Below are 72,089 nucleotides of genomic sequence, written 5' to 3'. Positions count from 1 at the left end.
TGTGCGGAATGGTGCTTGGCTGCCGGTGTGTGTGGAGTGCGCTTGGCTGGCGGTGTGTGTGTGTGTGGAGTGTCGCTTGGCGGTGCCAGCCAAACGTCAGTCCACACACTCTCATCAGCTAGTGTGATTGCTGTATCAGGAATGTGGGCATATGTAAGTGATGGGCCCTTGAGTGGCGCTGTCTGTCAATGCGAGTGTTGTAATTTGCTGGGCCCGTGGCTGGTGACGTGAATGGTCATGTGCATGTTATGTATGAAATGTGTGTGAATGGACTGTAAAACGGTTGGTTCCTTGACGCGGTTTTACAGTTCATGAGCTGTGAGTCATTGGTTCAGTTTTTTGGCCTTTCAGTTATTAACTGCATTTCACTTTTGTGAAATCTCTTGTTAATAAAATTTGATCTACTGAACCATCACACACCCTCGTGCCAAATCCAACCAATATGTTTGGTAAAAATGAAAAAACCTGCTCCACTGTAATCAGGCATCGCAACACACCTGTGACACTCTAGGTGTCTCAGGTGGGACCTCGATGATGAAGCATGCCACCAACTTGGTTGGTGGGTGAGGAGTCTTTTTAACATAACCTAAGTGTGTTTCTTTTCACAATTTTAGTGTTTGTCACATCTCAGAAGTACGTAGAAACATCAAAATGATATATTAAAACTACCTGTGTTGGGGGGGGGAGGGGGCACCTATGTTTTTGATCACGGGTGCGGCCTTCATCTAGGGGAAACCTACCAAACCCAGACATTTATTTAAACTAGACACCCCAAGGAGTCCAAGGAGGTGTGTCTTGCATGGATCCCCCAACATTTTCTTACCCAGACAAAAGCATATTTTCCTCATTTTTCTTTGTAAGATTACCACTCAGGCCCAAACTTCCTACTCCCCCGCATTCCCCTCAGTCTCCCAAGTAAAATGACACCTCACTTGTGTAGGTCCCCAAAGCAGAGTCAGCCTAAAGCTGTATAAAAGAAAAATATGTGCTTATCAACTTGCTGTGCTAGCCCCTCAATATCTACAGGTTTTTGGCCTTTTTCTGTTGCAGGCACCTGGCCCACCCACACAAGTGAGGTATCATTTTTATCGGGAGACTTGGGGGAATGCTGGGTGGAAGGAAATATGTGGCTGCCCTCAGATCCCAGAACTTTCTGTCACCGAAATGTGAGGAAAAGGTATTTTGTTTAGCCACATTTTGAGGTTTGCAAAGGATTCTGGGTAACAGAACCTGGTGAGAGCCCCACAAGTCACCCCATCTTGGATTCCCCTAGGTGTCTAGTTTTAAAAAATGGACAGGTTTGGTAGGTTTCCCTAGGTGCAGGCTGAGCTAGAGGCCAAAATCCACAAGTAGGCACTTTGCAAAAACAGCTCTGTTTTCTTTGGGAAAATGTGATGTGTCCACGTTGTGTTTTGTGGCATTTCCTGTCGCGGGCACTAGACCTACCCACACAAATGTGAGGTATCATTTTTATCGGGAGACTTGGGGGAACGCTGTGTGGAAGGAAATTTGTGGCTTCTCTCAGATTCCAGAACTTTCTGTCACTGAAATGGGCGGAAAAAGTGTTATTTAGCCAAATTTTGAGGTTTGCAAAGGATTATTGGTAACAGAATCTGGTGAGAGCCCCACAAGTCACCCCCTCTTGGATTCCCCTAGGTGTCTAGATTTAAAAAATGCACAGGTTTGGTAGGTTTCCCTAGGTGCAGGCTTAGCTAGAAGCCAAAATCCACAGGTAGGCACTTTGCAAAAAAACACCTCTGTTTTCTTTGGGAAAATGGAATGTGTCTACGTTGTGTTTTGGGGCATTTCCTGTCATGGGCACTAGGCCTACCCACACAAGTGGAGACTTGGGGGAACGCTGGGTGGAAGGAAATTTGTGGCTCCTCTCAGATTCCAGAACTTTCTGTCACTGAAATTTGAGGAAATGTTTTTTTAGCCAAATTTTGAGGTTTGGAAAGGATTCTGGGTAACAGAACCTGGTGGGAGCCCCACAAGTCACCCCATCTTGGATTCCCCTAGGTGTCTAGATTTAAAAAATGCACATGGTTTGATAGGTTTCCCTAGGTGCTGGCTGAGCTATAGGCCAAAATCCACATCTAGGCACTTTGCAAAAAACAGCTGTTTACTTTGGGAGAATGTGATGTGCCCACGTTGTGTTTTGGAGCATTTCCTGTCACGGGCTCTAGGCCTAGCCACACAAGTGAGGTACCATTTTTATCGGGAGACTTGGGGGAATATAGAATAGCGAAACAAGTGTTATTGCCCCTTGTCTTCCTCTACATTTTTTCCTTCCAAATGTAATACAGTGTGTAAAAAAGACATCTATTTGAGAAATGCCCTGTAAATCACATGCTAGTCTGGGCACCCCGGAATTTAGAGATGTGCAAATAACCACTGCTTCTCAACATCTTATCTTGTGCCCAGTTTGAAAATACAAAGGTTTTCTTGATAACTATTTTTCACGCTTTATACTTCAGCAAATGAATTGCTGTATACCCAGTATTGAATGAAAACCCACTGCAAGGTGTAGCTCATTTATTGGCTCTGGGTACCTAGGGTTCTTGATGAACCTACAAGCCCTATATATCCCTGCAACCATAAGAGTCCAGCAGACGTAACGGTATATTGCTTTAAAAAATCTAACATCGCAGGAAAAAGTTACAGAGTAAAACGTGGAGAAAAATGGCTGTTTTTTTTCACCTCAATTTCAATATTTTTTTATTTCAGCTGTTATTTTCTGTAGGATCTACACAAATTACCCGTTGCTGAATTCAGAATTTTGTCTACTTTTCAGAAATGTTTAGCTTTCCGGGATCCAGCATTGGTTTCACACCCATTTCTGTCTCTAACTGGAAGGAGGCTGAAAGCACAAAAAATCCTAAAAATGGGGTATGTCCCAGTAAAATGCCAAAACTGTGTTGAAAAATTGGGTTTTCTGATTCAAGTCTGCCTGTTCATGAAAACTGGGAAGCTGGTGATTTTAGCACCACAAACCCTTTGTTCATGCTTTTTTCTGGGAAAAAAAACACAAGCCGCCTTCTGCAGCCCTTTTTTCCCTTTAAAAGAAAAAAAAAAGAAACGTTTGCAGTATTTTGGCTAATTTATTGGTCTCCTTCAGGGGAACCTCTAGAATCCCTAGGATGTTGGGGAAAAAAAGACGCACATTTGGTGTGGGTAGCTTATGTGGGCAAAAAGTTATGAGGGTCTAAGTGAGAACTGCCCCAAATAGCCAAACAAATGCCTGGCACCTGAGGGGGAAAAGGCCTGGCAGCGAAGGGTTAATAACAAGCAAATAACGAGGCAATTAACTATAGCTAATGGACTAACTTGAATTTATCTTTGATGGTTGTTTGTTATGAAACCCACAAGTGCTTTTGTTTTTCAAATCTGTTATAAAGTTTTCTGTTTGGTCGTGGTTTCTTCACTCAGAGGACACTATGCACTGTTTTTCACTTTCTTGTTGACTATCCTTGTTTTCATCAATTGTGTTTAAATAGTGGAGACTGCTTGTATTCGGAAATATATGCAAAACAGAGGAGTGTGTTGGACCTAAGTGTGGATGATTAAAGAAATGTTCAAATTAAAAAACTGATTGCGTTAGGGTACTCTGCTTCTTGAAGGTATATCTTGTTAAATGATACCAATGAAGGCCATTGTTGTTTGATTACTACTTTACACCCAAGCCTGGTGGTTTTAAAGGTTGCTGTTGTGGCATAATAATAGAGCAAAAGTTTGTGGCTGGACTTTAAAGTATATGTAATCGAATTGCACGTTGAAAGCCGTCAATAATACCTCAAGCAATCTTGAAATGAAACTACAGCCCACACATATTTTACAATTTATATGGAAATCAGATTGAAAAAATGTCAACCGGTCACAGGTGCTCTATTCCCTTTTCAAAAATGTGAACTGACAAAAATAAAATTGCCAAATATAGATTATTTCTGAATAACATTCAAACAACCACTAATTCTCTATCACAGATCGAGTGAATAATGTTAGAGAAATCACCATGGTGAAAGCATGAACACAGGGAGCAATAAATAAATCAATTTGAATTATGTTGGATGGTAAGCCCCCAAATAATATGTGAGTGTAAAAAGAAAGTGTGTAGAATAAAACATTCAAATAACACTCTAACATTATGTGTTGCATAATTTGGCTTATTTTACCATTACAAAATATGTTCCATTTCATAAAAATGGTGCCACAATGCATAAATAGCATGCCCTGCATGCAAAGTATGTTGCAGTAGCAGACCTTCATAAAAAATAGATGCATATATGCCATCTGTAGCATTAGACTATCGAACTTGCTAGAGAATACCTATTTTTATGGTACATGCAGTATAATTGTTCTTAATGGCCGGTTAAGGCTACAGCACCACTTGATTTATGGATCAGTGATTATTCAAGGGATCTTCTTTCTCTCCCACACAACCATGCAGAATTCAATATAGGCCCAGATTTACGACATTTCATGCACTTGAGCTCCGTGTCAAAATTGCAGTGCTTTGTATGTGGCACAAAGAAAAAAAAGGTGCACCAGATTTACAAAGAGATGCAGGCTGATGACATAAGTTTCAGTGCTCGTGCTAAAACTGCCTGTTTTGTGCGCGCTATGGTGCAAAGCCAAACCAGCGGTGACTAGTTTAGGATTTGTACTGGAGGGGCACCCTCGGTACAAATTCCTACGTGACAACAACTGAACAGGGGACAGCAATGTGAGATAGATTGTTTTGCGTAAAGTACACTTGCGTAAGTGAAATATAGTTTATCTTTTTGCTTGCGCCTGTTTTCACTTGCGTAAAGATGTGGTTTTGTGCCACGACCTAGTGATGCATGCGCCATTCCACCCCAGACATGCTAATTTTACACTAACGATTATACAGGTACTAACAACAGAGTCATTTTAAATAATTTCTATACAAAGATGATAAGGGCCACATGTGTTGTTTCTGTTCTTACGCACTCTGCATTTCCCACACTTACACACTGTGATGTCTTCCACAACATTTCTATCCTTCATTCAAACCTCACACATTACACACAACGTTTTCCTACGTAGGAAAAACCTATAACCAAAACCTTCAACCATACACCAGAATGGCGCCCAGGAAACCAGTGAAAGTCAAAGGACGTCTGTGACCTGGTCAGGGCTGCCAAGCCATATATAACTGATATCTATGATAGCCACTTACTCAACAATCGAAAAATCGCTTCAGACTTCACAAGGGGAATGGAAAATGTCATATAAACACGACTCCGGTGCAATATAATGATCATTATTCAAGAAAGAATTCGATGTTTAATCCCAATAATTTCTTAAAATGTAGGTAATGCTAACTGCATGCTAAGTATTTTGATTGTAACCTCATGCCACGCGCCCCCAGTACAGGTCTGAGCCACCGTCATTGAGGCATTATTACCAGAGCCACTAACATGAGCAGGTGGCTCTACCAGTACCCTTTAAATGTAACTATCCAGTTTAAAACACTGTTCCTCTGCCCATAACCACAACTTCTTATTTTCAATCAAGCTTTCCCCAAAGACTGTTGGTGTCAGTGTACTCCATCTTATGACTGTACTTTAAAATACCGACATATAAGCTTGAGCTACGGAGGTGCCAAGCAATGGAATGGTAGACTACTCATAAATATTCAAGTCCTTTTATTTGTCAACAAATCTAAACGGGCCAACATATCTTCACTGAATAATTGTTCAGAAAACAAGCCCTGCTGCAATGGCACATACAAGATCTATATTTTATTTTGAAAAGTTTTAGTGATTGTTAGAAATGGGGTCTCTAGTTGGCAGTCTGTTTGCACCCTGTCTAGGAGGGACCCTCACTCTAGTCAGGATAAGGAAGATACTCACTCAGATAACCCCTGCTCAACCCTTTGGTAGCTTGGCACGAGCAGTCAGGCTTATCTCAGAAGCAATGTGTAAAGAATTTGCACATAACACACAGTAACAGAGGGAAAACACTACAAAAGGACATCACACCAGTTTTAGAAAAATAGCCAATATTTATCTATTTAAAACAAGATCAAATATGATAAAAATCCAAAATACAATAATAAAAATATGAATTCTGCAAGATTTACTCAAAAATACAGTTCCTTGAAGTAAATTGCCTCACCTGAGGCTATCACCGCATCGTGAGCAGCAAAACCAACAGTTCAGGCCGGCTGTGGCATCACGGGCCAGGTACAGTGTCGGGAAGTCCTGCACACAGTACCTTGGATTTGTAGGGCATCGTGATCCTTGTGGTAAGCTCGGAGAGTGGTGTCACTGACATTGTGGTGTGGGTTCCAGAGTCGGTTTATAAGTCGTCAGGCCCTTGAAGTCACACGCCTTGCGGATTGAACTCCGGGCTGTTGAAGTCAGGTGCGCCGGCATTGATGGCGTTGGGGCTGCGGTGCAAAGTAGGACGATGCGACATGCGGTGCCCACAGGTCACGGTGCAGGGAGCGCCTCGGTGACTGCGTCCAGCAGCGCAGGTGAGACCAGGGCTGCGGTGTGAAGCGTGGAGGTGCAATGTGCAGTGTCCACAGGTCACGGTGCAGGCAGCGTTGTTGTTGATGCAGAAGTGCTGTCAACGGTAGGCCCAGAGCAGCAGTGCGGGATGAGACAGTGCTTCATGACCGTCACGAGCGGCGTCAACAGGCCACGGTGCAGGTAGGGATGTCTGGTGATGATACTAGAGTCGATGGTGCTGGCGTCCGTGGACCGGGCCTGTGGTACCAGAAGGAATGGTGCTTTGTGCTCCATACAAGTGCTGTCCACAGGTCACGGTGCAGGCAGCGGCGCTGCTTTCAGCAGGAATGGCATCATCGGCGATGCCCAGGGTACGGTGTGAGCAGGAAATGCCAGAGTGCGGGGCCCACAGTCTGTGGTGCGAGCAGCAGCTCTGTGAAGTCGTCAGATGACGGCGTCAGTGAGACTAGGGTTGTGGTGTGAAGCAGGGCAATGCGACTCTGTGTGGCATCGGCAGGTCACGGTGCAGGCCAGCAGCGTCGTTGCGGGCGTTGCAGTGGTTTCTCCTCTTGAGCAGCACATAACACACAGTTCCCAGTGCTACAGGTTGAGGAAACTGAAGTCTTTGGTGTCCCTGAGACTTCCAACAGGAGGCAAGTTCTACTCCAAGCCCTTGGAGAACTATCTCAAGCAGGACACACAGCAAAGTTCACCCTTTGCACTGTTTTCAGGCAGAAGCAGCAACTGCAGGCCAGTCCAGCAAAGCAACACAGAAAAGGGAAAGTATTCCTCCTCCAGCTCTTCAGCTCTTCTCCTTGGCAGAGGTTCCTCATGATTCTAGAAATATTCTAAAAGTCTGGGGTTTTGTGCCTTCTTCTTATACCCTGTTCTGCCTTTGAAGTTGGCAAACTTCAAAGCAAAGTCTCAAGTGTTTGCAAGATCCTTCCTTGTCCAGGCCAGGCCCCAGACACACACCAGTGGGTCGGAGACTGCATTGTGTGAGGGCAGGCACAGTCCTTTCAGGTGTGAACTACCACTCCTCCCTCCCTCTAGCGCAGATGGCTCATCAGGATATGCAGGCTACACCCTCCCCTTTTGTGTCACTTTCTAGAGAGGTGCAAAACAGCCCAACTGTCAAACTGACCCAGACAGACAATCCGCAAGCAGGCAGAGTTACAGAATGGTTTAAGCAAGAAAATGCCTATGTTATAAAAGTGACATTTTCAAACAGACAATTTAAAAGCCAACTTCACTAAAAGATGTATTTTTAAATTGTGAGTTCAGCAACCCTAAACTCCACATGTGTATCTGTTCTTAAAGGGAATCTGTGCTTTAAGGATATTTAAAGGCAGACCCCATGTTAACCTATGAGAGAGATAGGCCTTGCACAGTGAAAAACGGCTTTGGCAGTATTTCACTGTTAGGACATATAAAACACACTAGTGTATGTCCTACCTTAAACATACACTGCACCCTGCCCCTGGGGCTACCTAGGGGCCTACCTTAGGGGTGCCTGACATGTAAAAGGGAAGGTTTAGGCCTGGAAAGTGGGTACGCTTGGCAAGTTGAATTGGCAGTTTAAAACTGCACACACAGACACTGCATTGGCAGGTCTGAGCCATGATTACAGGGCTACTAATGTGGGTGGCACAACCAATGCTGCAGGCCCACTAGTAGTATTTGATTTACAGGCCCTGGGCACCTCCAGTGCACTTTAGTAGGGACTTACCAGTAAATCAAATATGCCAAACATGAATAAAGCAATCAACAGTACAATTTACCTAGGGAGCACTTGCATTTTAGCAATGATAAGCAGTGGGAAAGTCTGCAGAGACAATACACCAGCAAAAATAGAGTCCAAAACCAGAAGGTCATAAGGCAAAAAGACAGGGGAGACACGCCAAAGAGCTGCCAGGTCTATCTAATAGTGATACATTTAATAATAGAGTTATTGGCATTTTACCATTGAATACACAAATTCAAAATGTTAAAGACCATCTGGCTAAAGAAACACGCCACAGCGAAGTTATATAAGAAAAGCAGCATGTCAATTTAAAGCAAGTCATAGCTTTTAAAATTGCTATGTGAGGAAGGAAAACGGAGAAGGGAATATAAAGCCATAGATGTCAAATATTCATAAAAGGTTCTATCTTAAATACTAACCAGAACAAAAATTACTCTTCCAATAACTAACATCTTATTGCCTGAAAGGTAATTTCTGAATAATGTGTAGGTAAAATCCTAAAAGAAAAAATAATCATGAAGGCCCAGATTCTGAAACCTGCCACCCAACGCAGCGCAGCAGGCACAAATGCTGCACTGCGTTGTGTGACAGGGAGAGAGCAGGCGAGCGCCATATTCACATATTTATGGCACTCTCCTCCCCTCTCCTTTGCACCAGCACTGATTTCAACTGCTGTGTGCCACACATACATCTTAGCACCATAGTGCTAGGGTGTGTGCACTCGTCTAGCATAGGTTTTAAACCGGAAGGGTATCCTTCCTGTACGAAATACTATGGCTAGACCATTCAAAAAGCTTTTCCTACTTTGTATGTGTGGTAGAGTGCAGCACACGTGCAAAGTCGGAAAAGCACTGAGAAATGAAAACATTTGTCTGTTTAACGCCTTCTTTTCAGCTGCATTCATTTTTGGCGCTATACCCGTTCTACTGATGTTTGAGAATAGGGTTTAGCATCAAAAGGCATTGGTGGTAGCACATGTACACCCATGTACCGCCCCTTGACGCAAAGTAATGCAAGCAGCGTTTCGTTCTGCTTGTGTTACTGTGCCATACAAACCAATGCAAATACCAGTTTCATTGGTTTATGAATCCCAAAAAAGGTTTAGCATTGGTTTAACGTTACAAAAGTAATGCTTACCCAACGTTAAACCTTTGAGAATCTTGGCCAAAGAGTACAGCCAAAACATGAATCTGTGGTAATTAACAATGCTAGACCTATTCTGTCCACTAAGGATTTCATTAGTAACCATAGTAACCATGATATATCCTTTGATAAACGTACATGAGCTGCTTATGCTCTATCCAATCTGTAATTATAACAAAGACTAATCCTTTATGCCTTGATAGAAATATCAGATGATTTTCTTCACCTAAAAGTGATGTGTGGAAAAGCAACAGCTATCATTAAAGAAATTAATTTGCCTCTTACGTGTAACAGGGATAACTCAATGGATACATTTCTCTTAAAATCCCAAATGAGCTTAGTGTAGACTTTAGTGTTGCTCTTGCCACATTTATAAAACTCCCTTCCCCAGCAGAACCAGAAACAGACATCTTTTAAGAGCAGAAAGGACACTTAATTTTCATAATGCAGAACTCTCAAACTTAAAGCACAAAGAGCAGAATGGCTGCTGCTAAGGGGCTACAACCTAAAACATAAAGTAATCAATGCTCAGGCTGCTACTGTCCTGTAGGATAGCAAGAATGGCATGGAGTTTTACAGTTCCCTCAACAAAGGTAGGGCTGCGTATTAGGGCAGCAGAGCTTTAGGACGAGAGGACTGAGTCTGTCTACACCATCAGGAACTGCCAACCCAATTCTTACCTAGCTCATAGTGCCTCACCTGAACCCCAAACCTTCCCAAAGTAACAGATGATTACAGCAGCGTCAGACATGACACTCTGACTCCCTAGGAAGACATGGAAACAGATATTACCCTTTTGTTGTTTTACTCATGCATGCCCAGGGTGGATGCAAGAAAGATATAAATAAAGGTTTTCAAACAATTATTGAAACAATCATACTCTTGTATAGAGAGAATAGGCAGTGATTATTAGGCAGATGAAACAAAACATTGTAATCAGCATTGTTAACATGGTGAAAAGAATAAACAGTCCAACCATGGTAATCTTAGATCTATATTTCTCTACTGTTAGACCTGTCAGCTCCTGATGTGGTTTCCCCTGTCTTTGTGGCTTCTGACCTCCTGTTTGATCTTGTACTGAACTTTGTTTTTGCTGGGTTTCGGACTCTGTGCACTTTACTTCTGCTGACTAGTGCTAAAGTGCAAGTGCTCTCTGTCTAAATTGTATTGGTAATTGGTTTATCCATAATTGGCATATTTGACTTAGTAGTAAGTCCCTAGTAAAGTGCACTAGTGGTGGCCAGGGTCAGTAAATCAAATGTTACAAGTGGGCCTGCAGCACTGATGGTGCTACCAACATGAGTAGCCCTATAAACATGTATCAGGCCTGCCACTGCATTATCTGTGTGGGCAGTTTGTAACTGCTAGTTCCACCTGGCAAGAGCACCCACTTGACAGGCCCAAACGTTCCCTTTTACTACACGTAAGTCACCCCTAAGGTAGGCCTTAGGCAGACCCATGGTCACGATGCAGTGTATTTAAAAGGTATGAAATATACTGATGTGTTTTACATGTCCTGAAATACTGCTAAATTCAATTATCACTATTGCAACACCTATCTCTCCCATAGGTTAACATGGAGATTGCCTTGAAATATCTTTTAAGTGTAATTTCCCATTGGGAGCAGATAAAGATATTGAGTTTGGGGTCTCTGAACTCACAATTTAAAAGTACAACTTTTGGTGAAGTTGGTTTTTAAATTGTAAGTTTGGAAATGCCACTTTTAGCATTTTCTTGCTTGACCAATCTGTACCTCTGCCTGACTGTGGAATACAGGTCTGGGTCAGGATGACAGTTGGTCTGTTTGTTAATTCACGCTAGACAGTCACACAAAGGGAACTGTTGTGTGCCCTGCATGTCCTGATGGGGCTTCCTGGGATAGGGTGGAGGGAGGAGCTGACACTTGCACCTGAATAGGGTTGTGACTGTCCTTTCACAAAGCAGCCTCCAACCTCCTGGAGTGTGTCAGGGGCCAGGGCAGGAAAGGCAGGGTCTTGTGCACTACAAAGACTTTCCCTTTGAAGTTTGCCTACTTCAAAGGCAGAATTAGTATAAGTATTGGGCCTCTAAAATGAAAAATTCAGAACACTTCTGGAAAGAGGACATTCTGCCAGGGAGAAGAGCTGGATGGTGTAGGAGGAACTGCCACTCTTCCTTTTGATTTGCTGTGCTGGCCAGCTGCTTACTGACTCTGCCCTGGGAGTGAAAGGATTGGACTCTGCTTTCCACATCCTGCTTTCTAAGCTTCTCCAAGTGCTTGAACTGAGCTTGCCCCCTGTTAAGAAGTCTCAGGGACATCAAAGACTTAATCTGCCAGTGCCTGGGCTCTTCTGCTGAGAGTCTTCACTCATGAAGTAGTGCCAAATTCAGTCCCTGGGCCCTTCGAAGTGGAAAATGGTGTCCTGAAGAAGAAAATCCATGCATCGGATCACCGCAGCTAAAAATCTATGCATTTACCTGGCTTGCGGCTGAAGAATCGACGCAGTGCCTACCTTGCAGTGGAAGGATCGATGCAGCACCTGTAGGACTGGTAGGGGCGTTGCAGCACCTATTCCACCGTGGCTCTGTCATCACAGTGCATTTGGATTTTCCAGCGCTTCGTTCCTGGGCGTCGTTTTCTTCATTGATGCTTCACAGGAGTAAAGATTCCACGCCTCGCCTCTCCTGCAAGGAAAAGAAATGATGCATCACCAACCCCACGGGAAAAGAATTGACGCATTGCTCGTCCGACGGGACAAGAATCGACACATCACTTTGCGGCCCACATCGTCTTTGTTTTCGATGCATCCAAGGTACTGTGTGTTATAAGGATACAGTCATTCATTCTTCAGGATTAAGACTCTAAAATCGTAAAAAGTGATATCTCTAGTTGTGTATGTTGGATTTTTGTAGTTTGGTCTTGTTTAACTCAGTTAAATAGCGGCTGTTTTTCTAAACTGGTGGTGAGTGTTTTTCTGATGTTTTTACTGAGATACTGTGTGTGTGTGTTCACATACTTTACACATTGACTCTAAGATAAGCCTGACTGCTTGAGCCAATCTACCAAGGGGGAAACAGGGGTTATCTTAGGTGTGTGAGTCCCTTACCCTGACTACAGGGAAGGTTCCTACCTGGGACAGGGTGTAAACTGATTGCCAACCAGAGACCCCATTTCTAACACCTGCCTATCACTACCTACAATTTGGGAGTATATCAGGTGTATCCTCTGCTTCTGCCCAATCTAAGAGGATAGCCTGAGACCCCCATACCTGGAGAGCTGAGCAAGGGTGCCAGTCTAGGGTGGAGTTGGCAAGCTTTTTCTGCAAGATGGAAGATCAGCATCAGCAGAGCTGCATGTCGAACACAGGATTTGTTCCAAGACAGTAGTGGCAAGAGTGATCCTCTAAGGCAGTTCACAGTTTATATAATCAAAATCACACTGTGTTAGAGGCACTGCTCTTATTCAATGATATGTCTAGATGTTCGAAGCTGCCATCAAATGGGCAACTTAAGCAGTAGAATATCTTGTCCTATGTTCCTAGCCTTGAACAGTGTGTACAGATTGCATATCGGGAAAGGATAACTAAAAGCAAGCAGCATGTACAATGTATTCTCAGAATAATATCGTGCAAGCATAAAGTGTGTAAAATGTAATTGCAAAAAACGATGTCAGACTAAAACGTGTAAAATGTAAAATATAAAACTAAACTAAAACGGAGAACCAGAGTCTGCCCAAGATCGCCTCACAACAATGGGAGCTGGTGCAAACAAGGAAAATCCCCTCTTTGACTGCTGTTGTGTGGCAAATTACAGCAATTATCAGGATTCAGTATCCATCTCAGAGCTCAAAGTTCTGGTACCACTGTACCTGCTGCACCAATGGTAGCTACACCCCTGCTACTATCCACAAGAATAAAGTTAAAAGGTGAAGCAAGCCTTCTTCTAGGAGCATCTGAGATCAGTATAACTTTGCCAAAGAACCTTTCACATTGTTTCTGAATAAATGGAACGTATCCTGTATCCAATCAAATTTGTGAATGAATTGTCTGTTTCTTCAGGTAAAAGATTCTAACTATGCACAGTTCTACATCCATTGTGAATATCCCCAATTCTGACTTCTTGTTGAGTTCGATGGCTACTGATAAAGCAAGCTTGGCTTCTTTTGTCTTTATCTCATAAGAACAACTCATAGAAATGGTTAAAAAACAGATGGCCATTAGGATGCAAAATGCCATTGTTCCAGGGAGAATAATGAAGACCCTCTTTTGAATAATTCAGATTCTTTCCTGAACCCCTTAAATAGTTCACTCCCTCATGATATCTTTCCTGACTTTTGCAAAACCGCAAGTTTAAGGTGTCATCTTAGCACAATTGCAGCAGCTTGTTGAGATCAGCTCTTAGTTTGATGGGCATCAAGCAGGTTTCCACAGAGGGCATTGCACCAAAACTGATATTGCTACCAGTTTAGGATGATCTGAGGAAGCTTACTGACATCAGAAATGTAGACTGCTGATTGTATAAGATTTTCCTGGAGCGTTGGACACTACTGATTGAACATTCTATTCTACACATCAGAAGGGGTCCGCTTCAAGGGAATACTCCTTAGGCTTATTAAATACTTCCTCATTGACATAAATCAAAGAGTAGTACTAACTCCTTTCTCATCAGTAATAAAATCACTTTCTTGTGGGGTCCCCTTTGAGCCACTTTTTTCCCCTGGCCACACTTCTCCAACAGAGGTTTAGGTTTTAGCTATGCATAAATGTTGCACAGCTCATTTTAGGTTTTCCTTCCCTTTCTGGGATTTCTATAGATTGTGCCAGGTCACCCATCTTTAACCACTAAATTGTCTATGATAGGTTGGTTGAATGTTTATCGATTTTCTATGTCTGAGTCCACACAAGGTGGAAATTGTATTTGTCCTCAAGTCACAGTTAATTGGGAGTCAAAAGGGTGACTGGACAGTGAGGGACCAAGAGGTCATTCCTGCCTAAATTAGTCCATATTCTTGGGGTTCTCACAGTGATGCCCTCTCATTAGAAACTCAAGTTACCAGCATGACACAGACCTGTTTTTTTCCAAATCAGAACTTTTAATAAGAGCCTGCCATTTATCGAGGCGAACCTGCATGACAGTAGCAAATGCTCTAGTACAATCAAGTCTGGATTATGCCAAAGTTATCTTTCTTGCAGCTCTTTTGACCTACTCCATCAACATTAGCTTATCCAGAAATTGGCTGTTCGTCTAACCAGTGGTATGGCTAGAAATTACCACAGTAGTAGGAGCACTTCACTGACTCCTCTAGGCCCGCAATAAGATAAAGGATCTCTATAGGGTCCAAAAATCTTTCTTCTTGAGATCTGCTAGATGATCTGCTCCACAAGCCAGATCTGCCAACCAGTGCCTTTTAGAAATTCCTCTTGCATATGATGGAGTCCGGGCCCTAACTTTTCATCTGCAGTCCGATGAATCTTTTCTTGCTGTTCCGAGGGGTGAAGAGATATCATTGAAATCAATTACAGTGCAACTCAGTAGTCACACATTAAACCTCAGAGTCCAAATTAAACTTTCAAAGGACTTTATTACAGACTCAAAGCCAAAGTTACATGGGCAACTCTCAAAACCATAGAAAATTCTGAATTCAGCAAAGGTTCATTTGTGTAGATCCTACAAGGTTTTCCTACAGAAAATAACAGCTGAAATAAAAAAATATTGAAATTGAGCTGAAAACAACAGCCATTTTTCTTTATGTTTTACTCTGTAACTTTTTCCTGCGATGTCAGATTTTTGAAAGCAATATACTGTTATGTCTGCTGGACTCTTCTGGTTGCGGGGATATATAGGGCTTGTAGGTTCATCAAGAACCCTTTGTACCCAGAGCCAATAAATGAGCTGCACCCTGCAGTTGGTTTTCATTCTATACTGGGTATACAGCAATTCATTTGCTGAAATATGAAGAGTGAAAAATAGATATCAAGAAAACCTTTGCATTTCCAAAATGGGCTCAAGATAAGGTGTTGAGGAGCAGTGGTTATTTGCACATCTCTGAATTCCGGGGTGCCCATACTAGCATGTGAATTGCAGGGCATTTCTCAAATAGACGTCTTTTTTACACACTCTCTTATATTTGGAAGGAAAAAATTTAGAGAAAGATAAGGGGCAATAACACTTGTTTTGCTATTCTATGTTCCCCCAAGTCTCCCGATAAAAATGGTACCTCACTTGTGTGGGTAGGCCTAGCACCCGCGACAGGAAATGCCCCAAAACACAACATGGACACATCCCATTTTTTGACAGAAAACAGAGCTGTTTTTTGCAAAGTGCCTACCTGTAGATTTTGGACTCTAGCTCAGCCGGCACCTAGGGAAACCTACCAAACCTATGCATTTTTGAAAACTAGAGACCTAGGGGAATCCAAGATGGGGTGACTTGTGGGGCTCTGACCAGGTTCAGAATCCTTTGCAAACCTCAAAATGTGGCTAAAAAAACAAGTTTCCCTCACATTTCGGTGACAGAAAGTTCTGGAATCTGAGAGGAGCCACAAATTTCCTTCCACCCAGCGTTCCCCCTAGTCTCCCGATAAAAATGATACCTCACTGTTAGGCCTAGCGCCCCCGACAGGAATGGATCACACAAGGGTCAATGGTAGTCCTTGCATGAGGAACACTGTTAACCTTGAAGTGATTCATTCCTGAAGCAGGCACTAGGCGCAGGCACACAAGTGGGGTTGTGTTTTTATCAGGACAAGTGGGGAAACACTGAGTGGTAGGAATTTTGAGGATCCCTGCACATTCCTGTAGTTTCTGTGGTAAAAAAGAAAGGAAAAACAGTGGTTTTAATCAACGTTTCACTTTTGCAGGGTATTCTGGGTAAGAAAACTTTGTTAAATCCAAACACACCACATTTACGTGGGCTGCCTTGGGTGTCTAGTTTTCGGAAATGTCTGCGTTTGGTAGGTTTAACTACATGGCTGCCGAGCCCAGGACCAAATACTTAGGTGACTGTCTTAAAAAACAATGCTGTTTTGTGGTAGGTAATTTAAATGGCTCCCTGCAGATCCCTGGACTTCTGCTCATTGGAATGCAAGGCAAATGTGTTTTTAAGCACATTTTGTGATTTCAAGGGGATTCTGGCTGAAGGAAAACTGGTGAGAGCCACGCAAGTCCTGCACCCTTGGACTCCCCTGGTACTAGTTTGTTAATGTTAACCCACCACTCACACTGGTTGGTTTTAGCACCTCCAGAAATTATGGTTTCAAAGCATGAATACTTATCAAAGTATCTGAATATTGAAACCAAGCCTTCTGAAGGTGGGCCATAAAGCCGCATCTAGGCACCAACCTCTTTATGGTCCATTCACACGCCATTCACGCACAGCAAACAACCCTTTCATATCACCAGCCACAGGCCCAATCCAACCAATCACTGCACTCACATTAACTTACCGCTGCCAGACAAGGGCCCATCACATTCACACGCCACAGAACAGAATAAGTTTGACTACATTTTACCACCTGTCAAGTAACTGCCTCCTTCTTCCTTAACATTACCAAATGCATGCGTAACAAACCTTTACTAATGACTCCTGTGACAGCCACCTGAGGCTCAGGAAGACATGCTTTTCATGCGCCTTTAACACACTCTCTGTGCTAAATCCAACTCCTTCCAGTTTCTGGATGCAAGTTGGGGGTGTCCGAGTATGACGTACAAAGCGATTCCTCGAACTGAGTGAGCATATTAACTTTGAAACTAAGGGAGACATGCTGGGGATTTCTCATGATGTTACCTAAAGAGAAGGTCATAGGCTAACTGCCTCCTTCTTCCTTAACATTACCAAATGCATGCGTAACAAACCTTTACTAATGACTCCTGTGACAGCCACCTGAGGCTCAGGAAGACATGTTTTTCATGCGCTTTTAACGCACTCTCTGTGCTAAATTCAACTCCTTCCAGTTTGTGGATGCAAGTTGGGGGTGTCCGAGTATGCCGTACAAAGCGATTCCTCGAGCTGAGAGAGCATATCTACCTTTGAAACTAAGGGAGACATTCTGGGGATTTCTCATGATGTTCCCTAAAGAGAAGGTCATAGGCTATGAAAAAGGGTAGTGTTTGGTGCATAGGGGAGTCCATGAGAACATAGCATATGTCCCAGCCAACATTATGTGCAGTGATGTGACTATAATGCACTTATACAGCAAACTGAACATCTACTAAGTTGTGATGGAGGATGAACATGAAAAGCAGGTCAAACACTGACCTATACAAGTCATTCTCCTTCAGTGCTGGGATGGCACCAATGGGTTTGAATCCTTAGGTGTAGATGATGTACATCTGTACTACCTTTACTATCTGCCTTCTACCTGTGCAATAACCCTGTGAAGGCACTCCTACCATAAGCTTTCCTTACCCATTTATGTCTCTGTTCTCATCAGAGTCCTGGCTAAACCTGTATAATTGCCAAGTGAACCTATGCTAGTTTGTGGATGCAAGTTGGGGGTTTCCAAGTATGCCGTACAAAGTGATTCCTCGAACTGAGAGAGCATATCTACCATTGAAAGTAAGGTAGACATGCTGGTGAAGAAAGGGTACTCCGTGACAATGTGGCATATGTTCTGTCCACTAGTATATGCAGTAGGGGGAATATAATGCAAGTTAATTGAACAGAACACCGACCACGTTCTAACGGTGGATTTAGCTCTCAAGCAGTCCAAAAGGAAGTCCATGATGAAGTAAAATTATGTGGCTCCTTGCCTAACGAAGCAGTGGCCCATGGACGTTCGGTATCCATGCACTGCCACTGAAAGGATTACCCAACGGCAGCTCAACCTCAGTCGATTTCCCAGAACTTTGCTTTAGTATGATACAACGTAAAGCAAGTAGGGATACAGAGGCCTGGTTGTGATGGACACTGGGGACAGTAATACCGACTCTCCTGCCGCTTTCCATGCTTCGAGCACATTTTACAGCGACGACATGGACGATCCTTTTTGGGTGTTTTAGGAATGCGATCAGCAAAGTGTCGCTCCTGCAGCCTTGCCACATCCTCCAGAACATATGAGGTGGAGGCTGCTGCTGCTTCTGTAACAGCAGTGAGGCTTTCAATTACAGACAACTGGAAGTCAAGGAAAGTCATGAGTCTTCCTGTGGTTGTCTGACGGTAAACAACATGCACATTATATGTTGCCATCTGAATCAGGTGGGTAAACAGTTTCTTGTACCAAGTGCGAGTTTTACAACACGCATTGTATGGTTGAAGAACCTGGTCGATCTTGTACACTCCTCCCATGTACTTATTGTAATCAAGTATACAGATGGGCTTGTGGAGTTCGGCCATCTGACCCCAAACCGTGATGGGAGAAGTGCTCTCATCATGAATTGTAGTGAGCACGTATACATCACGCCTATCTAGGAACTTGACTGCGAGCAGTTCGTTAGAACACAATGCAGTACTCTGGGATTTCTGGAGCTTCTTGCAAACAAGCTCCTGCGGGAATCCTTTGCGGTTACAACGAACTGTACCGCAGGACACAGTGCCAGCTTTGTAGAGCTCACTAAATAGCTCTACTCCTGTATAGAAATTGTCCACATAAAGGTTATAACCTTTGTGAAGAAGTGGCTGGACAAGTTCCCATACAATCTTACCTGTGACCCCTAAAGCGGGAGGGCAACCTACAGGGTTTAGGGTAGAATCCTTCCCTGTATACACTCTCAAGCTGTACACATAGCCAGAAGAGCTCTCACACAGCATGTACAGCTTTATGCCATAGCGAGCTCTTTTGCTTGCAATGTACTGTCTGAAAAGCAGCCGTCCTTTGTACAGGATCAAGGACTCATCGACTGCTACAGTATATTCTTTCCAGGAGTATAGATCTCTGGAAACCTGGCAGACAAATGTTCCACGACAGGCCGAATTTTGAACAACCTATCATGATCTGGATGGTCCCGGGGCAATGCAGCAGAATTGTCATTGAAATGCAGCATGCGCTGCAGTAGCAAAAAACGATCTCTGCTCATGTATGGTGCGAAGATGGGAGTTACCCAAACCGTCCGAGTCGTCCAGTAAGACTGCAAGGTGGGTTTCTGCACTAACCCCATTTTGAGCGTAAGGCCCAAAAATATCTTCAACTCCGCCAGCGAAGTGGGAGTCCACTGGCGTGCCCTAGAAGGGGGCCCTAGAGTGCCTCCGCACTCCCTCAGAAATTGGTCTGCACGCAAATTTGTTTGCTGCACAATTTTCTGAAGGAAGTCAACATCCAAAAATAGATAGATGTAGTCGACTGGCAAAAAGTTAGCTGTATCGACTTTACATCCAGCGTCACCAGTAAAAGCTGGAATTTGGGGCTGAACTAAACAGGGGGGCTGCCAAGAGAGCACTCTCTGTGTGCTTGCGGCCGCAAGCACGTGCTCTCTGGGTTCGGCTAACCCAATGTGGTCCCGCTGCCCAGAATGTGCTTGCAAAGGGACAGCACGGATGTCGTCATTGTCTCCTTCAGACTCACTGGAAGAGGTGTCATCGGATGGGACTCCGCCGACTGAAAAATCACTCCCAGATTCTGCCCCATTGTCCTCTCCCTCAGATGCTGTCTCAGTGTCTGCTGTCTCAGTCTCTGAGTCTACATCAGAACTGTCCTCCATAACCCGAGTTAGGGCTTGATCAGCAGTCATCCAACGAGACACCATCTCTGCTACTGGCTAAACTGTCCCTCTAAATTACTAGCCTACCTAGAAGGCAGATAGTCCCAAAATTGATCGTGGGTATGTTTGTGGTGTACAATAGGAAATGTCACCTTACCTTCACTTCTTCTCCAATTATGCAGATTCTCTGAAAACACTGAAAAAAACAAAAAAAGAATGTATTACTTCACCTTGCCACACACCCAGTGCAACAGTCATTTTTGGTGCTGTGCCTCCCATTACCTCCTCTTCTAATTCCCTCAGTACTACCCAGCAAAAGTGCCACTCATATCTCCATAGTCCCCCTGGCATAACATTTGTTTTAAAGCACAGGTAACGCTTGCCTTTACTAATTCACTCAGCTAAATACATATAAATGTATCTCCTTTGCAGCAGGACAATAAACCATCTGCGCTAATTTATGGCAACTGCCATAACAGAAAAGACATACATGCATGCATATATATATATATAGATTTTGTGAACAAGAATCTCACCACACTCCACGAGGTTCAAATTGCCATGTTTTATTGCAAGCAACAGCCACGTACGCGTTTCGACACTCAAGGAGTCTTGATCACAGTAAATGAGTCCCTCTTTTCTTTCATTTTTTATACTTGCAATAAAACATGTCAATTTGAACCTCGTGGAGTGCGGTGAGATTCTTGTTCACAAAATATTTTCGAGGTTGCTCTCCTCCATCACCGAGCACCGGCAGTGGAGTGCGCTGCGCAACAATCTTTTAACCAATTTGTGTTGCATATATATATATATAATAATATATATGTTTAGAAACAAAGTGGTCGAAGGGTTGCTGGGCGGCGCACTCCACTGCCGGTGCCCAGTGACAGAGAAGACCAATCTCGAAATTATGTAATGCCAAAAAATTTCACCGCCCTCCACGAGGTACAAATAAACGGGTATTTTATTGCAGTCAATAACCACCAACGCGTTTCGACTCACCAAGGAGTCTTGATCACGGTCCTCGTGGAGTGCGGTGAAATTGTTCGCCAGTATATATATATATATATATATATATATATATATATATATATATATATATAACTTTTATGTATATGTGTGGTTTCCCTGGGGGGCCAATTGTGGCTCCCAGAAAACAACACACAAAAGAAAAACAAGCATTTACAATACAATGGGTCTCGCATCTGCTCGAGTTAGAGCTATTAGCGTAATAAACTCCTAACCCAACTTTTCTTGCCACATAAATTGAAAGTTAAACACTTTCACATAAGGGAGCCGATTCACAGCGCCACGGCCACCATGAGCATCAGGTGAAGAGATACACAAAAGGAAAAGAAGTTCGCTCGCAGTTAAACATAACAGCAAAAATGCAATTAGCCATGTACCAGGGGTGATGGCCAAGGCGGTAACAAAACCTCCCCAAGGAGGGACAAAGGTAAACCATTTACCAATGTAGTCAAAGGTTTTTTGAAGGGCAAGCCCACGAATGCGTGGTAGTGATGGGTGTGAGGTGGGCGTTGTTAAAACCCAGATACACACCAACATGTCAGAAAAGCAGCGCTTGCGCGCTGCAATGCTCGACCTAAAAAAATATATATATATGTGTGTGTATATATATATATATATATATATATATATATATATATATATATATATAGAGAGAGAGAGAGAGAGAGAGAAAACAAGACACTCATTTTACATAACTTTTTTTTTCATACATGTGTGCTTGCCCTTGGCAAAGCACTCATGTATAAAGAAAAAAAATGGCCCCATAGATGGTCACCATAAGGGCTGACCACCAACAATTTGATTTTTTTCTTTTTTTTAGTGCAATTTTTTCCCTGGGGGGCGGTTGCCCCCCCCCCCCCCCCACACAGGGAAAACTAGATTTTTTTTTTGGACCTGTGTTCTGAGGGCCGACCCCACCATTTTGTTTTTAATTTTTATAAATGTTGTAATTTTTTTTATTAAATGTGGGGGCCGACCCCACCAAAGAAGATCCCTGGTGTCTAGGGGTGTTTCCTGGCCATGGATTGCAGCCGCGCTGCGATCCATGGCCAGGAAACGGTGCCAGGGAGGCATTGATGTAAAGGGGAGAGCCTCCCCTTTACATCAATACCTCCCTGGCATCTGGGGAGGCCGTTTTGGCCTTTCTTTCCCCACCGGAGCAGAAGAGGACTCTTACCTGATTCTCTTCTGCTCCGGTTGGGAAAAAAAGTGACGTCAGCGGGCCTCGTGGCGTGCTGGCGTCACCAAGGGGCAAGAGGGGGCCAGGATGGAGACGCGGAAATGGTTCCGCGTCTCCAACGAAAAAAATATATATATATATCCTCCGGTGCATTGCCCCAGAGGATTTTTAACCCCCTCCCTGGTGTCGCCCACTGGTCGTGACCCGCACCAGGAAGGGAGTGTGGGCGTCGGGTTAATGTGGCTTGCATAAACATTAACACGTATTGGGCACTTTTACTGATATATCTCAGTGCACTATGTTTAACAATTCGTTTTATGCGTTACAAAAGTGTGGGAAAAAGCCTCTTTTTAACCCCTTCGCTGCCAGGCCTTTCCCCCTCCTGTGCCAAGCCTTTTTTTTTTTTTACCTTTTTGGAATAGTTCTCGCTTAGGCCCTCATAACTTTTTGTCCACATAAGCTACCCACACCAAATTTGCATCCTTTTTTCCAACATCCTAGGGATTCTAGAGGTACCCAGACTTTGTGGGTTCCCCTGAAGGACGCCAAGAAATTTGCCAAAATACAGTGAAAATTTCATTTTTTTCACAAAAATGGGAAAAAAGGGCTGCAGAAGAAGGCTTGTGGTTTTTTCCCTGAGAATGGCATCAACAAAGGGTTTGCGGTGCTAAAATCACCAGCTTCCCAACTTTCAGGAACAGGCAGACTTGAATCAGAAAAACACAATTTTGGCATTTTACTGGGACATACCCCATTTTTACAATTTTGTGTGTGCTTTCAGCCTCCTTCCAGTCAGTGACAGAAATGGGCGTGAAACCAATGCTGGATCCCAGAAAACTAAACATTTCTGGAAAGTAGACAAAATTCTGAAATCAGCAAGGGGTAAGTTGTGTAGATCCTCCAAGGGTTTCCTGCAAAAAATAACAACTGAAAAAAACAAATATTGAAATTGAGGTAAAAAAACTGCAATTGTTCGCTACGTTTTACTCTGTAACTTTTTCCTGCAATGTGAGATATTTGAAAGCAATATACTGTTACGTCTGCTGGACTCCTGATTGCGGGGATATATAGGGCTTGTGGTTCATCAAGAACCCTAGGTACCCAGAGCCAATAAATGAGCTGCACCCTGCAGTGGGATTTCATTCTATACCGGGTATGCAGCAATTCATTTGCTGAAATATAAAGAGTGAAAAATAGCTATCAAGAAAACCTTTGTATTTCCAAAATGGGCACAAGATAAGGTGTTGAGGAGCAGTGGTTATTTGCACATCTCTGAATTCCGGGGTGCCCATACTAGCATGTGAATTACAGGGCATTTCTCAAATAGACGTCTTTTTTACACACTCTCTTATATTTGGAAGGAAAAAATGTAGAGAAAGACAAGGGGCAATAACACTTGTTTTGCTATTCTGTGTTCCCCCAAATCTCAGCCGCCACCTAGGGAATCCTACCAAACCTGTGCATTTATTTAAACTAGAGACCTAGGGGAATCCAAGATGGGGTGACTTGTGGGGCTCTGACCAGGTTCTGTTACCCAGAATCCTTTGCAAACCTCCAAATTTGGCAAAAAAAACACGTTTTCCTCACATTTCGGTAACAGAAAGTTCTGACATCTGAGAGGAGCCACAAATTTCCTTCCACCCAGCGTTCCCCCAAGTCTCCCGATAAAAATGATACCTCACTTGTGTGGGTAGACCTAGCGCCCACGACAGGAAATGCCCCAAAACACAACGTGGACACATCCCATTTTTCTACAGAAAACAAGTTTTTTGCAAAGTGCCTACCTGTAGACTTTGGCCTCTAGCTCAGCCGGCACCTAGGGAAACCTACCAAACCTGTGCATTTCTGAAAACTAGAGACCTAGGGGAATCCAAGATGGGGTGACTTGTGGGGCTCTGACCAGGTTCTGTTACCCAGAATCCTTTGCAAACCTCAAAAGTTGGCTAAAAAAACACGTTTTCCTCACATTTCGGTGACAGAAAGTTCTGGAATCTGAGAGGAGCCACAAATTTCCTTCCACCCAGCGTTCCCCCAAGTCTCCCGATAAAAATTGTACCTCACTTGTGTGGGTGGGCCAGGTGCCTGCAACAGAAAAAGGCCACAAACTTGTAGAGATTATGGGGATAGCACAGTGAGTTGATAAGCACATATTCCTCTTTTATACATCTTTAGGCTGACTCTGCTCTGGGGACCCACACAAGTGAGGTGTCATTTTACTTGGGAGACTGAGGGGAATGCTGGTGAGTAGGAATTTTGTGCTGGAGCGGTGATCATACAAACAAAAGTCAGGAAAATATGCTTTTTAAGCAAATTTTGAGGTTTGCGGAGGAGTCTGGGTAAGAAAATGTTGGGGGATCCACGCAAGCCACACCTCCCTGGACTCCTTGGGGTGTCTAGTTTTAAAAAATTTCTGGGTTTGGTAGGTTTTCCTAGATGAAGGCCACACCCAGGCCAAAAACATAGGTGCCCCCTCTCCCCAAACACAGGTAATTTTGTAATATATCATTTTGATGTGTCCACATACGTCTGTGATGTGCCAAACACTAAAATTGTGAAAAGAAAGGCACCTAGGTTATGTGAAAAAGACCCCTCACCCACCAACCAAGTAGGGGGCATTCTTCATCATCGGGGACCGACCTGAGACACCTAGTGTGTCACAAGTGTGCTGCGACGCCTGATTACAGCGGAGCAGGTTTTTTAATTTTTACCACACATACTGGTTGGATTTGGCACGAGGGTGAGTGATGGTTCAGTAGATCAAATTTTATTAACAAGAGATTTCACAAAAGTGAAATGCACTGGTAATAACTGAAAGGCCAAACAACTGAACCAATGATTCACAGCTCGTGATCTGTAAAGCCACAGCAAGGCACCAACTGCTTTACAGTCCATTCACACACCTCTCATACATGACATGCACAAGACCATTCACGCCGCCAGCCACGGGCCCAGCACATTACAACATTTGCATCGACAGACAGCGCCAGTCTAGTGCCCATCACTTTCATACGCCCACATGCCTGATACAGCAATCACACCAGTTGATGAGTGTGTGGACTGGTGTTTGGCTGGCACTGCCAGCCAAGTGCCACCCCACCCATACCGCCAGCCAAGCGCCACCCCACGCACACCACCAGCCAAGCGCTACCCCAAGCACACCGCCAGCCAAGCGCCACACCACCCATACCGCCAGCCTAGCGCTACCCCAAGCACACACCAGCCAAGTGCTACCCCAAGCACACCACCAGCCAAGCGCCACACCACCCATACCGCCAGCCTAGCGCCACCCCAAGCACACTGCCAGCCAAGCGCCACACCACCCATACCGCCAGCCAAGTGCCACACCACCCATACCGCCAGCCAAGCGCCACCCCAAGCACACCGCCAGCCAGTCGCCACCCCACCCATACCACAAGCCAGGTGCCACCCCATGCACGCCGCCAGCCAAGCGCCACCCCAAGCACACCGTCAGCCAAGCGCCACCCCACGCACACCGCCAGCCAAACGCCACGCCACCATCACTTTTTTTTGTTTATAAACAACAAAGAAACCACGAACCAATTATAAAATTAGTACAAAACTACAAACACAAAAGCTCTAACTACATACATGACAGTAATGCCAACCGTGAAACTGAACATATGAAAATATAAAATAGCCAGTTTACACTTACGGTATTTCCCAAAACATTTTCCTGGTGTGGTAACTTCTAAAACTGTTGGGCACACACAGCCCAGGCTTTGAAGGGCAATCGGGGCAGTACATCCGGCTCTCCCTCCGAATTGCTCTCTGGGCACATACTCTACATTTCTTTGTAGGGCAAGTCTTTTTGGGGAGTGGGGGGAATGTTATCTGGAAAGTGGCGATCTTTCAAACTAGCCACTTCCTCCACCACTTCTACTCTAGGAACTCTTACCCGTTCCACCACAATAAGGCTCTCTATCACTGACTCCTGAAATTTAACAAACGTCATCCTTGACTCAGGTGAACAATCCTTGAACACAATAAAAGCATTAAAAGTTGCCAAATGAAATAAATGTAGGGCCAACTTTTTATACCACACGTAAGACTTACGAAGAGCAGTGTAAGGTTCCAACCTCTGATCTACTCTATCAACACCACCCATGTGCCTATTGTAGTCCAAAATGCACGCAGGTTTGCGCACTTCCGCAACCTGACCCCAAACAGTCACAGGGGAAGTACTCTCATCATGGATGGTAGATAGCATGTACACATCCCTCCTGTCTGAAAATTTCAAAGCTAGCAGCTCATTATTCCGCAAGGCACTGCACTGTCCCCTCTCAAGTTTTTTACAGACAAGCTCCTTTGGATAGCCTTTCCGGTTAGAGCAGATTGTGCCACAAGCAGCAGTGTCCACTCTAAACAACTCCTTGAAAAACTGCACTCCAGTGTAGAAATTATCTACGTACAAATGGTGACCTTTGTTAAACAGTCATCTACCAAGTTCCAACACAATTTTTTTGCTAACTCCAAAAGTGGCCGGACAACCAGGAGAGTCAATACTGGAATCCCTACCAGTGTAGACCTGGAAATTATACACATACCCTGTACTGCTTTCTGACAGCATATACAATTTAATCCCATACTGTGCCCTCTTACTAGGAATGTACTGCTTAAAAACTAAACGCCCCTTGAAAAGGACCAAAGACTCGTCCACACTTATCTCTTTGCTCTGAAAACCGATCTACAAAATGATCAAGGACAGGCCTGATCTTAAAAAGACGGTCACAATCAGGGTGATCTTGTGGCAAGGCTAAAGCATTGTCTACAAAATGCAGCATACGAAGAAGAAACAAATAGCCATTACGTGTCATAGTTGCAGGAAATATAGCCGTTGCCATCAAGGGACTAGTAGACCAATAAGAAGCCAGTGACGGCTTCCTGATCAACCCCATCAAAAAAGTCAAACCTAAAAACGTTTTCATATCTTCCAGATATGTGGGAACCTACTGAGTAGCTCTAGATTGAGACCTAAGTCTGGCAGGGTTGTCCCTCAAATATTGCTCTGCATACAAATTAGTCTGCTCCACAATCTCTTCCAAAAATACATCGTCCATAAACAAGTGAAAGAAATGGACAGGCAAAAAGTTTTCCGTATTGACTCTACACCCTGGGAGACCAGTAAATGCAGGTAACTTGGGCTGCTCCATGTTTGGGGCAATCCAGGTGTCAGGTCTTCTAATGGGAAACCCTTCAGCCCCAGGCTGCTGCACTCTTGGCACATCAATTCCTCCTCTAAAACAGGCCCTTCATCTGCACTGAGAGTTGCTTCCTCATCATAAGAATACTCTCGGACAGAAAACTCACTGCCGGAATCTCTCACTTCCTCCTCTGCCTCAGATGCAGAGTCAGTCTTGTAATCATGGTCTGAAGACGACTCAAAGAGCATGCCAACAACCCGCTGAGCGGTCACTCTGTGGCTAGCCATGATCCTCACTAACAACAAATGGATTGTCAACAACAACTAGCACTAAAATAAGTAATAAACAAAGTGTAGCTTTATCACAAAGAGTTATGTACTAAAAAACTATACCACTCACTTGCCTGAAAAAGCTACTCACCAGCAACTACTCTGCACAGTCACCAATGATATCCCACTGAAAAGAAAAAAGCAAATTAGACATATGACAACACAAATATCATTGTGCTCAAATCTAAGGACAATTTCACACACAGGGGGTTATTCTAACTTTGGAGGAGGTGTTAATCCGTCCCAAAAGTGACGGAAAAGTGACGGATTTACCACCAGCCGTATTACGAGTCCATTATATCCTATGGAACTCGTAATACGGCTGGTGGTATATCCGTCACTTTACCGTCACTTTTGGGACGGATTAACACTCCTCCAAAGTTAGAATAACCCCCACAATACTGCATTTAGTACACCACCTACAAACATGTCATTCATGCACGTCAACAATACTTCTTTGGAGTAAATTGCTTTCACTTACCTAAAACATGCAACTATGCAAACCGCAGGACAACTACTGCCAAAACCGCAAGGATCCACAACAAAGGAAGCAAAAGCCTTGAACTAGAACAAAAAGAAGAAATAAACTGTTATAATCACAAATACAAATACTTCGCCAGTTGACAAACACCCCGCCACCAAGAACTTAGAAATTGTCCCAGGTGCCTAAATGGCTTCTGCCCCACTAGGAGACAGATGGGCCTAAAAAGAAATAGGCTGATCTGCCCCCAAGTGGGGCAGAAATGGCCAACAGCTCTGTACCCTGTGTGTGGGGGGCGGCCCTTGCCAAAGGGGGCGAATGGGGGTGCCCCCAGCACAAAAAAAACAAAGGGAACCAAAAAACAAAATCTCTGACATCGTGGTGCCTTCTGCCCCCCTTGGGGGCAGATGGGCCTAAAAACAAATAGGTTGAGCTGCCTCCAAGGTGGGCAGAAATGGCCATCACTAATGTGCCCCCTTTGGGGGGTGACCCTTGCCAAAGGTGCCGCCCCCCCACACAAAACACACACACACACACACACAGGATCCCTGGTGTCTAAGTGGATTCTGCCCCCCTTGGGGGCAGATGGGCGTAAACAAATTGGAAAAATGGCCAACAGCTCTGTGCCCCCTTTAGGGGGCGACCCTTGCCAAAGGGGGCAAAATCCACTGAAAACAGGCACGGGGGAAAGGAAAAACCCTTTAATTTCCCCCTGTGTCTGTTCCCACCCCCCCCAAAGCCCCAAAAAGGGAAGGACTCACCTGCTGAGTCCTCTCTCGCCGACGTGCTGGAAGCAAATGGCTTCCAGTGCGTCCCTCGGCTATACTTGATGACAGCGTGCTGTGAGCGCGCTGACGTCATCAGATTGCCGAGGGGGGGTTCCCCTTCCATCCATGACCGGGGGGTGTGGGTGGGGGGCCCACGGGGGAGCACTAGTGCTCCCCCCATGGGCCGGGTGCAGGACGAGGTGATCTCGTCCAAGGCACCCAGGAACTGGTGCCTTGGACGAGATCACCTCGTCCAAGGCACCGTACGGGTTAATATGATTAGCCCCCACTTTCGTGTGATGTTTGGTGTAGCCTAGAAGTTTTAGTTCCCAGGGCCTTTGCTAACCAGGTTCCCTGGCCAGAGCTCTTTTCCTAAAATGGTTGTGATGCATTGGCACAACTGGATACACCATTAACTACCACTATAGGTGCCTAGTAAATGGGTACTCGGGTACCCAGGGCATAGTGTACTACGGGTAGGCCCCTGAGGGCAACATCACTGATTGTGCCACCCTCTAGGGCAGAGTGTTCTGGTGCAAACCTAAAACACAAACTCAACATGACACACTGCCTGTGTACCCTGTCCACCATACACTGCATTTACTATGGGTAAGCCACCCCTCTGGAAGGCCTTAAAGCCCTTAAGGCAGGGTGCTCCATATTATATGTAAGGGTATAGCTGCATGAGCAATATGCCCCCACTGTGTCGTTGCTAAACCTGGGATATAGTGAGTGAACAGAGCAACCATTTTAATACATGTGCTGGACACTGGTCAACACAAGTTTCCCAGCTACATGATGGACACTCTGAACCCTGGATTGTTTGGTATCAACTCAGAATGACAAATCCAAACTGGTACTAGTATTGGATTTAGCCCTAAATGTACCCAGGGGACACCTTAGAGGTGCCCTATGCAGAAGCTAATTACCCTGGCATGGTGGCTGACTGGTTCTATCCAGCCTGCCACCTCCCAATACCCAATATACAAACCTTGGGGGAGAGCTCTGTCTCTCTGGTTTGTAAAACAATGCCCTTCCTGGGTGGAGGAGCTAACACCCTCTCACTCAGGAATGTGCACTGCCTTGGCGGTGAGATTCAAAGGGCTTACTGCCTTTGAAACCCGCCCCCAGGCCTGCTGCTAGCAGCAGATGGCCAACCCCTTTGCAAACCCCCACTTTGGGTGGCAACAAAGGTGGGAAACCACACAAAGGATAGAAGGATTGTCCCCGCCTGGCATGCACCACCCCTAAGGTGTTGCCTGTGAGGTGGACACTCCATTTCATTTTTTTCCAATTTAGATGGAAGGAAAATAGCCAATCAAGGTTACGGAAGTGACCCTTCCCACAGGAAGTGGTCACTATAGTGGGTGTAGCCACCCAAAAGTAAGTGTCCCATTACCAGGTACCCTGTAAAATGCCCATTAAATTCAGTATTTAGTGGGCATCCCTAGACCATGAAATCAGATTCAAAGGCCCCAAAGAAGACCAGCACAAAGAAAATCCAAGGCACGAGAACTGGCAACCTGCTGCACAAAGAAAAGGCTCCAAACCCTGCCTGCTGCACCCAGCATCTGACAACCGCCGCTGAGGAGCACCTGGATAACTGGACTGACCTCAAGGAACCCAGAGGACCTCCATGTTTCACAAATCGGCCAAGAACTCCTTCCACAGTGGCGGTCCCACTCTGCAACAACCAAAGAACCAGCAACCGAGTCACTTCACTGACTGGCTGCTAACTCCCGGACTGAAAGTTGCAGCTGGACGTGACAACACACTGATGTCCACAAGGACAAACCCTGAAAGTGTGCCAAGTTTGGTGGCACTGCACTCTCCAGTGGCCGGACCATACAAATATCCTGGGTACTGGTCAGCTGACATCGGACACCAGGAAAACTAGGCCTCCGAGAGCTGAAAAAGGACCAGGAGGAAACCCCAATCGACGGGACTTCAGGAACACCCTTGACCTCCCACCAGAGTGCCCCTGTTGTCCTGCAAGTGACCCTGGAAGAGACATATCTCCAGATCCGAAGGGCATCTTTGTGCACAACTCCTGGATCACCAATTTGCTCTTCACCCCAGCCACCATGTGTCCATCAATGAAAAACCTGCTGTGACCCAAGGGTCCTTCACCTCTTGCGACCTCAAAACTCCAAGAAGGACCCACCTCTAAACTTACCTGTGCAGTGCTTTTCCAAGTGGTCCCTCGCAGTGGCCCTGCACCACCTCCAGAGATATTTCCCAGCTGCTCCCACCGGAACCAGGAGCCTCCCAAACTTCTCCAGCTGGCACAGTGTGCCCACCAACAACCTTGACCAACCTGCAAAAGGAGAACTTGGTAACACAACTGTTCGATTTTATATGTATTTTTAAAGGTGACTTTCCATTGATTCCTTTGGTGCATAATTATGCACAGAAAAACTATTTTCTTTAAACTTTAAAAATTCATATCTCCAAAAGTACTTAATCAATTTTGATAATCTTGGTCTTAAAATTTATATCAAAATCTGAAGTATTTTTATAAATTGATCTTGAGGTATTCCTTTGAATGTGTGAGTTGCATGATTGATACTGTGAGTATAACAAATGCTTTGTACTTCTCCAAGATTGGCCTAACTGCTCGACCAAGCTGCCATAAAAATTAGAGCATTAAATGATCTAGTTTTTACCTCTGTAAACCAATTTGTGGTTGCCTGGACCCTCTGCACAGTGTGCCTAACTTTGCATACCACATAGAGGGCGAGCCTCCTACAAAAACGAAAATAACCACCCCTTCTTCCTCACGTTTTAGGAAGTATAATAGCGCAGCCAGGTTATGATCCTCCAAACCTCTCTCTGATGGCTTGTAACATCACCACAAACTTACTTCATTCTTACATGAGACTCTCTAAAACCTAGTTGTTTTGAACAGCTTTCTTCTGGATTCTCCCAGACGCTTCATGTCATCGCAATATTTACACTGGCTATCTTCCATCTCCTCTGAACATTTTGTATCCAATGAACAGAACTACTCCCAATAAGGAAATAATCAGCAACGGTCTCAAAACAAACCCTACAATTCCACTTCCCAAATTTACAAACCTCTACCTATAGCAAAAAATCAATTTTCAATTGCTTTTCGCACACCAGTCACTTCCAACTCTTTCATATCCTTTGTCAACTCTGAAATATTCCAGATATGCTTCTGCAAATCCTTATTTTTAACTGGAATAAAGGTACAACTTTGTTGGACCTTAAGCATCCGACAGACTCCACCCTCTTTTGCGAGCAACATTTCTAACACAAGATGATTTTGCAAAACCCTTGATCTGATCACTATCATCTCAGAATTTACGACCAGTAACATTCCAGCAGTACTAGTAGCTGGTTTATCCTCTACAGTAGATAGCCTTTTAATCTTCAAATCATTCAAAATCACTCCACAGATGTGATCAAAGCACCAAAAATGTCTACTACTACTTCTCCTGCACTGACACCTCACTTAGATCTAGAACCTTGACTCCAAACAAGATCTTCAAAATGCTCCACAGGATAAATTGTGGGTAAGACAATCCCCAAGTAACACGTTCCACATCATCCTTTTGGCAGTCTTTCCACAAACAAAATAAACTCCAGGTTTAACAGCGTTTATTCCATCCAAATACAACTTATACTTCCCTGGAACTTCAAATGCATGTTCACTTTCTCTCTTTCCCACAAACACATTATCAGTCTCAGATCTTTTTATCCAAATGCATAATCTTCATGTTCCCAATCTAGAAATAAGGCAGCTACGTTTCCAACTAACTGATGTTCTGTTTCTGTCTTTGTCCACTTATTTTGACTCTAGAAATGCTCATCTAGCTGTGAGCTAGCATCCAGCCCTCTTCTTCTGTCCTCAATTAAATTCAGGAATTTCTTCTCACCATCTGATAATATAAAGTTAAAATGTGTTGGTGTGCATAAACTGTGTCTAGAGTGAAAACAGATTTGAAAAATCTTGCAGATATTTTTATTTCCACGGGAGCTGGACGTCTGTTCAAATGGTCAATAATAGGGATCTCTGAAAGAACTAAATCATAGTTTGAAAAATAATACTGATAATGTCCTGTCCCATAAAACAAACTAAAAAAAGGCTACATGAAATTCCATAAGTCACAAGAATATGATGATATGAGATGCCTTCTGAAACAGAAGCAGACAATTGAGTGCATACATAACAATCCCTCGCTTCCATAGTCTCTACATATTCATATAAGAAGCTGAAATATACATTTGCAGAAGAATCTCCCCTAAATGCATCTCAGTGTAATGCTTTCTTATCTAACTTACTACCTTTCTTAGGATTATCAATTTGAAGGGGATCACTAAAAGATATGTTCTCTTCTATAGAACTGGTAGGGGAAAACACTCCTACTAGCAGAGTTATTAGGATTATAAAGAAAATGAGCAATAAAGCACCTACTATAAATTTACATCTATTCCTTTTGTTTAGCTACATTACCTCTTTAGAATCAGATCTATTATTAAGTAAATATGTCAGTAGCAAAATATTTCTTTGTGGATTTCACCAATGAAAGCAGCAAAAGAAAGTTCAAAAGTAAATGTATCAACAGTATAAAATCTTTGTGAGACTTCCCTAGCCCTACTCCGTGTTCTTCTAAGTGACAACCTTTTTATTCTACTGGGGCTTAGGAAATCTTTCAAACTCTCTATCCCAATCAATGTAAATGTCTCTAACGTGCACGCAAACTAAACTCATTGATGATAATGAAAGTTCAAGGCACAGTTCAATCACAATGTTCAGTTCATGTAGGTTCAGCGGAACCTGTATGTTGACTCCCAGATTTCTTGATCTGCATCATTTGCAAAGGGGCTCCACTCACGTGAAGAATACCAACGACTAGGCAATCTTGTTCTTTTTGACTTGCTGAATACCATACCTTCGTCTTCAGTTCTGCTCAGATCAGAGTTCTTAGGGGCATATTTATACTCTGTTTGCGCTGAAATACGGTCATTGTTTTGTACGCTATTTCAGTGCAAACTTAACTCCATATTTATATTTTGACACTAGACCGGTATAGCGGAAAAATATTTGAGTTAGTCATTTTTTGCATGTGGAAATCTACCTCACGTCAATGATATGCAAGGTAGGCATTCCCGGGCAAGAAATGACTCTTAAGCCCGGCCGCCTTATTTATCCTCCTGTGCAAAAATTGTGCACAGGAGGGAGGCGGGCCTAAAAAGTGGCACTAAGTGTGCTAAGTGCCATTATTTAACGCCTGGGTCAGGGCAGGCATTAGGGGACCGGTGGGCTCATTTCCATGGTAGAACACCATGAAATGCGTCCACAGGTGCCCTCCCCAGGCCCCAGGGACACCCTCACCCAGACCAGAGGGACAGCAGAGGATGGGGACCCCATCCCAGGCAAGTACAGGTAAGTAAAGGTAAGTATTTACCTTTTTCTTTTTAAGTGCCACAGGGGGCCCAGATATGGGCCCCCATGCATGGCACAGGGTACAATGGCCATGCCCAGGGGACCATTGTTCCCCGTGCTGGCCATTGGGGTGGTGGGCATGACTCCTGCCTTTTCCAATGCAGGAGTCATGTGGCATGGTATGTTTAGTGCCGTAAAATGACACTAATCTGGTTAGAGTCATCTTTTTTTACTTTAACCAGCCTAGCGTCTTTTTTTGGTGCTTGTCACAGTGTCCTTTCCTCGGGATCTGCACGTTGCTGAACAAAAGGCCCACCTTCTGGCGTCACCAACTCAGAAAGCTATTATTGCACAGAGTTATGATGAAGCCAGTCGGGGGGAAGGGAATTAGGGTAGGGAACAGCAGGGAGAGAGATCTGAAAAGAAAAGGTTAGAACAAATATGCATTTACTCATTCCTAGAAATATAACTCATCAATAGACACTTGACTCAAATGCGTCTCTGATATCTGATGGAGACCCCTTTTGAAATGAGGGCAAAGCCCCTTCTTTGAATCATGGAACAAGTATAAACTACGACCTCAGAACCAAGAGATGACAAGAGCTTTAGGCTATGATCATCATGGAGCAAGAATAAACTACGACCTCCGAACCAAGAGATGGCAAGAGCTTTGAACTATGATTATACTCAGAATATCAATCCTGTAACATTCATGCATTCATAACATAAACTTTTGATCATGACCTAGAAAATCTCAAAGAATTAAATATGCCTTTTACATATTAACAAAAAAACAATGAAAACTATGATTTGCTTATCTCCAGAAATACTTTCACATTCACAACTATAAAGGCCGAAAAGTTTTTACTCATTGAATTTGAAGCGCTTTACTTATAACACCAGAAAGCGCTTTTACTTGTCTTGCCCTAAGCGCTACACTCGTTATGCTAAGGGGGCGTTTTACTCATGTGGCCTGAATCACTTTGATTGTTGTACCAAGAGCCTTTTACTCCTGTGGATTGAAGTGCTTTGATTGCCGTGCCAAGAGCGCTTTTCATCTGTGAACTAAAGCGCTTGAAATTCCGTGCCAAGAGCGCTTTACACCTATGGACTGAAGCGATTGAATTGCTGTGCCAAGAGCACTTTACATCTGTGGACTGAAGCGCTTGAATTGCCGTGCCAAGAGCGCTTTACATCTGTGGACTGAAGTGCTTGAATTGCTGTGCCAAGAGCGCTTTACATCTGTGCACTGAAGCGCTTGAATTGCCGTGCCAAGAGCGCCTTACATCTGTGGACTAAAGCGCCTGAACTGCCATGCCAAGAACGCTTTACATCTGTGGACTGGAGAGCCTTAATTGTCGTGCCAAGAGCGATTTGCATCTGTGGACTGAAGCGCTTGAATTGCCGTGCCAAGAGCGCTTTACATCTGGGGACTTAAGAGCCTGAATTGTCGTGCCAAGAGCGCTTTACACCTATGGACTGAAGCGCTTGAATTGTTGTGCCAAGAGCGCTTTACACCTGTGGACTGAAGCGCTTGAATTGCCGTGCCTAGAGCGCTTAACATCTGTGGACTGAAACGCCTTCGATCATCGCGCTTGTGCTTGGGTGTGGCTGGGCTTTATAGGCCTGCCACACCCCAAGATGGCTGCTGCCTCTAAAAACATGGGACTTGTAGTCCCTTCATGGAATACCACTGATAAGTACATCTTGTCCACCGATGTCCTGAACCTGCAGCTCTTTGAGCTTTGCCACAGGGCAGACGACGCTGATGGCCACCTTTGGAGCAAGAGAGGATGACAAGTGGTGAGCAGAAAGTGCCGGAGAGCCGCGCAGCGGAGTTTCGGGTGGGACCTGGACCGTGCATGAAATGCGTCCACAGGTGCCCTCCCCAGGCCCCAGGGACACCCTCACCCAGACCAGAGGGACAGCAGAGGATGGGGACCCCATCCCAGGCAAGTACAGGTAAGTAAAGGTAAGTATTTACCTTTTTCTTTTTAAGTGCCACAGGGGGCCCAGATATGGGCCCCCATGCATGGCACAGGGTACAATGGCCATGCCCAGGGGACCATTGTTCCCCGTGCTGGCCATTGGGGTGGTGGGCATGACTCCTGCCTTTTCCAATGCAGGAGTCATGTGGCATGGTATGTTTAGTGCCGTAAAATGACACTAATCTGGTTAGAGTCATCTTTTTTTACTTTAACCAGCCTAGCGTCTTTTTTTGGTGCTTGTCACAGTGTCCTTTCCTCGGGATCTGCACGTTGCTGAACAAAAGGCCCACCTTCTGGCGTCACCAACTCAGAAAGCTATTATTGCACAGAGTTATGATGAAGCCAGTCGGGGGGAAGGGAATTAGGGTAGGGAACAGCAGGGAGAGAGATCTGAAAAGAAAAGGTTAGAACAAATATGCATTTACTCATTCCTAGAAATATAACTCATCAATAGACACTTGACTCAAATGCGTCTCTGATATCTGATGGAGACCCCTTTTGAAATGAGGGCAAAGCCCCTTCTTTGAATCATGGAACAAGTATAAACTACGACCTCAGAACCAAGAGATGACAAGAGCTTTAGGCTATGATCATCATGGAGCAAGAATAAACTACGACCTCCGAACCAAGAGATGGCAAGAGCTTTGAACTATGATTATACTCAGAATATCAATCCTGTAACATTCATGCATTCATAACATAAACCTTTGATCATGACCTAGAAAATCTCAAAGAATTAAATATGCCTTTTACATATTAACAAAAAAACAATGAAAACTATGATTTGCTTATCTCCAGAAATACTTTCACATTCACAACTATAAAGGCCGAAAAGTTTTTACTCATTGAATTTGAAGCGCTTTACTTATAACACCAGAAAGCGCTTTTACTTGTCTTGCCCTAAGCGCTACACTCGTTATGCTAAGGGGGCGTTTTACTCATGTGGCCTGAATCACTTTGATTTTTGTACCAAGAGCCTTTTACTCCTGTGGATTGAAGTGCTTTGATTGCCGTGCCAAGAGCGCTTTTCATCTGTGAACTAAAGCGCTTGAAATTCCGTGGCAAGAGCGCTTTACACCTATGGACTGAAGCGATTGAATTGCTGTGCCAAGAGCACTTTACATCTGTGGACTGAAGCGCTTGAATTGCCGTGCCAAGAGCGCTTTACATCTGTGGACTGAAGTGCTTGAATTGCTGTGCCAAGAGCGCTTTACATCTGTGCACTGAAGCGCTTGAATTGCCGTGCCAAGAGCGCCTTACATCTGTGGACTAAAGCGCCTGAACTGCCATGCCAAGAACGCTTTACATCTGTGGACTGGAGAGCCTTAAATGTCGTGCCAAGAGCGATTTGCATCTGTGGACTGAAGCGCTTGAATTGCCGTGCCAAGAGCGCTTTACATCTGGGGACTTAAGAGCCTGAATTGTCGTGCCAAGAGCGCTTTACACCTATGGACTGAAGCGCTTGAATTGTTGTGCCAAGAGCGCTTTACACCTGTGGACTGAAGCGCTTGAATTGCCGTGCCTAGAGCGCTTAACATCTGTGGACTGAAACGCCTTCGATCATCGCGCTTGTGCTTGGGTGTGGCTGGGCTTTATAGGCCTGCCACACCCCAAGATGGCTGCTGCCTCTAAAAACATGGGACTTGTAGTCCTTCATGGAATACCACTGATAAGTACATCTTGTCCACCGATGTCCTGAACCTGCAGCTCTTTGAGCTTTGCCACAGGGCAGACGACGCTGATGGCCACCTTTGGAGCAAGAGAGGATGACAAGTGGTGAGCAGAAAGTGCCGGAGAGCCGCGCAGCGGAGTTTCGGGTGGGACCTGGACCGTGCATGGTCTTATTCCTGACAGTGCTAAACACCCATCTCCCATACCGCCACCCCCACCCGGCTAATGTAATGCTAGCCCACCCTTTGTGCCGGATTGCGCCATTCCATTGATATGGCGCCCAGCTGGCGTCCTGGAATGGCTCAAGCCGGCGCTATACTTTTTTACACAAACCTGCGTTAGTGCAGGTTTGCATCAAAGACTATAAATCAGGGCCTTAGTCTCCTCAGCAATCACTGGTGGCACACGCGCTTTAGGCAGACTCACTTTTCCTTGTTCTTGTCTTCTGGGCCAATGGTCTCCAGCTTCCACTCACTTTCTTCCAACACTCCTTTCTTCTCCTGGGTTTGATTCTGAATCTGACTCACTCATCACCAAACAAGGATCTATTGTTTCAGCTTCAGAGTCAGTCGTGACTTGCTGAAGACCCTTTTCAACTTGATTGAGTGCTACATCTGCCTCTGCTTGGTCCCTGACAGCTTGGCTTACCGGTTCTGGTTGTCTTTCTTGCACTACTTGTTCCTCTGGGACAGGCGCATTCGTATCAATTCTGCAAATATAGGAAACAAGGACCCAATTGGGAAGACCTCCACACTTTACAGGAGTCTTGGTCACTTGGATCACTGGGTAAGGTCCACACCACCGAGGTCCCAGACACGTCTTCCTGACATGTTTCTTCCCTGAGACCCAGTTGCTGGGACTGAGGTCATGGCACTGTTCCTGTTCTGAAGAAGCTGTAGTCAATCTGACCTGATTAGACACAGAACGCACCACATCAGCTAGTCCTTTGCAATAGTCTAGGACCATATCATCCATTATATTTACAAGTGAATTTGCAGGAATCACTGGCAGTCTCATCGCCCTCCCCATCAGGATTTCATGGGGGACAGACCAGTCTTTCAGTCAGGCACACTCCAAAGACTCATCAACACAACGGGCAAAGCATTAGACCATTTCAAGGACATCGGAGCACACATCTATGCAAATCTCAATCTCAGCTTGCCCTTCATTTGCTTAACAAGACCCGAAGTCTCAGGTCTGTAACTGCAGTACCCTTCAGAACCTCATTGTTGAAATGAGTTCCTTGATCTGATTCCAAAGAGCTCAGACCACCAAACCTATGTATTTGCTCCCTCAACATTAGTTTGGCTACAGTAAGACTATCATTTCACCTAGTTGGGTATGCCTCACCCCAATAGGAAAAGATACACACAATAACCAAAACATACCTCAGATTTTTGCACACAGGCATACTTCAGTCCGTTGCACACAGGCATGTCAATGAAATCCATCTGTATCCTGTCGAAAGGTCCTCCTGACCTTCCTATGTGACTCAATGTAACTGCAGTTATCTTTCAAACATTGTTCTGGTGACACACAACACATTGATGACACAATGCTTCAGCCATCAACCTGAATTTTGGATTGAACCAGGTCTGTCTGAACAATCTCATCATGGCATCCTTACCAATATGAGCAAGACCATGAAAATGGCGAGCCATAGGAGGTAACAGGCTGTTTGGCAACACTGGCCTTCCATCCATTGAAACCCAAATGTCATCATCTCTCTTGACACAACCCTCCCTGGCCCAACCTTGCTGTTCCTCTTCAGACACTTCCTCTTGGATCCTTTTCAACTCATCCCAAGAATCAGCTGTTGTCAACAAAAGGTAAAGTTAGTCCCATCCATTGCCTGGCTTGTGAATTCACTATAAAGGTAGAGACATTATGGGCAAAGTGTCTTGCAACCTCATCGCTATACCTATTACCCAAAGTCACATGATCATCTCCAGAATGATGTGAAGGGCACTTGACCACTGCAACTTGTTCAGGCAATTGTAGTACATCAAGGAGGTTTTTCACCTGTTCGCCATTCCAGATTGGAGATTCAGAGGATTTCATAAAACCTCACTGAGAACATAGCTGTCCGAAGTGATGAAAGATGGCAAAGCAGTATTAGCTATCGGTAAAGATTGTCACTCTCAATTGATCAGAGACACAGCATGCTCTAGTAAGAGCAATCAATACAGCTTCTTGGGCAGAAAATATTCCTTGAAGCCAAGAAGCTTTGACAACTCCAGACAAAGTGCAAACAGCATAAGCTCCTATCAAGCATGAACTATCAACATAAAGGACATAATCAGATTTAGGTAATGGTTCATCTTGTATGTCTGGTCTCAGTTTGGTACATAGTTCAGTGACATCAAGACAATCGTGGTCCCCTTCACATTCTTCAGTAGTTCCCTGATCTACTAATGGCAGCAGAGTAGCACGATTCAAAATCCCACAATGCTTGATTTCCACTTTTCCTTTGGCCAATATAATCTGCTTGTACTTGGTCAATTGAGTACTTGCTGGATGCTACATTCTAGTTCTAGTCAATAAAAGCTCTACTGAATGAGGGACGTACACAGTTAATGGGTGTCCCAAAACAATAGAATGTATGATGGAACAACAAAGGCTGGAACCACGGATGCCTGAACAACGCAGTCTGAACAACAACCGTGTTGTTACCACAAATACCTTTACTACGCATGCCTTTCAGCAGTTTTTTGTTGTAAAAGCATGCGTAGTTTAGGCATGTGTGGGAACGGCATGTGTGGTTCTAGCATGCAACCTCCCACCTGCCCTAAGGCCCAGAAGTACCCCACCCCTAATACTAAAACTACCCCCGATACCTCCCACCCCCCCTGAGCCCTAAATCTTTCCCTGACCTCCCCCACCCGCCCTAAAAACAACGAACCCCCCCACCCCACCCCTAAAAACCAAACTACCCCGATCCTCCCACCCCCTATCCCCTAAAACCAAATTACCACTATCCCCCCATCCCGCCCCTAAAAACAAAAGTACCCGGATCCCCCCACTCAGCCCCTAAAAACCTAACTACCCCTATCCCCCACCCCTACCCCCAAAAACCAAACTACCTTGACCCCCTTTCCCCACCACTAAAAACCAAACTACCCCAACCCCACCCCCAAATACCATACTACCCTGACCCCACCCCAAAATACCAAACTACCCCCATCCCCCACCCCGTCCCAAAAACCTAACTACCCCGATACCCCACCCCCCAAAACAAAGCTACTTCTCCCCCAAAAACAAAAGTACCCCCGCCCCAGCCCTAAAACCTAACTACCCCACCCCTAAAAAGCAAACTTCCCCAATCCCCCACCCCAAAAAACAAACTACCCTGATCACCACACCCCCAGCCCCAAAAAACAAACTACCACGACCCCGCCACCCCACCCCCAAAAACCTATCTATCCCGATCCCCCACCCCCAAAAACCAAACTACCCCAATCCCCCACCCCAAAAACCAAACTAACCCGCCCCACCCACAAAAACAAAAGTACCCCAACCCCCACCCCAAAACAACACTACCCCAACCCCCACCCTGCTCCTAAAAACAGAACTACCCCGATCCCCCACCCCCTTAAAACAGAACTGCTCTGATCCCCTGCCCCTAAAAAACAGAACTACCCCGTCCCCCACCCCACACAGAAAAAAAACTACCCCGCCCCAGCCCTTAATCCACCGACCCCTAAAAACTATCCCCCAACACTACCCCAGCCCCACTTACCTGACCGTGTCCTCCCCCGATGTTCAGCACATGCGTGGTGAAGACAAAGAAAAAGGGAGTAGTTTTACAAGGGTGGTTCCACTTGAAATAACAATGTATTTGTTGGTCTGGAGTCATTGTTATGGGAAACGTCCGGAATAACATCTTCGCACCTCTCTATGCCAGTGCTAACCGCAGCTACTGATATAAAACATCCAGGCAATGCAGAACCATCAGGATCTACTGTGGCGGAAAAATATGCCACAGTTCTCTTAGCATTTCCATGGGTTTGAGTCAGCACTGAGCGAGCACAGCCCCCACTCTCACTGTAGAAAAGTACAAAAGATTTGTTATAATCAAGCATCCCTAGAGCCGTGGCACAACAGAGACATTTTCTCAGCTCTAGAAACGCGACCAGACAATTGTTGTCCCAGGGTCCTGGATCAGACCCATCCTTGTGTGTCAGCCGCTGTAAAGGCTTATCCACCAGGGAAAAGTTTGGTGTCCACTGTCGACAGTAGCCCACCATTCCTAAAAACATCCTGACTTTTCTCTGTGTAGTTGGCAGACCCATTTTCAGTATTTCTGAAATCCTCTCTTTTGACCCCTTTCTCACTTCTTTCTCAATGTGGTCTCCTTGGTATTGGACTTGTTTTTGACAATATTGTAACTTTCCTGGTGATCCTTTATGTCTATTCTCAGTCAGGTGGTTCAGTAATGCAATGGTATCCTGTTTACAAGCTTCTAGACTATTCAACGCCACTATGAGGAAATTGATATACTGAATCAGGACTGAATTGCATAGCATGACCAAGGATTCCAAATTTTTCTTTTAAGATCTGATTGAAAATCGGTGGTGACTCAGTATACCCATGTGGAACTCAGCACCATGCCAAAATCCTGTTCCAAGCCAGAATGCTAAGAGTAATTTACTATTCTCATGCAACGGTATTGAAAAGAGGGCTTGACACAAATCACTGACTATGAACCACTTAGCTTCACATGGAATCTGAAACAATATTACAGCTGCATTCTGTGCCCCAGGGCAACAAGAGACAACAATATTGTTTATTTTTCTAAGGTCCTGTACAATTCTGTATTTTCCATTTGGTTTCTGAAGATGGACTCAATTCCAGAAGTTATTCCATCACTCGTTTCGGGGGTCAAAGCAAACTATACAGTAGGGTTTTCGGAAATTCAACATTTGGTTTAACACTAATACGGACATGTTCAACACCTTTTAGCAGTCTGATATCCTTTTCTGAAAAATCCCACACTTCATGTCCCACTGTTTATTTCAAATCTGGAGGTGAATCGTCAACTGTTAACAAAGTCAACAGGGTGCAATCTGGTTCACTTTTTATCAACTTAAAGACTGCATACTCATCTTGGGTATGAACATCTATTCCTGCTGTAATACAATTGATGACACAGTTCAGGTTTGACAGTAAATCTCTCTCCAAGAGATTCACTGAACTGCGATCACGTATTATAAAATTGTGCTGGTCTTCAAAAGATCCTATTTTTACTGTGGGCAGTTTCTTGAGCTTTTATTTGTTTATTATCCATACCAGCAACTTGGAGTGTTTTTCCAGAGAGGGGTAGGTTTGGGACTTCTATTGTTCTCAGAGTATAATGGGTAGCACCAGTGTCAACAAAAAATGACACAGGATGGCCATCCACTTCACTACCTACAAATGGTCCTCTCTGGTCTACCTCTAAGGCTGTGCCAAGTCTTCCTCCCCTCTCAGGCACCATCAAGCTGACTGATTAGAGCCCTTTCTTTCACCTGTGTCTAACAAAGAGAACTGTTGAAATGGATTATTATCCTGTACCCCCTTTCACATTCACTTTCATGCCCTTATTTACAGTTTGGTGTGATCCAACAGCATTCTGCTGTGGGATCGGGATTTGGCGTATTTGCATCACTGGAGCTTGGGACACATTACAAATTTTACTCCTGGTTCTTTGGACACCCTGTATCTCATTAGGATTGTTATTCTGAGAAGGCTCAAATCCTGCATTTTGGACCTGATTGGCTAGATTTAAACAATATTCCCGCTTCCAGTGCCCCAGTTTATTGCAGAGGTGCCAAGGAGTTGACCTTTTTAAACTATTTACATCCATTCCTGTGTAGGGTCTATTTGGACTCCTCGACCTCTACCTTGTATTGGATTCTGTGGCTTTTGATATACACCTTGTGTTGTGCCAGCATTGTTCACAGACCTGGGCATCTGGATAGTTCTTTGAGCAGCTTTCATTTGAGGAAACATCAGCTTCTCCTTCAACTTTTTCTGCTTCATTTCTATTTCATCATGACAATATTTGGCATAACGCAAAATGTTGTCAATGGACGTATTCAGCCAACAAATTAAATGCTGCTGAATCATAAGACTTATCTCTGGCCTCAAACCTGTCATAAACGTCAAGACAAAATGTCCCATATCCTTTGCTGCTAAAGTCTTTATACCACTATACTGTTTGAATGCTTGTAACAGCCTTTCCAAGAAAGCATGTATTGACTCCTTTGGTTCATGAGTTGTTCTATCAACATCTTGAGGAGGCGGCACAGGAATGTCATGACCACCTGATATTTCTTCATCACCAACAGCAAAGGACCCTCTTCATCACCAACAGCAAAGGACCCCTAGTGACTATGTTCATAGTCAGTTTGGACTCAGTCCATCCAACAGCTATTTTGCACCCAGTCCACAAGTCACTCAAAATGACAATGTCAAACAATGTTTTTAAATCAATCCACAACACCTGTGAATTTTTCACAAAACTTTCAACCTGTTGATACCTTTCCATTGGCTTTTCTTGCAAATTTGGGAAATCATTGGTAAATGATGGAAGATCACTTCGACTCCACAGCACACTAACATAACCTCCACCAGGCACGTCTTTCAAGGGAAAGGTTGTAATACCTCCCTCTGCTCCAGTGGGTGGGGGTTCACCCAAAGATTTCTTCACCTCTTTCTTTTTCGCCAATTTTGGTCTTCCACTTATCTAATTCATTCCTTTTCCTAATGTTCTGAATCAGTTCTCTAAATTGAGGTTTTAATCCCAGAATTCTCATATCATCAATGTCTTTTCCACTGAAGCACACTCAATACCTCCTTTGCAGAGCCTTGATTTTATTTGTCTACCTCATGTTTTTGAGCAAATTCTGCCATTTTATCATGAACTTGGGCTGCTTGCTTAGTGATAGCTCGATAAATGAATGCAAGCTCATGTTCTTGATAAGTCTCTAACTGTTCCAAGCCAAGATTTCCAACAATCATTGCACCCAATTCTATTGTCAACTTTGTCACGTTTAAAGTCGTCTCTCTCTGTGTTGATGGAAGTGTTCCCTGACTCACTTCTGAACTAGTATTCTCCTTAGATGGGTTATTTTATTAAAGAATTGCACCCAGTCATCTATCTCCTTCGCACTAATGGATTGTGTCACCACAGGAATTTTAGGTGTGGAATCACTTCACTGAACACCATTTCCCAAATTCAAAGGTGGTTCAGATGCAAAAGGATTATGTGTAGGTATCTTCTGATATGCACCTATCAAAGTGCATCGTGACATATTCAAAGTTGTGTCTGTACTCACTCCACATGGAGTGCTAGTGTGTGTTGGAACCAAAGTAACAAACTCCCTAACACCTGATGTATTTGGAGCTCTGCTCTGCTTTTCAGCATTTTTGCATACAGTCAAACTGAATGTATTTCTCCTGGAGCCTTCTGTTTTATACATAAGAACTACTGGGCCTATGGTATTTGGCACTGTAAGGGCATCAACAGCACTCACTGTAGGATCAACTGGGACATATTCTCTCAAACCTTCCTTTATTAACTCACAGTTTACACTAGTGGCAGTAACTCCCACAGAACTGGCATCATCCTAGTTGGAGCAGTTGCAATATTAGTCGGACCAACAGTCTGATTCCCACTTCCTTCCCAAACCTCATTATATGGAGGAGGACATTTGGAAAGTAACACATACAAAAGAGTATCTCCAGAGCCTTCATTGCTGTCCATACTCATGTCATTAGGCTCTTTTCCTTTCCTCTCTTTTGATTTCTGAGTTATTTTCCTTTCCCCTTCTCCCTCAACCACATCTAACTCCTTCTATCATGTCAGTTTTCAACCTTCTCTGTTCGACATCCCATCTAGCATCTGCACAAGTGTGCATAGCGTTCTTCACTCTGCCCTTATATTTATTTTTTTGTCACATGAACTCCCAAGCATTAACTGCTTCACATTGTGGGGGTGTATGAGGTGGCTTTATCTCATATAACACTCTCCTCAAATTTTCAACAATTCTCAACTTAAATGTGCCATATTGTGGGAATCTCAGTGGACCATCCTTTTCTGTGATTTTGTACCATTGACCAAGCCAAACACAGGTATGGAGGCCTACGTTGCTCTCCATATATTGACCTGATGTACCTTCCGGAGGTGCCACTTCTCCCTCCTTACGGTGAATATGAACATCTCCTCTAAACATATCTCTTATAACTCTGAAGCATTTCACATTTCAAAATGTTTCACAATATTCCAATTCAATTAAAAATAACACTGTATGCACAATCCTTTGCTCCGACCTAACCACCAATCGCAGCGCTGCACCTTATGACGTTGCCCACCAATAGCAGCCCAGTACCACATCAACCAACCTATACCAGTGCAGCACACTGTGACATAGATCTCGTTCCTCACAGCAGTTCCCCCTCCTTTACAATATGCACACACACTTACTCTGACACATCACACGCATGCAAAATATAATAAAATAGCCTTTGCCTCCTTCACTAAATGATGAACAGTTTCAATCACACAAGAAAGTTTACAATCACTTCTGATGAGACTTCGACCTGCGGGGTAACATCTAAATCAGTACAGTTTCTCTGTGTGCATTAAGATCCACTATAACAATATGTCTCACACTCATGCAAAGTAAGTCCCTATTTTAACTGTGCCATTGACTACATCTCACAAAATAACACAGCCACTCAGCAGACAAAATAAAAAGTGTATTTTACTCCTTTTAACCTATCCCGGGATCTTAGGCCACGTCAGACCGGATAACCATTTCAACGTCTCTATAAATCACCACACTCACGCAAAATGCAAACATCTCCGCAAAACACCATCTAGTTTCACAATCACCGCAAACTAAATGCAAACCACTGCTCTCTACAACCCTATTAATACTCACTCTTCCGCTGCCTGTACAACTCTCCTCCACAACGGCGCCGATTCTCCAACTCTGGGCATGGACACTAGGGTTTGCGCTCTGGGGACTAATTATTCTAGAGCCTATTTCTACTTCTCCTCAATTCGGAATGAGAATCATCCTCGTTTGCTACCATGTGATGGAGCTGGGGCCCTATCTTTTCATCCGTGGTCGGATTAATCATTTCTTCTCTGTTCCGAGGAGGGAAGAGTTCATTCTATCCAATTATTCAAATCAATTACATTGCAACTCAATAGTCACATATTAAGCCTCAGTGTCCAAATTAAAGTTTCAAATTGCTTTATTACAGAATCAAAGCCAAAGTTACATAAGTGAGTCTCAAACCCATAGCATGGAGATATAAAATCACCAATGGAGAGTTAAGACGTCGCACAATATTAAATCAAAGCAACATATAAAACACCAAGACTTCAATAGCAACAATGCAGAAAATCAGGAAAAGTATATGCTGTCTGGATTCTTAAATTAAGTTCTCTTGCCTAACCATTGACTCTAGCTCCTAAATTAATCTCATACTAAAGGAATATCTGAAAAGGGTAGCAAACAGAACTTCAGTAGAAGACTCTGTCAAAGAGAGGTGCTGAGGCATAAAGCCAAAAAGAAAGTATGAGGTCTATACCTCAAAAAGGTACGCTCGGAGCAAGGGGCAGAGAGAGTCTGACTCCCTCACCAGCTAAACTACTCTATCATCTTGTTTTTTCCAGGTGTGATGACATCATGATAAAAACTTTAATTTGAAAAACAAAACTATAAGACAGTTATAATTGACAATTCAGTCTTCCGAAGCCATCAACTCTTGACCCATAGCATGGAGATATAAAATCACCAATGGAGAGTTAAAACGTCGCACAATATTAAATCAAAGCAACATATAAAAGACCAAGACTTCAATAGCAACAATGCAGAAAATCAGGAAAAGTATATGCTGTCTGGATTCTTAAATTTAGCTCTCTTGCCTAACCATTGACTCTAGCTCCTAAATTAATCTCATACTAAAGGAATATCTGAAAAATGGTAGCAAACAGAACTTCAGTAGAAGATTCTGTCAAAGATAGGTGCTGAGGCATAAAGCCACAAAGAAAGTATGAGGTCTATAACTCAAAAAGGTCCGCTCGGAGTAAGGGACAGAGAAAGTCTGACTCCCTCACCAGCTAAACTACTCTTACATCTTGTTTTTTCCAGGTGTGATGACATCATGATAAAAACTCTCATTTGAAAAACAAAACTGTAAGACAGTTATAATTGACAATTCAGTCTTCCGAAGCCATCGACTCTTGACCTTTATAGACCCTCACATTCAGGAATCTCAAAAGCTATAGCTGCCAGCGCCAGGATACTCCTTTTGTCTGGTAGCGTTTCACTCAGACCTTCTTATCTTTCGTGCCCATGCGCTCCTTGTTAATTTCAGCACCTGTAGCATTGGAAAAACAAGCTTTCACATTGAAAATTAGAACATACAAAAATAATGCAGCCTTCACTCTGACCAACTTAAATGAACACAAATATACTTTCAGTTCAAATGTATTTAAATGTCTAGATTGTTGAGTATATAATGATTATAAAGAATAACATTTCTAAAATACTACAACATTGACATTCTTGCAAGGGGGTATTAATGTGGCTTGATTAAACGTTAACTCTCATTGTGCACTTTTACTAATATATCTCAGTGCCCTACGTTTAACAATTTTTTTTTATATGTCACAAAACACAAAAGGAAAATAAACACCCCTTCATCTTCACATATTAGGAAGCATATGGCGCAGCCAGGTTATGCTCCTTCACATAATACTAACTCTGGAGACCATGCTTTATTGGCCACTGTTGTTAGACAGTGCATCAATCTGCCTTTCACTCTCTGCACTGAAGAACACCTGTACTACTGTAAGCACTCAGTTGAAACGTGGCTTTTAAAACTGTACTTTTTGTATTATTTATTCATTAATCTTTTACATTTGTTTTGTTGATTTGTAGTGCAAATAGTCTTTGGTGAATGTTTGAGCTTTAAAAATAAATATACCATAGCATAACGAAAAAGAAATGAACAACAGCATCAAAAATGTAATTATCTTGTTCCCATACTTTTACCCAAAATGGTGAACCTGGAAACAGGTGACAATTATGACTAACCCATTGCTATCAATTTCAGCAAAAAACAAAATCAACCTATGCTATCATTTTCATGTTTCATTTTACACACAAGTATTTTATGAGGAGCTGGGAGTAAATATTAATCTATTATAAACAAAGAATAAGGTTTGTGTTTACATCTGTGGCTGGAGCTGTATTTTGGATTTTTAAGTATATATTGTTCCACAGTTCTGATAATTTACCCAACATTCTGTCTTACATTTCAGTCTATCTTTCTTGTTCATCTTAATGTTGTATATGTAAATTAAATATTTGAATCAGTGGATAGAATATCCAGAAACTCTTATAGTATCATTCAAATCACTCAGTATGTCTGAAATCACAGAACACACTTATGAATAAATATTCATAAGCAAATTTGCTAAAACAAATATATTTTGAATAATACAGAAATAGAGGAGAGATTCAAGGTTCGCCAGCTGCTCAATCTACAATAATCCTTTTGATCTCCATGACCTTTAAAGAACAGGTTTATTTATTCCAATTTACTATGCCATATTGATGATTTTAAAAAGTTACTCCTTTCAGAAAGGTGCCAAAAGTCTAACATATATTTAATTATTGGTAAAGACATGGAAAGAATTCTTTGAGTTATTAATATAAATAATTAAAAAGAAAAAGGTGATTTTTTAAAAACCTTTTTTCTATGTTCATTCAAATAGAAAATGCTTTAGCTTTCTCTTCCTCTGGCCAGAAGCCAAAGTGATACTCTTCTATAGGAGAAAACATTATGTTGGAAGTTATCATCAATTGCTAGTACCACCACATATTTTTGACATGATCCTTTTCTAGTGGCTGTAGAACTCTATGCACTTTACTCCTGCTACCCAGTTATAAAGTGCCTGTGCTTTCCCTTCCAACATGATCACATTGGCATACCCCTGATTGGCATACTTAATTTACCTATAATCCTTAGTATGGCACCACAGTGTTACCAGGGCCCATAAGTTAAATGTCACAAGTGGAAGCATACGCATGAGGAGTGAGTAATTTGTAAATAAATAGGTGCCGGTGTCCAAAGCTCTCCTTTGAAACATGCAGCTGCTGCAATTAAATGTGGGAGTACGGAATACTGAGGCAGCGTAATCCTGAAGCCATCCTGGGCCTCTTTAATCAAATTACAGCCACTCCCTGCCCCTTCTGCTGACTCTTGCAGCTTTCTGCTTTCTCCCTCTCTGAAGCTTTTTCATTTTTCTCTTCCTCCGTCTTTCCCATATGAGGCTTTTGCTCGCAGTAACTGATTGAAACAGAAAAATAAGTGCTGGCCCTCAAAAATAAGTGCTTGTGCCCCACACCATTAACCACCGGCTCAAATTAAGCACTGCACATGACTGCAGGCATGCCACCAGCAACCTGGTTGTGCAGGTTTAAGCTGCAAATTGAACCTGTCAAAATAACCTCTTTTTGACAGGCCTAATCTCTGTTTTTAAAAATTAATATTTCACCCCTAAATTGGCTTTACATGCACATAAGGCAGGGTGCGTAGTATTTAAAAGTAGGGCATATAAAAGTGTAATGTTTAACATGTCCTTACAGTGAAAAACCCTCAGAGCTAATTTTACTGTAACAGGGGTAGCTATTGTACAGAAAAGTACTGGGATGCAATATTAAATTTAATATCTGCTATCTCTGCTCAGGAAACCGGTACAAAGTTCACATTTGGATTTCTAAAAATATTATGTATTACAAGCCCAATTCATTGATGAAACCAGATTTGTAATAGCATTTTTAGAACAGGAACTTTACAAAACACTGCCTGTTACCTGCCTAAAGCCACTACTTGCATGAGCTTCCAACTATCCCCCAGGATCTGGATAGCGCCTAATGAGGTGTGACATTGGTTGAAGAGCTGATATAAAGGCCCTTGGTTGTAGAAAGTTATTCTGAATCTCTAAATGTAACATTTTTCACCAGGACAAACTCAGTCCCTGCATCTAACCTGCACTTCATCACCTTAAACCTCATCTTAGTATGGTCAAGCACAACCAGATAATTGGCACATAATGCTTTTTGGTGCTATATTGAAGCTTGCACTTTAAAAAGTTGTAACTCTGGTTCTATCTCTTGGGTATTTGTTGTTTTAGTGTCATCTTATTTATTATTTTAAGTATTTATTCTACTTTTCTAAATTGGTTTGGGAATTTTCTTCTATTGTGTTTTACCTTGTTATTGTTTGACTACTGCATTAGTACTTTACACATTGCCTGTAAGTGTAGCCTGTGTGCTCTATGCCATAGCTACCAAACGGTTGAACTTAGGTTAATTTAGAGATTTTATTGATTCATGCTGACACAGATTGAGGTTAACATTTAAGGTGTGTATCCCTCCCCCTCATCTAATACCCCAATACCTCACACATTTTAATAAGAATAAAGGGAGCAAAATGAATGCATCTCTCAAATGTAAAATTCCTCACTTATCTATAATAATGCAGACTTTCCTATATTCCTGTTGGAAAATGGCCGTCTATGAAGGGTCACCCCAAACATTTTGCCTTCCTCCTCCTCCTCCTTTTCTGACCTCATTTGTATTGACTTTAGGACGCTCAACACTTTACCACTGCCAACCAGTGCTTAAGTGCATATGCTCTCTCCCTAAAACATGGTAACATTGGCTAATACCAATTTGACATATTTAATTTTCTTGTAAACCCCTAGTAAAGTGCACTACAGATGACCAGGGCCTGTAAATTAAATGATACTACTTGGCATGCAGCACTAGTTGCGTTATTCACATAAGTAGCCTCTTAACCCATAGGGCAGGGTGCTTTGTAAGTAAAAGGCAGGACATGTACTTATGTGTTTTACATGTCCTGGTAGTGAATAACTCACAAATTCATTAATTACTAGTGTGAGGCCAGCTCCTCTCATAGACTAACATTAATGCTGTCCTCATATACATTTAAGTGGTAGATTCTGATCTGGAAGGAGTAGCCTTGTCTTGTTTAGTATGGCCAGAATGGTAATAGAAAATCATGTTTACTGGTGAAGTTGGATTCAATATTACTATTTTAGAAATGCCACTTTTAGAAACTGGGCATTCCTCTGCACTGACTGCCATCTGTGCCTTACAGCCTGTCTCCAATCCACATATGGGTTGTGCTGGTTGACAGCTCCCCTTGTGCATTCCACCCAGACAGCCATAAACACAGAACATTCAGTTGCATCTGCATTCATCTGCATACTGAATGGTTCTCTCTGGGCAGGAAGGGTGGAAGGGCTCTCAACTCACACAAAGGACTGATACCCCCCACAGGGTTCCTGGCAGACAGGACTAGACTGAAACGAGAACCTGTGCACTTCAAAATCACTCTTTGAAGTTTCCCCCATTTCAAATGCATTTATGGGTGTATGTACTGGGTCTGTGACCTCACCAGATCAGACACTTCTGGATCTACACCTGAACTCTGTCAGAGAAGCTGCCTAGCTGTCCATAGGACTCATCCGGACTGCTTTGCTGAGAAGGACTGCTGCCCTGCTTGTTGCCCTGCTGCCTGCTGGCCTCTGATTTGCTGGAAGGACTTTGCCTTCCCTAAAAATGCTCTTGAAAGGCTTGGATTGAGCTTGACTCCTGTTCGTAAGTCTTAGGGCACCAAAGACTTCACCTACTAGCTTCTAGCTAGTTCACTGACTTCTGCGACTCCAGTACCAACTTCAGCGATTCCAGCACCAATGCTGCTGCCCGACAACACACCACTGCCTAGTCTGGCTCCGCGGACCTCGCTGCATGCAATGAACATGGCCTTAAATGTAAGTCTGACGTCGCTGCAATGTCGCTGATGCCCCGCAGTGCGATCGCAACACTGTGAAGTCAACACATCACATCTTGACCGACTGGATCCATCGCCCCACCGGGTCACAAGAAACTGCCACCTCGCACCAACGCTGCATCAGCTCGCTCTGCAACCTGATAGAACTGAGGCCTAGCCTCCCCTGCATCCCAACGGAACCGACGTTTTGCCTCCCCTGCCTCACAGTGCATAACCGTCACCTCACCTCCCCGGATGCCATAAGGGACTGAACCTGCACTGGCTTCAGCCACGCATCACCTCCAAAACTCTGTGCAACATCTTTGTTTTCAATGGTTTGGTGCCTGGGGGTCCGTGCAACTCAATGACCGGTGCCTGTGGTGTCAGATTATTGGGAACGATTCCTTCAACGACACCATGATAGACCTAGTTGGATCTATTGTGTTTCTATGCTCTTTAGTGGGATTTAATCTTTAAAAATTCATAACTTTGCTTGTATACATTGGTTTTTCGTAGTTTTGCCCTTATTTTATTCAGATAAATATTATTTATATTTCTTAACATGCGTGGTGTATGTTGGTTCACTGTGTTACCTTATGAGTTTTTGCACAAATATTTTACACATGGCTTTCTAAATTAAGCCTGCCTGTTTTGTGCCAATCTATGAGAGGGTGAACACAGGATGATTTGGGCTGGGTTGTGACTTACCCTGAGTAGGATTGTGGTCCCTACTTGGACAAGATTGTATACCTCTGCCAACTAGAGTGGGGACAGTATCCACAGGGGACTTGAACTCTTTCTCTACCCTACCTCCCGCTGCAGCATTTCTCATCCAGGACCTGAAGAAATATGATCACATCATCCCAATCCTGATCGAAGACCGTTGGCTTCTCTTGCCGGCCTGCCCATGTTCAAAACACTTTGATTCATCAAAGAGCGAGATTGACAGAGATACAGTAACATAGTGACAGACAAATAGATACTGGTATACATAGAGAGCAAACTGAATGGGGACTGAGAGTGGGGAAGAGCATCCGAGAAACAGAAAAAGATAGATAAAGTGAAAAAACAAAGACAGAGTTAGACACAGAAAGACAAGAAAGTGTCAGAAAGGAAGACAGACAGACAGCTATAGAACAACATAACACTGTTTCCCAAGCATGTTTTACTCACATGATGGATGATGAATACACAAAAAGACAAAATGATTGGGAGGCAGAAGAAGAAGCAGGGACTCATAGAAAGCTGCTTAGAAAGATGGATAGAAAAGTATATAAAACATTTCTATTGAGAGACAAGCAGGCAAATTGAAAAAGATCAAAAGATACACAAATACTAATTGATATGATGGACTAGTGGACAGGCGGATGGACAGGTATATAAATTGTTGGGTAGATGGAGGGATAGACAGTCTGAGAAAGATTTTCCTGCATGGTCAGTTCATATAATCATTTTAAAAATCTCTCAAGATAAAAGAATAAGGACGAGCTCCTTCTTAACTTCAAAAGTCCTTACATTAAAAAAAACTGCGCTGAAATCTTTCACAAGGAGCTGTTGTGAGCAGAAACCTGATGTCAAAATGTAGAGCATCTTTCTACATCAAGGTAAATGTAAGAAGCAAGGGTTCTACACAGCTGGACTGTATGTTGTATTGGAGATTTAAAGCATGGGCAGAATCTAAACACCTCTGAGCACTTCCCCTCTTACCAGTGCATGACGTGGTATCTTGCTGAGTAGAATGTTTTTTGGAACTTCTTGACCTGGAATCTGTGGCGTGTGATCTCCTAATATTAGGCTACGGAGATGCCTAAAAGGCAGTGACATCTACTACCCCTTTTGACTCAGGCAGGAGTAATAAGATGATCAAATCAAACAATGAGAACCAGTAGCCATCAATAATCAAAATATGCAATAATGAGTCCGTAATTTATTAACACCATGACCTATGTGGTCATGAATCACCACACCAATGTAATAACATTTAAACATTTATCGCCCTTAAATTGACAATGCTAAGGCCACGTAAATGATGCGCAAAACTGAATTATAGATACATAGAAACAATACAGGCTGTCCAAAGAGTCTGAATAATTTCAATCTTGGAAGTACAATTACATTAAATACTCTAAAATAATTATACAGAATAACAACAGAACTATTTGTAAAAAAGCAGCAAACTTTATTTAGTTGGGCAATTGAATCAATCACAATCAATTAATAAACAATTAAATGAATTGTTGGATCAGACATCCTAACTACCAAATTCTAATTTGAAAAACCTGTGTGGGCTGGGCTTTGTCACATGCAAAAATAAAAAATAAGGCAACAATTAATTTGGAAAACATCTAACTATGGCACTAACAAAAATACAGTTGGATTTCTAAAGGGAAAAATCTGCAAAGGAAAAATACATGCACATTGGTTATACCTCTCCTGAAGGAGGCAGCAGCTTGTAGAGTCTTCATCAGCTGTGCACAGGAACAGTAAGTCTTCAGAGATCAGCATCAAGGACATGGAAAGGAAAAACAGTTCAGTAATGTTGGGCCTAATGTAACTGAGCAGAACTAAACCTGGCAGAAACTGAACAGCATCTAATCTGAACTGCAAAGAGCTGAATGGAAAATTAACTCTGAATGGAGCTGGAAGGAAAAACTGACTAACATCAACTAAAACTTGCTAAATTAAAGTCCCAAAAGTTACTAGCTAAGCTTCTATTGGACAGTTTCCATGTAACAATTACACTATTAAGAACAACACAAAACAAAACATTTAGCTAACATTGCTTCCTTTCAAAAACTAAAGCTCATTGTTAAAAGTTGCAGTTTTTAATCACAAGGAAGTACAGTGCGAGCAGAATAGAAAAAGTAGAAGCTTTCCACTGTGCACATTTAACAGGATGTCTAATAAACAATGTTTGTAAAGCATTTCAGTAAAATCCGCATAACATTTCAACATTGTGCTTCTGGAAAAATACTAAAATGTAGGCCTTTTCATCAATGCTAATACATGAAGAAATAAAACATTTATAATAATTTCAAGCCATTAATTTTGTAGTACAATAATATTTTTCATTTTTGTCAGTACATGTAGTTATAATTTAACAAACTACATATATTAATTCACATTTAAATCAAAGTGGCCATGTCAACCACAATTAAACATACATGTTTTATTTTTCTAATACACGTTTCTCTATTTAGGCCTTTTAGTACACGTTATGTTTTACATTCTGGTTACTCCTTTTTTATTAATAATGTTTGCTCTCTTCTAATCTCTCCTTTGACTGCATTATGTACCGTCACAAAAGAACATATACTAATGAGACACTTCAGAATGTAGTTTGTTTAGTATATCTACAGTTAGGTTTTTTGCCCATCTTCAAAATTTCTCAAATCACAAAAGTATCTGCTCCTTATCTTTTCCTTTTCTATTTCTTCCCTCTGTTCATTTTTCATCTTTTGTAATTGTATGAATCTATACAGTTTGTAAAGTCCGATTATACAAATGAGATACACATTCACTAACCTTTGCCTATATTTTCCAATCCACTTAGTGGCTTCAAGTCCTTCAAGTCAGAATTCAAATTTGTAAAATTTTAATATAACTCTGTTGTGCCTTAAGCATCCAACAGACTCCGCCCTCATTTGCTAAAAGGATGTCTAGCGCAAGACGGTTCTAAAGAACCATCAAACATACCGCAGCCATTTCAGTATCCATCAAGATAATTGCCCCAGAAAATTCTGTTAACATTTTGTCCACAATTGTTGACAACCTCCTAATCTTCATATTCAGAACAACTCCTACAGAAGGAATAATTGATCCAAATATCCCCAATTATTTCAAAATATCTTGCCCTCTTTGATCTTGGTCTTAAGTTCTCATGCGTATCATTTATGTTATCAATCTGGTACATTTTAGGGAAAATCACTCCCAGTTAACAAGTTCCATACCATCCCTATGGAGACGATAATAGGCATTTTTTCCACAGGTGTAATGTACACCAGGAATCACAGGATCTTGTCCATTTATTCTTAAATAGAAATACATGTCTGCATTGACTCTTACAAACTTAGTATCAGTTCTGAATTGAGACCTGTATATACAAAGCTTTCCTACATGTTGATAACCTAAAGCAAGATTTCCTTGTATGTTAGTCTCAATATATACATGGTCATTCCTGTAACTTCATTTTGCTAAACCCCACTCTATTTTCTCCTTCATTGCCTTTCTTCTGTTATCAGCCTGATCTAGGAATGTTTTCTCAAATTGGCAAAGGTGTACATGTCAAGTTATCCCTATGAGCATAGACTGTACCAAATGTCATGTCCTCCTACAATTCCTATGTTCCTAGCTTTAGCAATACTACTCACGTGTTGGTTAACTGGAACAAAAGAAAAGACTAAGGGGGTCATTCTGACCTCGGCGGTAAAAGGCTCTTACCGCCGGTCAGAAGACCGCCATTCTACCGGTAACCCGCCACGGTCATTCTGACCCACAACTGCCAAGCCGCCAAAAACCCGACATCCACGGAAGGCCGCCTCATCAGCGGGCAGCGATAAACTGGAGATGACCAAACCTCCACCGCCACGCCAACACAAACACGCCCATGCCATTACGACCCACGAATCCACGCGGCGGTCATTCAACCGCAGTATTCCATTGGCGGTACACACCACCGCGGTCAAAATACACACCCAGCTCCAAAACCCAGCCACATTGGACAATTTGAAATACACACACCTGATACACATACAAACACCACCCCCACACATCCAAGCAACTATAAAACACACACCCACATCACCCACAAACCCCCACTAGTTGGAAATCGGAGAGAAGGCGAGAGAGAGAGAGAGAGAGAACAGCAATCGAAAACCCCAACACACACAGGAACCCAACATCATCAACCACACCACATCTACGCACACATCACCACACACCACCACTCACATCACCAGAAACACCACCCCACACCTCATCCACACCACCCCATGGCACCCCAGGTTTTCGGACCAAGAACTCCGGGTCATGGTGGAGGAAATCATAAGGGTAGAGCCCCAGCTCTTCGGCACACAGGTGCAACACACCACAATAGCCAGGAAGGCGGAGCTATGGCAGAGGATCGTCGACAGGGTCAACGCTGTGGGACAGCATCCCAGAAACCGGGAAGACATCCGAAAGCGCTGGAACGACCTACGGGGGAAGGTACGGTCGATGGTCTCCAGACACAACATCGCTGTGCAGAGGACTGGCGGCGGACCACCACCCACCCCTCCCGAATTCACAGCATGGGAGCAAGAGGTCCTTAACATCCTGCATCCTGCGGGCCTCGCTGGAGTAGGCGGAGGAATGGACTCTGGTAAGTCTAGTCTCAACTACTCCCCCCTCCCCAACCACCAGCATGCCAACCCACACCCCCACCCTCACCCCCAACCCCCCAGCACACATCCTCCCTGCCAATGTCTCACCAGCACAACCCACCCAACCCAAAACCAAACCCTGAATGCCAACACAAACCATGGACACCCATCACCTATGCATGACCACTGCACATACCCATCCCCCCCACAAACCACCCTCACAACTCCTGCCACAAGGGAATGCCAGCACTGGGGGACAAGGGCACCCACAAATCGCACGCCATGGAACACACAGAAGCAATAACCATACTCTTTCACCCCTGCAGGGCCCGAACGCCAACACACCGGCCAGGAGGGTCCAGATATGTCCATCCCACCCCCAGAACAGGCCCGCAGTGAGGACAGCAGCTCTGTCGACCTGGAACCTGATGACCAGCCCGGACCATCGGGGACCTCTGGACAGTCGGTTCCCCACACACAGACACAGGCCACAGCAGACCTAACCCCCTCTGGGAATATCAGCACAGCTCCCACCCAGCGGGCCCATGCCTCTGTCTCCAGGACAGGTCAATCAGCGGTGTGTCCGCCACTACAGGGCACCCAGGCTGACCCAACACCCCAACAACAACAGGGACCTGGGGGCAGTGGTAGTGGGCACACCGTCCAGGGGACAGAGGCCCGGGGAAACAGGACAACTGGGAGGGCTGCAGTGCGACGGGGGGGAGGACAGGCCCAGGGAACCGACTCTCCAAGAGGCCCTCACCACCATCATGGGAGCATACCACCGCTCCCAGGAGACGATGGCGACGGTACTGGCCAGGTTCCAGGAGATCCAGGCACAGCAGGAGGAACGGTACATTGGGTACAGAGAGGAGCTCAGGAACATCGTCCAGGCCCTGAACCTAATAGTCACCACATTGCGGGACCATGTGGCACCCCAAAGGGCCCCTGTCACCAGCCCGGACCAGGAACAGCCTACCACCTCCGCCGGCGCTAGTGGACAGGAGGCCCCCACACAACGACGGGCCACCAGAACCCCACCTCCTGCTGAAGATCAACCACCCCGCAAGAGGAGCCTGAGATCACAAAGGAAGACAGAGTAGGATGCCAAGACCCCCGCCAGCCTAAGATCCCCCCGGATGTCATTCCACTGTCCCACATCGTCACCCTGTCCAACCTTGAACTGCCCCTGCTCCATCCTTCCACAGGCATATGGACAATGCACCTGTGCGACCGAGAACTGGACTCTGCCATGGACATCACTCCACCCCCACCCATCACCGTTTTACTATCATGGACCTATATGTAGCACTTTAAATAAATCACTAATTGCACTTAAAACACTCAGGAGTCTGCTTGTATTCTTAACAAATGTATTACACATAACGGTTCAAAATTGTTCAGTTACATTGTGATGACAACATACCAATGTCAATGTGCTTTAATCCATGGCCGAACAAACCAGAAGTCACGCAGTGGGTCATAGAGCTCTGAAAAGCCAAGGGAAAGTCACAATTCAGTTGAAAGGAACTGGGGGGAAACACAGAAAGTAGAGATGCAGGAGGCCAGAAGTAAATGTAAAATGGCGTGGGGGATTCTTACCTGGGTGCTACTGAAAATACTGTTGTATGACTGTGTCCCTGTTGTCCGTGTCGTCCCCGTCGTCTTCCTCCTCTTCACTCTCCACAGGCTCCACAGCTGCTACAACACCACCATCTGGACCATCCTCCTGCAGAAAAGGCACCTGGCGTCGCAATGCAAGATTGTGAAGCATACAGCAGGCCACGATGATCTGGCACACCTTCTTGGGTGAGTACATTAGGGATCCCCCTGTCATATGCAGGCACCTAAACCTGGCCTTCAGGAGGCCGAAGGTCCTTTCTATGATCCTCCTAGATCGCCCATGGGCCTCATTGTACCGTTCCTCTGCCCTGGTCCGGGGATTCCTCACTGGGGTCAGTAGCCAAGGCAGGTTGGGGTAACCAGAGTCACCTATTAGCCACACACGGTGTCTCTGTAGCTGTTCCATAACATAAGGGATGCTGCTATTTCGCATAACATACGCGTCATGCACTGACCCAGGGAACTTGGCATTTACATGGGAGATGTACTGGTCAGCCAAACAGACCACCTGGACATTCATCGAATGGTAACTTTTCCTGTTTCTGTACACCTGCTCATCGTCTTTTGGGGGTACTAAGGCCACATGGGTCCCATCAATGGCACCAATGATGTTGGGGATATGTCCAAGGGCATAGAAGTCACCCTTCACAGTGGCCAAATCACCCTCCTCAGGGAAAATAATATAGCTCCGCATGTATTTCGTCAGGGCAGACAACACTCTGGACAAAATCTTAGAAAACATAGGCTGAGACATCCCTGATGACATGGCCACTGTTGTCTGAAAAGACCCACTTGCCAAAAAATGGAGGACTGACAGAACCTGCACCAGAGGGGGAATCCCTGTGGGTTGGCGGATGGGGGACATCAGTGCTGGCTCCAGCTTAGGCACACAGTTCATGTATAGTGGCTCGGTCAAGTCGGTAGCGAAGTATTATATGACGTTCCTCCATTGTCGACAGGTCCACCAGCGGTCGGTACACGGGAGGATTCATCCTTCTCCTCGCAAGTCCCAGCGGACGGTGCCTAGGAAGGACAACATGGAGCACAGAGTCAAGCAACCCACAGGTACGTAACTACAGCTTGCACAGTACACGATTCTCAATGCATTGAATGGCTTGTATGAGTGGCAATGCAAGGCCTAGGCCTGTGTGACGCAGTAGTAATTAAGCCATGTGGGCCCTTGTAATGGCGGCTGCCTGACCTGAGAAGTGTGACAGTGGGATGTGAGGTCAATGCGCTGGCGTGACACACCGTGGCGGTAGGCGGTCGAAGACCGCGGCGCAAAGCCGCATTGGTTAACATCGAACCCTATGGGTTTCACGAGCCAATGACTAGCTGCGCCGGCGGTCGCGGAACGCACCGCAGCGGTACGCGCCGCCGCGGGCGTGACCGCCATTTTCTATCTGGTTAATCACTCGAGACCTGATCATCCACAGGAGAGGACCTATACTGCAAGTGCTGCTGTGACCTCGGTCTGGGAGATACAATGGCTGCTGCGACTGGGGAAAGGGCCCCTGCCTTCACTACAGAAGAGTTGGAGAAACTTGTGGATGGGGTCCTGCCCCAGTATGCGCGACTCTACGGTCCTCCAGACCAACAGGTAAGTACACTGTGTGCACGTTGAATGGGCTATGCCTGGGTTGTGTATGGTGGATGTAAGATGGTGGGGTGGGGAGACAATGACGAGTGCAAGGCACGACAGATGAGAGCATGTGCCACATGGCAAGGTTGGGGAGGGGGGGCCAATCGCATCTATCATGCGGAAAATTGATGATATTTCAATTTCCACCCTGTACATGTCAAATAGGTCAGCGCCCATCAGAAAGTCGACATTTGGCGTGCCATCGCCAAGGAAGTCCGGGCCCTGTGGGTCCACAACAGACAGGGCACCCACTGCCGCAAGAGGTGGGAGGACATCCGCCGCGGGACCAGGAAGGCCGCCGAGTCACTGCTGAGGATGGCCTCCCAACCTAGGAGGGGTGCCAGTCGTACCCTGACCCCCCTGATGTCCCGGATCCTGGCGGTGGCCTACCCCGATTTGGATGGGCGCGTGAGGACATCACAGCAGACACAAGGGGGTGAGTACCAGCACATTCAGCTATCTTTACGCGCAGTGGAGGTGCCTGGGTGGGGGAAGAGGGCTGTGGGTGACATTAGGCCAGGGCGCATTCTGTAGTGTAGTCCTCTGCTTTAGCCATGTCCCTGTGCCCCCGCCCCCACCTCTGTAGGGTGACAAGTACAGCTATCCATGGTCCTGCATCACCCATGTGCACGTTTGTTGTCCCTAGACCTGTTGGCCTAGTCACAAGTACTGAGTAGTGTACCCCGATTGCGCGGCTTAGTGCATGAGGCTCCTGTGTCTGTCCTCTCCGCCAACGGTGTTGACAATGCATGCACTCAACCTGTTTTTATGTCTCCCCCCACCCTTTTTCTTTATCTTCTTGTGCATGTGTGCATTAGCATCATCAGGCGGAGGAGAATTGGCACCGGAGCACGAGGGAGCTGCAACTCACCAGGCCCCGGTGGGCCATGGCACAGACACCGAGGCCACCAGTGATACGGAGGGCGAGGGGAGCTTCACAACGGGGAGCCGTGGTGACACCAGCGACACCGACACGTCCTTGGATGGGAGCTCCCTAGCGGTGGCGGCAACATCCGTGCCCCCAGCCTCTACAGGTACAGCCGCCACCCCGCGCACCAGCTCCGCCCTCCCAGCAGCCCCTCAGCCTTCGCTCCGTGCCCGTTCGCCCAAGAAGGCGGGCGTCTCCTTCGCCCCAGGCACCTCAGGCCCTGCCCCTGTTACCCCTGCTGCCCTCAGTGAGGAGGTCATTGACCTCCTACAGACCATCATTGTTGGGCAGTCTACCCTTTTGAATGCCATCCAGGGGGTAGAGAGGGAGGTGCATCGTAGCAATGCATACCTGGAGGGCATTCATTCGGGTCAGGCTGCCCATCAACGATCGTTCAATGCTCTGGCCTCAGCACTGATGGCAGCCATGGTCCCTGTTTCCAGCCTCCCTCTTCTAACTGCCTCCAGCCTGTCTCTGTCTCCTGTTCCTCTGCCTATCCCATCCACACCATCAGACCAGCCTGCACACACCTCAACACCCAAGGGCAGCTCATCCAGACATAAGCACCACAGATCACACAAACATTCACCCAAGCAACACCCAGATGCAGACATGCCAACAGCCACTACCACCTCTGTGTCCCCCACCTCCTCGTCTCCCTCCTCCCTCCCTGTGACGTCTCTACTCACACCTGCATGCACACCACCAACAGCCAGTACTTCCATCACCAGCACACCCTCCAGTACAGTCCGCACACGTACAGTCACCACCCCCACTGCCATTTACACGTCCCCTGTGTCCTCTCCCACTGTGTCTGTCACCCCCTCTTCCAAGACACACAAACGCAGGCAGCCACCCACCCAACAGCCAAGCACCTCACGACAGCCTCCAGCCCATGCACCTTCACCCAAGGACAGCACACCTGACTCTCCTACAACCACCTCCTCTTCCTCCTGGTCCTAAAAAAGTTTACCTCTCCACTCTTGACCTCTTTCCCTCCCCTGACCCCCCCCTCCATCTGCTAAGAGTCCCAGGAGCGCCTCAGCCACCACCAGCCCGGCTTCAATGGTCACCGTAGTGCATGGCTTTTGGAGTCCCCCCTTTGCCAGCAGTGATACATCGGTCAGCAGCAAGGGGACAGCCAGCCCCCCCCCTGGAAAGAGGACCCGTAAAGTAAGGGGACGCCGCGGGACGACTGACACGGCTGCCCCCAAGGACCAAAGTTCTGCCACTTCACCTGCCACAACATCCAGGGGAGGCAAGGGCCAGAGAGCCACATCGAAGGAGGGCAAGGGCAGCAGGGCGGAGAAGTCAGCCAGCAGGAGCGCGGACCAGGAGGGCCCCACAAGCCCCATCCCGGGTGTGAGGGAGGACACCCAAGGGCCCAGCACACCGTCACCGAAGGGTCCAGCAACTGCACGGTCGGAGGGCGACTGAGCAGGGAGTCGTGGCCAGGTCTGACTCCCTTGACTTACAGAACAAGCACCGCTGAACAGGGCCCCGCCGTCCAGAAAGGCACCGCTGAACAGGGCCCGCCGTCCAGAAAGGCACCGCTGAACAGGGCCCCGCCGTACAGAAAGGCACCGCTGAACAGGGCCCCGCCGTCCAGAAAGGCACCGCTGAACAGGGCCCCGCCGTGCAGAAAGGCACAGCTGAACAGGGCCCGCCGTGCAGAAAGGCACCGCTGAACAGGGCCCTGCCGTGCAGAAAGGCACCGCTGAACAGGGCCCCGCCGTCCAGAAAGGCACCGCTGAACAGGGCCCCGCCGTCAGAACAGGGCCCCGCCGTCCAGAAAGGCACCGCTGAACAGGGCTCCGCCGTGCAGACAGGCACCGCTGAACAGGGCCCCGCCGTGCAGAAAGGCACCGCTGAACAGGGCACCGCCGGGAGGAGCACCGCTGAACAGGGGCCCTTCATCTCAAGCACCGCTCCGCTGGGCGCCGCCGTCTCAAGCCCCGCTCCGCTGGGCCCTTCATCTCAAGCACCGCTCCGCTGGGCCCCGCCGTCTCAAGCACCGCTCCGCTGGGCCCTTCATCTCAAGCACCGCTCCGCTGGGCCCCGCCGTCTCAAGCACCGCTCTGCTGGGCCCTTCATCTCAAGCACCGCTCCGCTGGGCCCCGCCGTCTCAAGCACCGCTCCGCTGGGCCCTTCCTGTCAAGCACCGCTCCGCTGGGCCCTTCCTGTCAAGCACTGCTCCGCTGGGCCCTTCATCTCAAGCACCGCTCCGCTGGGCCCCGCCGTCTCAAGCACCGCTCCGCTGGGCCCTTCATCTCAAGCACCGCTCCGCTGGGCCCCGCCATCTCAAGCACCGCTCCGCTGGGCCCTTCATCTCAAGCACCGCTCCGCTGGGCCCTTCCTGTCAAGCACTGCTCCGCTGGGCCCTTTCTGTCAAGCACTGCTCCGCTGGGCCCTTCATCTCAAGCACCGCTCCGCTGGGCCCCGCCGTCTCAAGCACCGCTCCGCTGGGCCCTTCCTGTCAAGCACCGCTCCGCTGGGCCCTTCCTGTCAAGCACCGCTCCGCTGGGCCCTTCCTGTCAAGCACTGCTCCGCTGGGCCCTTCCTGTCAAGCACTGCTCCGCTGGGCCCTTCATCTCAAGCACCGCTCCGCTGGGCCCCGCCGTCTCAAGCACCGCTCCGCTGGGCCCTTCATCTCAAGCACCGCTCGGCTGGGCCCCGCCGTCTCAAGCACCGCTCCGCTGGGCGCTTCATCTCAAGCACCGCTCCGCTGGGCCCCGCCGTCTCAAGCACCGCTCCGCTGGGCCCTTCATCTCAAGCACCGCTCCGCTGGGCCCCGCCGTCTCAAGCACCGCTCCGCTGGGCCCTTCATCTCAAGCACCGCTCCGCTGGGCCCTTCATCTCAAGCACCGCTCCGCTGGGGCCCGCCGTCTCAAGCACCGCTGGCCCAATGACAGTGCCGGTTCTGTGTTGTGCTAATGTTCACGCTGCACTCGGGCCACCCTGCCTCCTCCATTGCCTGTGGAGACTGTTATCCACTTGATGGACTGTGGCTTTGCACTCCCCAGGATATGACAGTGGGCAAGCCACCCACTTGTGAGACTTGAGAGACTGTGGCTTTGCACTCCCCAGGATATGACAGTGGGCAATCCACCCACTGTAGAGACTTGAGAGACTGAGGTTTTGCACTCCCCAGGATTGAACAGTGGGCAAGGTGGCCCCTTCTTGGATCTGGCGTCGTGGACTCATGTGGCTGTGGTGCCCCCCCTTCCCTTCCCCCTGAGGTGCCTGTAGTTTTATCATCTGATGCCCATGCAGTGTTCTCTCCAACGAACTCAGGTCTCCTGTGTGGGCTTTGCCCATGTGTTGATACACTTTGGCCCACGGACATTTGCAATTTCAGTGACTGTACGGGACTTATTGCCTCTATTTATCGGTTACGCAATGTTTACACTTGGATTTTTTGGTTTCATTTTCCTATTTTACCATGACTTCAATGAACCTATTTTTTACATAAATTTAGTTTCTCACTTTAATCATATCTTTTCATTATTCCGGGGGGTTTGGGTGGGGTCACTTTGACTTGGTGCTCTGCATTGGTGTGTAGATAGTTGGGGGGTGGGTGTAATGCGTATGTGTGTGCCCGTAACCCTTCCTCCTCCCCCCCTCCCCTGTGTCGTAGGTGCGGTACTCACCGTTGTCGTCTGCGCCGGAGTTCGTACTCGTGGTAGATGAGCAGGTAGACGAGAGCAGGTAGGATGTTCAATTCGGGCTCCATGCTGTCCTCCGTCCTCGTGGAGTGTATAGAGGTGAGCGTTTTCCCGTTCGTAGTCTCTTTCCGCCGTGTTTTTATCGGCGGGGCTCCCGCCCCGGAAAAGGTGGCGGGTTGGTGAGTTGTGATAGGGTGGGCGGTACATTGTCTGCCGCCTGCCTGTTGGCGGTGACCGCCGCGCTGTTTGTCTGTCCCGCCGTGGCGGTCGGAGTGTTAAAGTGGCGGGCTCTGTTGGCGGTTCCCGCCAGGGTCAGAATTCCATTTTTTGGACCACCAGCCTGTTGGCGGGTTGGCCGCCGCTTTATCACCGACCGCCAGGGTCAGAATGACCCCCAAAATCATAATTAGAATAAAAATACTCTAAGTATTCTTGATTGCAAAAACTTGTTAATAAAAGTCTATAACTAATCACATAGGTTAATGGTAAGCTCTGATATGTAATCCCTTCTTGCACTGAGGAAGGAATTTGTGTACACACATAATATCCTCTCACATCCATAGTCTCAACATATTAATACAGCAAATGATAGAAAACATTAGATGAAAGATCTCCTTGCGAGCTGTCTAAGTGTAAGTAACTCATCTTTATAGAACTTGTCTAACTCAGAAAGTGTAATAGTCTCTGGAGAAGGTGTATAATTAGTTTCAGCTTTATCAGAAACACTCATGCTTATGATCAATAACAAACTTATCAACACACATACAACTGTCAATCCAACACACCCTTACTTGCACCCATTGTTTCTATTATGATTGCAATTCATGGCCTGTAAAGAATCAAAAAGTGAAAGGAAGGAATAATAGAAATAACTATGCAGCCAAAACAAAAAATCTAAAAATAGTCTTCAGTTTTCTTTGCAATTATTTACCGCAGCTTTCAGGCTCTCCTGAATTTATCCAAAAATTGTTTAGCAGCTTTGTCAAAATCAGTTTAAATGTCTCTTTAGGCGATCACAATCTGTTGATCACTAACTATTACTTCTAGTGTATAATGTCTTTCCTGCTCATTTGTCAATGTAATCTCAAAACTCAGCTCAATTATGAGTTCAAGTTCCAAAATGTTGATTCTCACGATCAAAACAAAAGGACATAAACTTGTGTTACCACTCATCAACTGCACAATACGCCCATTCAGGACATGTGTATCTTTGAATTGCAATTATCTTTCTCTTTGATTTTTGACTTGCACTTATTTCTTCAACACTCAGATCTGTTCCTTTTATTGTTTCTGCTTCTTCATTCATGTTTGCCAACACATCAGAAATCTTTTCAGTTGAATGCAAAGAAGGCCATTTATCTCCTTTCACAGTTTTGCCATGACAGTGATGGCACAACTGGACTTAAGATTCTTCTTGATTTAGCAGGAATTTGACAAGCTCTTCTTTGACTTTGACTTGCTTCATCTGCACCATTAGTCACTTCAGGAGAAGTCAAATCTACATGACTTTAATTCAACTCAACTCTACTTTTGGCTACTTCAGGAAACAAGATTTGCCTTATCTCTTTTTCCGAGTCGTCTGCTTCTGGGAGAGTCCTACTTAGACTTGACTCTTGTGCTACATCCGCTTCTGTTTCTGCTGATAGAGGAGTATCAGGATTGTCCTCAGTTTCATCTCTCAAAGGAGTACCTGAATCTGGATCTTCACCAGTTTGCACTTTCTTTACTTCTGCAGTCTTATGTTCTGTCTTTGTCACTTGCTCTTCTTCAGACTGTACAGTTTCTGCTGGTGCTCTCAGGAGCATTGGATTTTCATCATCCAAAGGATTTGGCACTTTGCGAGTGTGGATGGCATGGATCCAGTTTGGAATTCCAGTACACTTCACAGCAGTCATCATTACCAGAATAATCTGGTATGGCCCCTTCCACCTAGGCTCCAAGCAAGTCTCCCGCACGTGCTTCTTGATCACCACCCAGTCACCAGCCCAAAGACTGTGGTATGGGTCTTAGGATGGTAGCATGGATGTAGCTTCCACATGGTGAGACAAAGAGAGAACCACATCAGCTAGGCCCTTGCAGTAATTCAGCACCACGTCATCTGTTATGCTAACAAGCACATTTGCAGGAACAGTTGGCAATCTCTATGTTCTGCCCATAAGTATCTCAAGAGGCAAGTGACCAGTCTTTCTGTCAGGGTTACTTTGCATGCTCATCAGAACCAAACACTAAGCACCAGGCCATTTCAGATTTGTAGATGCACACATCTTTTCCAATTGAGATTTCAGAGTATCATTCATTTGTTCTACTAATCCAGAAGCTTCAGGTCGGTAACTACAGTGCAGCTTCTGCTCAATGTTTAAGACTGAACATAGCAATTTTATCTCCTTGTTATTGAAGTGACTTCTCCTATCTGATTCTAAAGCGGCCAAAAAAACTAATCTTGGGATCAACTCTCTAAGTAACAGCTTTGCTACTGCGAAGATATCATTTCTATGTGTAGGGTAGGCTTCCATTCAATGTACAGAAAATTACCAAGACGTATCTCAAACCACCACACACAGGCATTTTAATGAAGTCCATCTGCATAAATGGACCACCTGATGTTCCAATGTGAATCAAATTGACGACAGTTCTCTTTCCCAAGTTGATTTTCTTACATGTAATGCACGGTGGCAAATTGCTTCTGTAACCTGTCTAAATTTTGGATTGAACCAAGATTGCTTAAATTTTCAAATCATTGCATTTCAGCCAATGTGAGTTTGACTGTGATAGTATCTAGCCATTTGTGTCGGTAGACAGTTTGGCAAAATTACCTGCCCTTCATTTGAAACCCACATTTCATCAGTTTCTCTTTGATTGCAACCTGATTTTATCCAGCTTCATTTTTCATCATCTGAAACCTCATCTTGGAAATTTTTATTTCTTCCAAAGTGTCAACTATTGTCAACAGAAAGCTTTGTCTCATCAGTATTTGTTCATTTTTCCATTCTTCATTGAACATGGCACAATTAAGTGTGCAGAATCTAGCAATCTGATCTGCATACGAAGTACCTATAAAGATAAAATAATTTGCTTTTTTAGATGAGCCTTATATTTCTCTACTGTGATTTTCTCAGGCAATTGTAAAGCTTATAGAAAATCATGAATTCTGTCACCGTCCCTTATTGGTGCCATTTGCTTCCAGCGCGTCCAGGAGAAAGGTGAGTCCTTTCTTCTTTGGGGGTGGGGGTAAAACAGACACCGGGGAAAGGAAAGGGTTTTTCCTTTCCCCGGTGCATGTTTTCTGTGGATTCCTGCTCCAGGATCGCGGCCGGGGCCCGCGATCCCTGAGCAGGAATCCCCACTAGGCACCAGGAATTGCATTTTGTAGTTAGTTTTAGGGTGCGACCCCTTGGGCAAGGGTTGCTCCCATTGGGGGTCATTTTTTTCCTTTTTCGTCCCCCCTGGGGGCAGATCAGCCAATTTTTTGGCCGATCTGCCCCCGGGGAGGGGGGGCAAAAAAACCCTAGACACCAGGGATGTAAGTTATTGTGCACATTATTGGGAGCGACCCTTTGGGCAAGGGTCGCTGCCATTGGGGGCTAATTTATTTTTCTTATTTCACCCACCCCCCCCTCCCCGGGTGCAGATCGGCCAATTTTTGGGCTGATCAGTCCCCGGGGGGGGGGGGGGGTGGCAAAAACCACTAGACACCAGGGAAATTATTTTCTTTGTTGTAGGGCAGCGACCCCTTAGGGAAGGGTCGCTGCCCCGGGGGCAATAATTTTTTTTAATGTTTTGGCTCCCCCTGGGGCTAGATAGGCCATGTTTTTTGGGCGATCCGGCCCCCGGGGGGGTCGAAAGCCACTAGGCACCAGGGATTGTGAGGTGTGTGTGTGTTTGGGGGCACCCCTTGGGGGCAGAGGGACCTATTTTTGTAGGCCCATCAGCCCCCAAGGAGGGCAGAGATCGCCAATACGGCAGGGTTTTTTTTTTTTGGTTCCCCTTTTTTTGTTTAGTGCTGGGGGTGCCCCCTGTTTGCCCCCTTTGGTAAGGGTCGCCCCCTAAAGTGGGCACAGATCTGTTGGCCATTTCTGCCCTCCTTGGGGGCAGATCGGCCAATTTGTTTACGCCCATCTGCCCCCAAGGGGGGCAGAATCCACTTAGGCACCAGGGATCCTGTGTGTGTGTGTGTGTGTTTTGTGTGTGGGGGGGGGGCAGCAGCACCTTTGGCAAGGTTCGCCCCCTTGGAGGCAGATCAGCCTACTTTTATTTTAGGCCCATCTGCCTCCTAGTGGGGCAGAAGCCACTTAGGCATCAGGGACAATTTCTAAGTTCTTGGTGGTGGGGTGTTTGTCAACTGGCGAAGTATTTGTATTTGTGATTATAACAGTTTATTTCTTCTTTTTGTTCTAGTTCAAAGCTTTTGCTTCCTTTGCTGTGGATCCTTGCGGTTTTGGCAGTAGTTGTCCTGCGGTTTGCATAGTTGCATGTTTTAGGTAAGTGAAAGCAATTTACTCCAAAGGAGTATTGTTGACATGCATGAATGACATGTTTGTAGGTGGTGTACTAAATGCAGTATGTGAAATTGTCCTTAGATTTGAGCACAATGTTATTTGTGTTGTCATAGGTCTAATTTGCTTTTTGCTTTTTTCTTTTTAGTGGGATATCATTGGTGATTGCTGTGTCTGTGCAGAGTAGTTGCTGGTGAGTAGCTTTTTCAGGCAAGTGAGTGGTATAGTGTTTTAGTACATAACTCTTTGTGATAAAGCTACACTTTGTTTATTAGTTATTTTAGTGCTAGTTGTTGTTGGCAATCCATTTGTTGTTAGTTGTTAGTGAGGATCATGGCTAGCCGCAGAGTGACAGCTCAGCAGGTTGTTGGCATGCTCTTTGAGTCGTCTTCAGACCATGATTTCAAGACTGACTCTGCATCTGAGGCAGAGGAGGAAGTGAGAGATTCTGGCAGTGAGTTTTCTGTCCGAGAGTATTCTTCTGATGAGGAAGCTACTCTCAGTGCATATGAAGGGCCTGTTGTAGAGGAGGACATTGATGTGTCAAGAGTGCAGCAGCCTGGGGCTGAAGGGTTTCCCATTAGAAGACCTGACACCTGGATTGCCCCAAACATGGAGTAGCCACAGTTACCTGCATTTACTGGTCTCCCAGGGTGTAGAGTCAATACGGAAAACATTTTGCCTGTCCATTTCTTTCACTTGTTTATGGACGATGTATTTTCCGAAGAGATTGTGGAGCAGACTAATTTGTATGCAGAGCAATATTTGCGGGACAACGCTGCCAGACTTAAGCCTCAGTCTAGAGCTACTCAGTGGGTTCCCACATATCTGGAAGAAATGAAAAAGTTTTTAGGTTTTACTTTTTTGATGGGGCTGATCAGGAAGCCGTCACTGGCTTGTTATTGGTCTACTAGTCCCTTGATGGCAACGGCTATATTTCCTGCAACTATGACACGTAATCGGTATTTGCTTCTTCTTCGTATGCTGCATTTTGTAGACAATACTTTAGCCTTGCCACGAGATCACCCTGATTGTGACCGTATTTTTAAGATTAGGCCTGTCCTTGATCATTTTGTATATCGGTTTTCAGAGGTCTATGTTCCAGGCAAAGAGATAAGTGTGGACGAGTCTTTAGTCCTTTTCAAGGGGTGTTTAGTTTTTAAGCAGTACTTTCCTAGTAAGAGGGCACGGTATGGGATTAAATTGTATATGCTGTCAGAAAGCAGTACAGGATCTGTGTATAATTTCCGGGTCTACATTGGTAGGGATTCCAGTATTGACCCTCCTGGTTGTCCGGCCACTTTTGGAGTTAGCGAAACAATTGTGTGGGAACTTGGTAGACGACTGTTTAACAAAGGTCACCATTTGCACGTAGATAATTTCTACACTGGAGTGCAGTTGTTCAAGGAGTTGTTAGAGTGGACACTGTTGCTTGTGGCACAATCTGTTCTAATCAGAAAGGCTATCCAAGGGAGCTTATCTGTAAAAAACTTGAGAGGGGACAATGCTGTGCC

Source organism: Pleurodeles waltl, chromosome 1_1, assembly GCF_031143425.1.
Source record: "Pleurodeles waltl isolate 20211129_DDA chromosome 1_1, aPleWal1.hap1.20221129, whole genome shotgun sequence".
In the NCBI taxonomy this organism is placed as follows: Eukaryota; Metazoa; Chordata; class Amphibia; order Caudata; family Salamandridae; genus Pleurodeles; species Pleurodeles waltl.
Note: the sequence above shows the minus strand (reverse complement) of the source record.